The sequence below is a fragment of the Nicotiana tabacum genome, chromosome 20 (genome assembly GCF_000715075.1).
Source record: "Nicotiana tabacum cultivar K326 chromosome 20, ASM71507v2, whole genome shotgun sequence".
Taxonomy (NCBI): Eukaryota; Viridiplantae; Streptophyta; class Magnoliopsida; order Solanales; family Solanaceae; genus Nicotiana; species Nicotiana tabacum.
In genome coordinates, this window is record NC_134099.1 from 142,407,807 (window position 1) to 142,478,907 (window position 71,101).

General features: G+C 38.1%; 5 protein-coding genes across 10 annotated transcripts; 1 reads left to right on the forward strand and 4 right to left on the reverse strand.

Annotated features, from left to right (window-relative positions):
* Nucleotides 1-13,641: 13,641 nt before the first annotated feature.
* LOC107824733 (heat shock 70 kDa protein 15-like) lies at nt 13,642-19,681 on the reverse strand. 2 transcript variants are annotated; one of them, XM_075241459.1, is made up of 10 exons: nt 19,477-19,681; nt 16,845-18,060; nt 16,043-16,270; nt 15,821-15,916; nt 15,491-15,712; nt 14,990-15,184; nt 14,765-14,911; nt 14,538-14,687; nt 14,291-14,421; nt 13,642-14,094 (listed from the first exon to the last, which is right to left on the reverse strand). In XM_075241459.1, exons 2-10 carry the CDS (start codon nt 18,012-18,014, stop codon nt 13,863-13,865), a joined length of 2,571 nt encoding a protein of 856 aa, XP_075097560.1. In that variant the 5' UTR covers nt 18,015-18,060; nt 19,477-19,681; the 3' UTR covers nt 13,642-13,862. The 2 variants fall into 2 exon arrangements, with proteins under 2 accessions (XP_075097560.1, XP_075097559.1); XM_075241458.1 differs by having other exon boundaries at nt 16,845-18,065.
* A 2,477-nt stretch (nt 19,682-22,158) lies between these two features.
* Nucleotides 22,159-28,313, reverse strand: LOC142161702 (heat shock 70 kDa protein 15-like). Of its 3 annotated transcripts, XM_075241455.1 has the most exons (11): nt 28,034-28,156; nt 27,910-27,954; nt 25,402-26,617; nt 24,600-24,827; nt 24,378-24,473; nt 24,048-24,269; nt 23,547-23,741; nt 23,322-23,468; nt 23,095-23,244; nt 22,848-22,978; nt 22,159-22,652 (listed from the first exon to the last, which is right to left on the reverse strand). In XM_075241455.1, the coding sequence occupies exons 3-11, from the start codon at nt 26,569-26,571 to the stop codon at nt 22,403-22,405; spliced, it is 2,589 nt and encodes an 862-aa protein (XP_075097556.1). In that variant the 5' UTR covers nt 26,572-26,617; nt 27,910-27,954; nt 28,034-28,156; the 3' UTR covers nt 22,159-22,402. The 3 variants fall into 3 exon arrangements, with proteins under 3 accessions (XP_075097556.1, XP_075097555.1, XP_075097557.1); XM_075241454.1 differs by lacking the exon at nt 27,910-27,954 and having other exon boundaries at nt 28,034-28,313; XM_075241456.1 differs by lacking the exon at nt 27,910-27,954 and having other exon boundaries at nt 25,402-26,635; nt 28,034-28,206.
* Nucleotides 28,314-30,715: 2,402 nt separating this feature from the next.
* LOC142174963 (heat shock 70 kDa protein 15-like) lies at nt 30,716-36,870 on the reverse strand. 3 transcript variants are annotated; one of them, XM_075241452.1, is made up of 11 exons: nt 36,591-36,713; nt 36,467-36,511; nt 33,959-35,174; nt 33,157-33,384; nt 32,935-33,030; nt 32,605-32,826; nt 32,104-32,298; nt 31,879-32,025; nt 31,652-31,801; nt 31,405-31,535; nt 30,716-31,209 (listed from the first exon to the last, which is right to left on the reverse strand). In XM_075241452.1, the coding sequence occupies exons 3-11, from the start codon at nt 35,126-35,128 to the stop codon at nt 30,960-30,962; spliced, it is 2,589 nt and encodes an 862-aa protein (XP_075097553.1). In that variant the 5' UTR covers nt 35,129-35,174; nt 36,467-36,511; nt 36,591-36,713; the 3' UTR covers nt 30,716-30,959. The 3 variants fall into 3 exon arrangements, with proteins under 3 accessions (XP_075097553.1, XP_075097552.1, XP_075097554.1); XM_075241451.1 differs by lacking the exon at nt 36,467-36,511 and having other exon boundaries at nt 36,591-36,870; XM_075241453.1 differs by lacking the exon at nt 36,467-36,511 and having other exon boundaries at nt 33,959-35,192; nt 36,591-36,763.
* A 2,402-nt stretch (nt 36,871-39,272) lies between these two features.
* LOC107772852 (heat shock 70 kDa protein 15-like) lies at nt 39,273-45,183 on the reverse strand. Its single transcript, XM_075241457.1, has 10 exons — nt 44,948-45,183; nt 42,516-43,731; nt 41,714-41,941; nt 41,492-41,587; nt 41,162-41,383; nt 40,661-40,855; nt 40,436-40,582; nt 40,209-40,358; nt 39,962-40,092; nt 39,273-39,766 (listed from the first exon to the last, which is right to left on the reverse strand). The coding sequence occupies exons 2-10, from the start codon at nt 43,683-43,685 to the stop codon at nt 39,517-39,519; spliced, it is 2,589 nt and encodes an 862-aa protein (XP_075097558.1). The 5' UTR covers nt 43,686-43,731; nt 44,948-45,183; the 3' UTR covers nt 39,273-39,516.
* A 2,576-nt stretch (nt 45,184-47,759) lies between these two features.
* On the forward strand, nt 47,760-48,439 carry LOC142174568 (uncharacterized). The gene is made up of 3 exons (XM_075240388.1): nt 47,760-47,867; nt 47,999-48,090; nt 48,184-48,439. Exons 1-3 carry the CDS (start codon nt 47,760-47,762, stop codon nt 48,437-48,439), a joined length of 456 nt encoding a protein of 151 aa, XP_075096489.1.
* The last annotated feature ends 22,662 nt before the right edge of the window (nt 48,440-71,101 follow it).

The following is a 71,101-nucleotide window of genomic DNA, read 5'->3' on the forward strand; positions in this document are numbered from 1 at the left end:
TTAGGAGCAGTTTTTCTTTAGTTCTGTTTTTGGGCGGATAGCAGCTGAGCTCGTGAGACTCATATTTTGGCCTATCTTGGGCATTTTTAGCTTAGTTTTCATCATAGATTATTGTAGTTTAACATTAGCAATTAATTAATATGGTTCTTTCATCTTCTATTTCTTCAATTTCTGTTTCTATTATGGCTAGCTAAACCCATTAGCTAGGGTTGTGGCTCAACCCTAGTGTGGGTAATTAATGGGTTTGATTGTTTAGTGCATCAATGATGTTGGGTATTTGTTATTTGGATTAATCTTATATTTTCATTAAGATTTGGTGGTTGAAAACACTAAGTCTAGCTTAGTGAGTCTTGACTCCTCTTGAGAAAGAGAGTCTATGACCCCAAGATTAATTCCAACAAGGAATTGGGATGGACCCATGAGAATGGTAGTCCCAATTAACGGGTTAAACCTCGAGAGAGTAATTACCCAATTTGAACCATAAGTTGTTTGGGCAAATTGGCCTACCCAATTGGTCTCGAGAGAGTCAATTGGGCAAAATCACTCTCTCTACCGAGAGGCGTGAGAGTGGGTGCAAAAGTGCAACGGTTATAGCATAAGTCCCATATTCATCATTCTTGCATTAGGAATCTCTACCCGTTAGTTGACCACCTAGGTACATGCCACGACCCTAGTGCCTTTCTCTATATTGCATATAACTTAGAATTAATATCTTAGCATAACTTAGCTTTAAATTTGTAGTTGATATATTGAGTTGATAATCAAAAGAAAACCAAAAATGTTAGAAGATCAATTAGGAGCTAAAACATAGTCCTAGACCATACAAACACTCAACTCCAAATTGAAGCTCCCTGTGGAAAATTGACCCCGATACCGCTATTGGGTAAAAGTATTAGCGCCCACTCTTCCTTAGGTTGAGTCTGCTGCGATCACCATCCAATGGCCATCTGAGTGTATAATTATCAAGAAGGTCGTTATAGTAAATCAGGTTGATGCTTTAAATACACTAACACAATAAATTGTTTCTTTGGCATAAAAATTTGAAACTTTTCAGGTGAATACACAACAACCAAGTCAATCTGAGGCTTGTGACATGTGTGGAGGAAATCATCAAAACCATGAATGTCAAGCAACCAATCACAATGATAAACATGTCAATGTCATCGGTGACAAGCAGTATCCTTTTGGAAGTCCAAGGGCACAGAAACATCCAGGATTTCAATGGAGCAATCCAAATGGTGTAGAGAACTCTCAAAGCTTCCAGAAGCAACAAATACAGGGTCCACCCGGACACCAGAATCCAAACCATGGTCAATCAAACTTTAAACCTTATCAACAAGCAGGGCCCTATCAGCAAAGGCCTCAACAAGCTCATTGAAGTCTTGATGATCTTCTATATAAGTATATTAAGGTCACTGATGAAAAGATGGAGAGCCAAAATTCATCCCTCAAAAATCTGAAAATACAGTTGAGCCAATTGACAGCTCTTGTTTCAGAAAAGATTCAAGGTCCCTTACCAAGCAATACAGAGAAAAACCCAAAAGAGCACCTTAAGGCCATTACCTTACAATCAGGTAAGGAGCTTGATGAACCCTATGCAGACCAGTCAGAACAACAGGTAAACAACGGTAAGAATGTTGAAATACCCTCTGAACCATCTCAAAAAAATGAAGTCAAAAAAAAAGAAGAAAAAAATATTGAAAAATTGACTCCTCTCCCTGTGAATATTCCCTTTCCATAAAAAATGAAAAGAGAAAAGCTTGACAACCAATTTGCAAAAATTTTGGAGATTTTAAAACAAATTCACATCAATATTCCTTTTACTGATGCTTTGTTACACATGCCTTCATATGCCAAATTTTTAAAGGAAATTTTGTCAAGTAAAAGAAAATTAGAAGAAGTTTTTGTGGTAATGCTTATGAAAAAATGCAGTGCTATACTTCAAAATAAGCTACCACAAAAACTTGGTGATCCAGGCAGTTTTACAATTCCATGCACTTTGGGAGGAGTATATTTTGAAAAAACACTTTGTGATTCTGGAGCTTCAATAAATTTAATGTCATTTTCTATCTTTAAAAAGTTAGATCTTGGTGAAATAAAAGACACAAGTGTTTCTCTTCAGTTTGCAGATCAAAATACTAAGAAACCTAAGGGAATAATTGAAAATGTACTCGTAAGAGTAGATAAGTTTATTTTCCCTGTAGATTTTATAGTACTTGAAATGAAAGAATGTCCTAATGAACCAATAATTTTAGGTAGACCATTTCTTTCTACAGGAAGAACAATTATAGATGTTCATCAAGGACAATTAATTTTAAGAGTTGATGAAGAAAGAGTCATATTTGATATGCAAAAGATACTAAGATATTCAGGAGATGAAACATCATCTTCATGTTTTTCAATTGACATGATTAGTTATTTTATAGATGAATTCAAAGATGATCAATTACTTCCAGATTCAATGGAAAGATGCTTGATCAAATCAGACACCATACAGGACGATGATCCCACCATCAGAAAAGAAGCTGAAATATTGGACAAAGATTCAGAAGAAGAGATGAAATCCAAAAAGTTCAATAAAAAATTGAACTCAAAACTCTCCCTTCTCATTTGAAATATGTTTATCTTGAGCAAGAATTATTTCCAGTAATTATTTCATCTTCTCTTACTGCAGAACAAGAAAATAGTTTGATTAAAGTATTGAAAGCACACGAAGGAGCCTTGGGGTGGACTGTAGAAGATATTAAAGGGATTAGTCCAGCTATTTGTACACACAGAATCCTCATGGAGGATAGCTACAAGCCAATAGTCCGGCCGCAAAGAAGATTGAATCCAGCAATGCAGGAAGTAGTGAAAAAAGAGATCGTAAAGCTGTTGGCAGTAGATAATATCATTAGAAGGTGTGTACCTGAAGAAGAGATGAATAAAATTCTATATCACTGTCATGATGGAGCAATTGGAGGACATTATGCAGCAAATCGAACAGCTTTTAAAGTTTTAGAAGCCGAATTCTTCTGGCCCACACTCTTTAAAGATGCCTGAGCATATGTAACACAATATGACAGGTGTCAGAGAACAGGTAATATCACCAAGAGAGATGAGATGCCGCTGCAATCAATACAGGTATGTGAAATATTTGATGTTTAGAGAATAGATTTTATGGGTCCTTTTCCTTCTTCTCACTCTTTTGAATATATTCTTGTGGTTGTGGATTACGTGTCAAGATGGGTTGAAGTCATCCCTACAAGAAATAATGATGCTCGTACAGTGTGTAATTTTCTTAGAAAAAATATTTTTACCAGATTTGGCACACCGCGAGCCATCATTAGTGACCAAGGAACTCATTTCATCAATAGGCAATTTTCTGTTTTACTGTCAAAATATAATGTGACTCACAAAACAGGAATACCATATCATGCTCAAACTCAAGGGCAAGTTGTGGTTTACAACCGCGAGTTAAAAAGAATTCTTGAAAAAACGGTTGGAATCTCAAGAAAAGACTGGGCTTTAAAATTAGATGATGCATTATGGGCGTAATGAACGGCTTTCAAAATGCCAATTGGAACATCTCCATATAAATTAGTCTTTGGAAAAGCTTGTCATTTGCCCGTAGAATTAGAACATAAAGCTTTTTGGGCATTGAAAGCACTGAACTTTGATTTAACCTCCGCTGGTAAAAAGCGATTTATTCAGGTTAATGAATTGGAAGAACTGAGATTGGGAGCCTATGAAAATGCTAAAAATTTTAAAGAAAAAACAAAAATATGGCATGACAAGTTGATCCGACCAAAGAGTTTCAAAATTGGAGATCAGGTACTTTTTTACAATAGTCGACTCAGGTTATTCACAGGAAAATTAAAATCCAGGTGGACGGGTCCTTACAATGTTATAGGTGTTACTCCGTATGGGGCAATTGAAATTCAGAAAAATGGAGGAGACAAGTTTAAGGTAAATGGTCACAGGCTAAAATTGTACTATGGAAGACATTTTGAACAACATCCATCGGTTACTTTGATAGACTGATGAATTTTGCAATTAATAAGTCGAGCTAACGATGTTAAACTCAGAACTAAGATACAAAACCCGTAGCCATTGAGGGAGAAGCAGTGGAGCCTCATAAGCCCGACATAGATTTGGATAATTAAATGCTTAATCAATTGATCTGGTCAATATCCAGGTTATTGTACAACCACAACATCTCATGAAGGCCTCTACAACAACAGAGTCACATGTGCAGGAGTAACTCCATGGTGATCGGTATACCTAAGTGACTGGTTGATTAACCATTTAATGAATCAATTCAAAATGTTGGCACAGGTAAATTTGTTGGTTTATATTTAAACCAGAACCAAATGACTGATAAGGTCTTAAATTAGTCAGTCTATTACTTTTTCAAACATAATTTTTTTCATTTATGCCATATAACTTCCAAGTTCTCTCTCCCTATATATATATCCATTTTTTATTTTATTCTTAATTGTTGTTCTTATACAATATTAAAGTTTCAAAGTAAAAGTTTACATATTTTTCAACATATTTTTTTCATTTATGCCATATAACTTCCAAGTTTGTGATTTTATTTTTGTGAAGGCAAGAACGAGTATCTCCAAATTTGAGAAAGTGTTGGAATTGAGAAGCATTATGATCTCAACAGGTAGAATCAACAAAATTCTGCTAGAACTTGCCCCAAATGTCTATCAAGACGAAATTCTAGACAACACTATTTTTAGAATGAAATTAGGCTTTCTTTGACACTTTTTTTTAGCCTATCTATTTTTCACCACAAATATTTATATTTTACCTTTTAGCACCCAACTTTGAGCCCCCCCCCCCCAACAAAAAAAAAAAAGAGAGGGATAAACCAACTTTTATTGATACACCATATTGGTTTACCTTACAAAATATTGATACTACTCCTTCCGGCTATAGTTGAGCAAAAATAATTATTATAGCAAGCGATGAAGGAATACTTATAGAGTAAATGTTCTATTTTACTCTTAAAAAAAAGAGGAAAACAAGGTGTATATATCTGTAAAATAAATTATTGGTTCAAGAAGCTTGAATTTAAGAAATCTATTGAGAGAAATGATGAATTAAGTGATGTTAATTATGAAATTGGAGACCGAGACCTTTAGCCCAATCTCTAGAGTTATTTTCTTGTGTTGAGTTGTACATAGTTACTTTGATAAAATAATCGGCTCTCATAATAAAGCTGGATGGAACAAAGTCACTACAAATATATCCTTTTACCTTACCAACATTAAGTCTATCATTACAAGCCTGAAAAAGTCCTAAAATAATTTTAGAAATTAGTGCTGATTCTACATTAGTGGAGACTGACATGAAGGGCAAGCCTATGGACAAAATTTGAGAAACTCGAAATTGTAATCATAATGTTATCAATCTCAAAAGGTTCATCAAAAAAGGAGTTGAAAGTTTTTGGCAAACAAAAGCAGAAGCAGAAACAAGGTATAGATTTGGCGACTTGAAAAACTTATAGGTTTTGAATTTTATGTGAAACTTTATTTTTTTACTTTTCTACTCTACAAGAAACAACAATTATTAATAAAATTACTGCCTCGAGGACGAGCAAGGATTCAAGTGCGGGGGAGTTTGATGACTATAAAATATTCATATATTATATACTTAAAAATAAATTATTTTAAATAATATATCTATATAAAGAATTGAATTATTGTATTTGATAACTATAAAATATGCATATATTATATACTTAAAAATAAAGTATTTATATAATATGTCAATTATCTGTATTTTCTAATAGTATTTTGCAGGAAATAAAAATATCATGATAAAGCAAATAAAGGAATAAAAAGAGAAGCACGAGACATCATGACAATAGAAGCATGACGCATCATGCCAATAGAAGCACGACGCATCATGGTAAAAGAACCACGAGGCATCGTGGCACCTTATGAGATTTGATTTCTATAAATAGGATGTTTGTGTTGAAAGTGGGGAGATATCATACGTGCCTAATTAGCAAACTTTTCTCTAGCTTTGGTCTTTACTTCTCTCTTTATCTATTTCATTTTATCTTGTAGTCTTTGAATTTTCTAAGAGTGTTGATAATATTTTAAGAATTTCTTTCTTTGTGAGATTTAAATACTCCATAATGGAGTAATCTCTTTTGTTGGGATAGTTGATGAACTCTTTTGTTGGGATAGTTGATGAAGCTCGATAGTGTTATAATATTAATCTCAATTTTACTACATGCTTGACCTGAAACTTTTTAATTATATTTCTATATTGTGCTAGAATATTAGTTTTAATTAATTATTATCACTTCTATCTATTTATTCTCCAAAGTTAGTTGTATGTCAATTTTGTAATTCTCACGAAGCAAAATTAATATACGATAACTATTGGGTAAAATAATAGAGTGAGAGTAATTCTTTTTAAGCTATCATTCCAAGCCTGTAATCTTGCTTACTTCCATTCTAATTCTCACGGAGGAGTTGTAGTTGGCAAGGTTATTGATTTTTAGTAAAAATTAATCGCAAGAGGTTTTAGCTATCTTTTAGCACAATTCAGGCAAGAAAATTATTTCAGTTTAATCGTCACGAGTCATATATCAATTGATTTACATAACCTCGCGGAGTGTTATTAATTAATTATTTCTTAGTGAGCAAAATATAATTGTATTAGCAATAAACAGTTATTCCTAAGAGAAATACATGTAGAAGCTAAGATTTTATTATTATCACGCTGTCGAGTGAATTCAATGATTCCCAACTCTTTTTAAATATAAATCTTCCGAAAGTTATTTTGTTTCAACTTAAGCAATTTAAATTTTCAACAAACAAAACTTCATCAATCTGATTCTCTCAAATAGTAGTAAGAATATTATAAGTTTGTAGCTAGATTCTCCAATCTCTGTGGGACGATATCATAAACTATACTAGAATTTGACAAAGTACGAGTAGCAAAATCTTATACGCATTGGCCTCGTCACCAGGTCTGTTGGACTAACCGCTGAAAGCACCCCGTGCAGGAGGCGCACTAGATACTGGAGGTGCATAATAAGGCTCCTGAGGTCTAGGAGGAGCTGGAATACCACTGGCTGCTGAAAGAGCTGAATGAACGGGGCGACTCATATAACCCCTACCATGACGAACTGTAGCTGGGGTTTAGGCACTAGAATAATGGCCCGACTCTCGAGACCTCTTGGCCTCCCTCTCCTCTCTATTCCGAGCATGCATACCCTTTGCTCTCCTAGTGATGCTCACCACCTGCTGATAAAAAATATCCATCTCCAACTCCCGAGACATGCTAGACCTGATGTTGGGAATGAGCCCCTTAATAAACTGGCAAACTCTCTCACGAACTATGAAAACCAAGGCTGGTGCATGCCTAGCCAATTCAATGAAACAGACAGCATGCTCCGACACAGTCATAGTACCCTAGCACAAATGCTCAAACTCTGCGCACCATGCGTCCCTGAAGCTCTGAGGAACATACTCCCTCAAAAACATATCTGAAAACTGGGTCCATGTAAGGGATGTTGCCTCAGCTGGACTGTCCAACTCAAAAGTACGCCACCACTGATAGGCTGCTCCTCGAAGCTGGAAGGCAGTGAAAGAAACCCCACTCGATCCTAATATACCCATAGTGCGGAGGATACGGTAGCACTCCTACAGAAATCCCAGAGCATCATCTGATGCTAACCCACTGAATATAGGAGGCTTGTACTTCTTGAACCTCTCAAGCCTCCACTGCTCATCCTCTAAAACTGCTGCCCTGTCCTCGGGCTGAACTGAGGCTACATGCGGTATCGGTATAACCTCAGGGATTTGATCAACCTGGATCGACTGCTTAGGAGTGTGGGCGGGGGGAGTTTGTGCTCCCCCCCCGGCCTGAGATGTGGCTGCAGCAAGAGGACAACCATGCCTGAGCTAGAGTGGTGTACATGTTCACGAACTGTGCAAGGGTCTCCTAAAGAGCTGGATTAGTAGTAGCAGTAGGCGTATCAGGTGCCTGGGCTCTAACTAGAGCTGTTGGTGTCTCCTCGGTGGCAGCTCACGCAGGTGCTCTGGCTGCACCACGTGTACGTCCTCGGCCTCTACCCCGACCCCAACCTATGACGGCTCTAGCAGGGGGCGCGGGTGCCTGGTCATCTCCGATAGAAAATGTCCTTACCATCTGTAAGAGAATGGAAGACAGATGTTTAGGATTGTGATGTCAAAAATCTTGCACGACAACGAAATCAAATGAAGTGGAATTTTTCTAACGGTTGCATAGCCTTTCGTAGATAAGTACAGACGTCTCTGTACCGATCCGCGAGACTCTAATAAACTGGCTTGTGATTCATGACTCCTATGAACCTAGAGCTCTGATACCAACTTGTCACGACCCAAGTTCGCCCTCCGTGAACTGTCGTGACGGCACCTAGTCTCTACGACTAGGTAAGACTAACAGATTGCGAAAAAAGAAAACGAAATACAAAAGTAGCAAAAATTGCGGATAAAACATAATAAAAACGTTTAAGATGCCGCTCGACATATACAAATACTCACTCTCAAAACCAAATCAACTTCCAAAACCCGAAATCTCATGAAATCACAAACTAAAGATACTACATAGTGTTCTAATTCCAGAATGTCTAATCAAAAGAAAATACATGAAATCTAAAGCTGAAGGGAAGAATAGAGAGGGACTTCTAGGTCTACGGACGCGGTAGATATACCTTGAAGTCTCTGATGTCGCCCGCCTCACTGGTAGAACGGTTGAGCAGAAGAACCTGGATCTGCACACGAAACACATGTGCAGGAAAGGGCATGAGTGTACCACAGCGGTACCCAGTAAGTGCCAAGCCTAACCTCGGTCAGGTAGTGACGAGGAAGGTCAGGGCCCTATTGGTTATATATATATGAAGGGCGACAGTATAATTAAAAACACTAATAGTCGATAAAGAGTAAAATCACAGACAGAATATACTTAGTACATAGAGATAGCAATAGGGGATCTCCCAGAATATCATCCCGTAATCCCAAATGTAAATGTACAGAGGATCTCTAGGGATATCGTCCCGTAGTCCAAATCATAAATATGCAGAGGGAACTCCCGGAATACCAATCCATAGTCCCAAAGTAAATATCCAGTACAGAGGAATCTCCCGGGTGTCGTCCCATAGTCCCAAACGTAAAAGTGCAGGGGGATCTCCCGGAATACCGATCTGTAGTCCCAAAATAAACATGCAGGGGTATCTGCCGTGAAATCGTCCCTTAGTCCCAAAGTAAACACACAACAGTCTTAAGAAAGAATTTACAGTTCTATTTGAGAATTAAACAGAAAATTCTACTCTAAATATGTTGCACAGAGTACAAGTAAGCAGTTGAAGTAGGTAAGACAATTAAATCACATAAGCACGTTTTTTCCTAAACTAAACAAGAGGCTTCAAGTACAATTGCAATTACAAGAAAACATAAATATTTACTTAATGAAAATGGGGTTTTTCAACAATTAGCATATATACGCACTCGTCACCGCACGTACACGACACTCATATAACAATAGTACCAAATCCTAAGGGGAGTTTCCCCCACACAAGGTTAGGCAAGCCACTTACCTCGAACCAGCTCAAAATCAATCTTAAATCACGCTCTTGCCACGAGTATCCAACTCCGAATGGCCCAAATCTAATCAAATAAACTTCATAATGTAATATAACTACAAACAACGAATTTAGCTAAAGGAATCGAAGCTAAGGTAAGAAAATAGAAAAACGCCCAAAAATCCTCCCCGGGCCCACGTCTCGGAATCGAGTAAAAATTACAAATTATGAACACTCATTCACTCACGAGTCTAACCATACCAAAAACACTCAAATCTGATACCAAAACCTCGATCAAAATCCAAAACTTGGTTGGGGAACTTTTCCTCAATTCTCCCAATTTTTTACCCCAAATCCGAAATTACATGACAAAACTAAGATTAGATTGTTGGAATATAACTAGAAAGGGATAAGGAATAGTTACCCACTGATTTTCTCTTCAAAATCCTCCCAAAATCGCCTTACCTCGAGCTCTAAATTTGATTTTCCCAGTTATGAACTCAAACCCTCGATTTTCATATTTCTGGTCTGCGATCATGGGACCGTAACTGCAGTCCCGCTTCTGCGGCTGGGGACTCGCACCTGCGAGATTCATTAAAACGGCCAGAAACCGCACCTGCGCTCCATTCTCCGCAGATGCGGTCCGCTTCTGCGGCCCTCTAACCGCATCTGTGGTCACTGGCCAACAGGACCCAAATCGCACTTGCGACCAACTTCCTCGCATCTGCAGGCCGCACCTGCGGGCTCCTCACTACAGGTGCGAAAATACTAGAATCAGCACCTCAGAAAATAGCCTAAGTCCAAATTCCAATCCGTTAAGCATCCGAAACTCACCTGAGGACCCCGGGACCTCAACCAAACATGCCAACCAATCCTAAATTATCATACGAACTTAGTCCAACCCTCAAAACATATCAAACAATACTAAAATCATGAATCACCCTCCAATCCAAACCTAAAGAACTTGGAACTTCAAGAATCCTATAACTGATGCCGAAACCAACCAGACCAAGTCCGATTGACCCCAAATTTTGCACACAAGTCACATTCAACAACACAGAGCTATTCCAACTTTCAGAATCGGATTCCAACCCCGATATAAAAATCTCACTATCGATCCGGAAACTTCAAAAATTCAGCTTTCGGCATTTCAAGCTTAAATAAGCTACGGACCTCCAAAGCACAATTCGAACATGCCCCTAAGACCGAAATCACCCAACGGAGCTAACAGAATTGACAGAATTCTATTTCGAGGTTGTCTTCACACTGCTCCGACTACGGTCCAAATTCTAAAGTTTAAGCTCTCATTTAGGGACTAAGTGTCCCAAAACACTCCGAAACTCAAAACGAATCCTCCCGGCAACTCATAATAGCAGAAACAAACACGGGAAAAGCAGTTAATAGGAGGATCGAGGCATTAATTCTTAAAACGACCGGCTGGATCATTACATTTCCCTCCCCACACCCCACTTGTGGGATTATACTGGGTATGTTGTTGTTATTTTAACTAAATAAAAAAAAACTTAATTAAATCCTTCCATAAAAAATATTTATAATTTCTTTTCTAATAGAGAAAATAGTGGCCAGAATTACATCCCGGACAGCTAAGAAACTCTCCTATGCTAGGAGAGTTCAACTGGATGAATCTGTTTTATTTAAAGTATAATCATACTGGTCCCGATTGTTTCAAATGCCAGTTAAGGTTCTTTAGCTGATTGATGCATATTAGAAGTTTTGTATGGTCTGACACTACTAAAAAAGCTCACTTGTTTACCCAGAACTTTTGAAGGTTTAAACTTCCTTAATATAAAGATCTAGAATAGAACTACTCTGGCTAAGACATACTGGGATGTTGCTCACAACGATAACAAGTTATGGATCAAGTGGATCCATGAGTTCTACCTCAAAGGCCATGAGTTCTACCTCAAAGTTATGGATAACAAGTTATGGATCAAGTTATCAAACTTGTTGGATCATGAGGAAGATTTTGGAAGTAAGACAAATTTTGGCATAAGTGCAAATTAGAAATATTCCAGGTAGCCTGACCAAAGAAATTTACGATCAGCTCCTGCCTATTTATCCTAGAGTACCTTGAAAATGTGTGATGTACAAGAATGACGCTAAACGTAAGGCCAAATTCATTATGTGGTTACAGGTACAAGACAAGCTTCTCACTACTGATAGACTAGCAAAATGGGATATAACTGTTGATTTGGAGTGTGTCATGTGCCATGCTCATCCTGAGAGTAGAGATCATTTGTTCATGAGTTGTGAATTTACCAGAGCAGTGTGGAATAGGATTCTTCTATGGCTTCAAAAACAGGCATGATCTACCACTGATTGGGATCAACATGTAGCATGGATAATTCAAAATGCCAACGGGAGGACCCAACAAGATCTTCGGAATTTTTTTATGCAGAGTGTGGCTATACCATTTGGATGGAGAGAAATTAGAGGATCTTTGGAAAAGAAGACTAAGAACTGGGAGGTTAATAGCTGGAGAGATTGCCTACATGTGCAATGTAGAGCATCTCATAGAGTCTAGAACTTGTTACATAACATGATGTTCTAGCTTGTTTAGCTATGTTTTGACTGTAGTTTGTAGCTTGTCCAGCTTAGGCTTATTTTGATTTTCCTTGAGATAGCTAATTGTGTTGAACTGTCTGTGGCTTTATAATGTTGGCACTTGGTGATTAATACAAAGTTATTACCAAAAAAATATATTTTATTTTGTAATCTAACGCTCAAAAGTACTTTTTGAAAAGATTGACTAAACACAACCAGCTTATTAAATAGCACTAAAAGATTTCTCAAATGAATTAGATAAACACAAACTACTTCTCTAAAAAGCTATTTTAACAAAATATTTATCAAAATAAGTAGTTTTTAGAAACTTGGCTAAACATAAAATATCTAATTCAGCTTTTCAAATCAAAATTACATGCTAGAACACCATTAGACGAGCCTACAGACTAAGTTTTGGAAAATATGGATTCATTGGAGACTTCAACAGGAAAAAAAAATTACGCCTGTGAAAAATTTGGACCATAAAAAGCTTTGGGTGGTTATAATATGGAGAGGCCATTAAGTTTCAGAGCATTTGACCATGCCAATTGAGATAAATCAGCAACAACTAAAACAAATTCTACTATAGCTTCAAATGTTAATTATATACTTATTAGAATGTATATAACAAATACACTATACGTATATAATAGTATAGTATATTAGTGATATATATTATGTAAATTATGCGTACTTAAACAATACATGTGATAGATTACTCCCAATGTAAAAGGTATATTAATGGACGTATTAAGTGCATTTTAGTATTTTACCGAAGCTATTCAAGTGATTAGTGAATATATTAACCGAATTAAAGAAGAAGAAAAATGAGTGGTTCAAGTCCCGAGCCGAGTAGGGATCGGAAGATGAAGTTTTGTTGAATTGACTAACTTGTTGAAAATTGATTAGACCCATATTCCCGGCTATAGCCAATCCTACGCAGTTGATGCGCTGGATTCAGATGTGATACTACAAAATCGAAGGTATGCTACATGGACTTTTCCATTTCCCGAGGTTTTGTATCCACATTAGAACGGTAAAGCCGACGCTTGAATTTTAGCTTAAAAAAGGAAAGAGTACAGAACCATTCTACATTTTTCTGCTTGTATGGACATAACCTTGGCAGAAAAACTCAAATGTACGTCGTCTGTTATTGTTTTACTTTTGTATGTTTTTTTAAATAAAAAAGTATACTATGCGTATATAATTAATATACGTGACATATTCTGTTTATTTACATCATTAAAATCAAAATTTGTACCATTAATATATAAGGTTTATCTGAAAGATAATGCAAAATAGTAGTCATTGTTTCACTATGGATCGAGATGTGTCAATTGCTCCTATTTCAGTCGCAGCATCTGAAAGATAATGCAAAATAATAGTCATTGTTTTCACTATGGGTAAAGTTGTTTTTGTTTTTGTCTTTATAAAGTGCTAATATATTCTTGCTACAAGGAGCCAAACATAACTCGGCAAATCTCATTCGGTGAATAGATATGTGGGAGAAAACAGCAGCAATTGAATTTCTTCAAAACCCTCTGAAAAGCAGGATTTTAGAGAGTCGGTATCAATAATATAATTTGACAGGCCATATGGATCGACGAAATTGATCACGACAATCTAATGACAGAATGTTGGATCGGTTTAGAGACAATCTAATACAAATCGAACCAAGTCCTTGCATTCATAAAATATTTGAAGATCAAACCACTAACTTAACTCATGAAGCACTTGGCACAGTCTCAGATTTCTCTGTCTCCATTGGCTCAGCAGCAGGTGGTACTTCATTTCCAGCGCTGGCACCCTCAGTTGCATTTGCATTTCCTGCATTAGGACTCTCTGCACTCTGAGGTTGTTGCTCACCTCCTTGAGGAGATTGAGATGATGGTGTTTCAGGAGTTGCTGGCTTTGCCGGCTTAAGCTTAGGCTTTGTCATTATAGGCCTACAAACCCTGTAAAGACAGAAAGTACCTCGAAAATGAATATAGGCAGAGCAAAGCAGGAAAAGGAAGAAAAAGGAAATAAGGACGGCCCCCTATGCAGACAAAACAGACAAAGCGACTACCAAACCAAGAATTTGCAGTACAATTAGCCCAAATATTTATATTTTCAAACTGATAGCAAAATAGATTCAGTAGTCAACAGTACCTATCAAGTGCCTCTGCTTTCTCCCGAACATCCGCCGACAGAAGAACAGGGTTGGCATATTTCGGAAGAGCATCCTGCTGCTGCTTTTTCTCTCTAAACCAAGCTTCAGCTTCGACACACTCGTTCAAAACCTAGGAAGTACAAGAGAAACATAAGCATCAAAAGACTTTTTCAGGAAGAAGAGGGTCGAGCATATAAAGAAAGAAAACAAAAGGCATATAGCAAGATCAAGCAGATATGTGCACACCTTCTGCTTCTCTGCTAAATCAATGTGATCAAACTTAGGATCATTTGACATGGCCGCCTCTCTGTAACTATTTATGCAATAAACAAATTGATCAATTACGGACCCCCTCTCCATGTACTCCTTGTACCGTTGCTCAATCGGGTCACCTTGCTGCAGATTTGCCACACTAAATCAGCTCCATACATGCCAAAAGGACAATGGAAATAGGATATTCAAGAAACACCAACCTTTTTAAGCTCCTCAAGCTTGGCAATATACACACCCTTCGTTTCATCCTCTCCATCTTCATACAACCAATCTTCCACTTCTTGAAGTTTAGCCATAAATTGTTCTCTTTCTGTATCAATTACAAACTCTTGATATTTATCTGAAAGCTGGATATATTAAGAAGGGGAGACCTGTCAGTAACATATCAAATGTTTTCATACAACTACCATAAGGCCAACAAATACCTTATTCCTCATGTCATAAACATAGGCCTCAACAGCATTCTTCTTGTCCTTTGTCTCTTCCATAACACGGTCCTGAAGAGCCATTTCAAATTCTTTCTCAACCGCCTTCTGAACATCAGCAGCTGCCATTGCTCCATAAACAATCTCTGTCACTGGTACAGATGTCTTCTTGACCTTTTTCTTGGGGGCTTCAACCTGCAAGAAAATGAAAACAGTAAATGCTAAGCTTTACCGACATCTTTGAGCTAATACGCTGAAGCAGAAGAAGAATATAAGTTATCCAACATTAATTAAGCGAAAAAAGCACTGCACTGATGCATTTCAAGAATTAAAATACAGGTAAACACTAATCCATGCATGCATTCGCAATAGTAAATGCATAAATCAAATCCCGCGATTTGAATAGATGCATAGTTTGATTAAAAACAACCAAATATGACTGATAGGAAATATAAACTAGCTCAAGCAGTAATGAGAAGAGATAAAACAGCGCCGTGTTACCTTAGCATCTGTTTCCATCTTGACAGGTTTGTCACCAGATTCTGGAACACCATTCTCAGCCCCAGAAGCATCTCCAGCTCCTTTAGCATCTTGCATATTTACATCAGATTCCGATGTCGTTGAAGGAGCAGCATCACCAGAAGCTTCATCTGTTTCCATTTCGGCAGGTTCCTTAACTGCCTCTTTCACAACTGGGACTTCCACCTCTTCTTCTTCCAAAAGCTAAATTACAGACCAAAACCATAAGATTAGATGATAGTCTCTCCATTCACTAAATAATTGCAACATAAAAAAGAAAAACGAAGAGAAACCACAAATTTCTGGACTTACAGTGGCAGAATCAACCGAGACAATACCATGCAGGTTTAGACGTACTTTAACTTTTAGTTTGGCCCTTTCACCCTTTGCAGATTGGAATGGTCCGATCTGTCAAGGAGATCAAAGAAAACCCAAGTGAGCCAAGGACTCACCTGAAACCAGAGGATCCATTTTCCATTTATTTTAACAGATGAAAAACACAGGACCTAATGAGTGAGTGAAACTATGAAATACCGTGTAAGTACTGATCTTTGCTGGCGCCTGAAGCTCACTAACATCAGCATACTGCACATCTATTGTAAAAGTGCCAGATCTGTAGAATGTCAGAGCTTTCACACTGGGTATCGGATTCCCTTTGGGGAAAACAACCGTGCTCTGATGATTCTCTAAAGCTCCATTTTGTGCGTCTGGAGCAGGCCCCTTCCATGACAATGCAATTGGGAAAGGGAAGCTCTCATTGACCTTCAATCAGCCAATGATAACAATTAGTACAGTTATTAGGCTTATAAATCACCATAATTTATTCAGCTTGGAGCCAGATGTGCAGTAGCGACATAATCGTTCATCAAAGGTTAATAGTAAAACAATTGACATTCGCTTCAATAAAAATCTTGGTCATTCTATAATAAATCTTGCATTTCCTTCATCCTTCAAGAAGACAATATCTTCAACCTCCCACTTTGTCATTCATTGCCTTTTTTTTCTTAGAACTTCGTCATTAATTACCTCACTTTCATGCTTGTTTCAAGCCAACCAAAAATTAGGTCCCACTCAAACAACAATAACAACATACCCAATATATTCCCACAAGTGGAGTCTAGGAAGGGTAATATGTACGCAGACCTTACCCCACTCAAACAACTAAATAAAATGAAGAAAAGATCAAACCAATATTTTTCTTCACATACTAAATGTGTCTACTTAAATAACAATGATTATCGACGACATTGCAACACATTAAGAAGTTGAACGCCCTGAGTCCAATATGACCATGGAAAAACAAATCAATCAAGAGAATACAAGGCTGACAAGTTACCTGGAATTCTCGCACTTTAAAGGTAGGACTGAGAATAGCGCATTGCAACGCACATCCTTTGGCCACACATTCACTTGCATTCATGGTGCGCCTTGGTTCCTTACCAAAGAACTCCGTCAAAATCCTCATAATTGCAGGCACTCGAGAGCTTGACCCAACAACCTCAACTGCATGAATGTTCTCAATAGTGAGCCCAGCTTCGGCAAGAGCTTTCTCAAGTGGTTTCTTCACTCTCTCCAGCATAGGTATGCTGATTTGCTCAAACTCCTCCCTCTTGATAAATCCTCTGACATCCTTCTCATCCATTAAACATTCTATATTCAAAGGTGCCTCGGGGTTTGCACTGAGAACCTTTTTCAACTTTTCACAAGCAGCTCGAAGTCTAATGCATGCCCTAGCATTTTGGAAAACATCGATTTTGTATTCTTCTTTGAACTTTGCGGCAAAATGTTGGAAAAGAGCTTCATCAAAATCCCTCCCACCAAGATTTCTGTCAAATGAATGAGCCAATATCTTCAACTGGCCTTTCTTGAAGCCAGCAATACAAACTTGCAAGCTTGCATGTCCAACGTCAATAAAAGCAACATTCAGTGGGTCATTTTCAGGTAAATCTGTCTTGTAAATACCATATGCCAATGCAGTAGCTGTTGTCTCGTGAATCAGATGCAAAGGATGCAAGCCAGCTATGGTGGCTGCATCCATTACAGCTCTTCTTTGAAGATCAGTGAAATAAATGGGAATTCCTATGCAACAATCAACTACTGCTGCATTGAGATTCTTCTCTGCTATAGTTTTGAGATCCGAAAACACCATTCCAAGAACCTGGGTAGGTGTAAAAGTTCTCATTTCCCCCAAATATCGTGCATGGATGAGAGGATATCCGTCAGGTCCTTCAGTTACCGAAAAAGGAAGTGCCTTAAGATCTCTTTGCAGCTCGGGATCAGAAAATTGCCGCCCTATTAACCTCTTTATCTGTGAAATGGTATTTTTTGGGTTCATCATACTTGATGCTGCACCAGCGGTTCCAAGAAAGCGTTGCTTCTCTCCAAAGCAGACTATAGCTGGTGTTTCCCTTTTTGATTCGTCATTAAGTACGACATCAATACCTCTCTGCCTTGCAACTGCAACAACGCCACTCTCGTTCCCAAAGTCAAAACCAACCACGCTCATCTTTGCTGGCTGCAATCACTCAATATCCAACAACAAACGGAAGTTCCTGGACTACATCAAAAGACAAGATAAAATCAACTAAAACACCAGTATGCACTGTATAAAATCTACACAGAAAGAAGTTATGCATAGGAAATGATAGCTCTCAATCAACATGAAAAAACTGATTACTTTTCCACTAAAGAGCTAAGAAAGCTGATCACTCATGGCTGGGTTTTCTTGGAATGGAATTACACTATGTGTTAATCATCGATACACTGAAGAGAGCAATATAAGTTGGCTGGCGCAACCCATAACATCAACAGACTAAAGTAACAAGGACTCAAAGATCATGAAAGTTTTTTTCCCCCTAATTTTCCCAAAATTCGAAGTTCAAGTACGATTTTTATCTAATTTTCCTGCCAAGGAAACTTTCCTGCATGAATGAGCTTGCCCACGTACCAACAAGCTGGGACTCAATTGTTGAACCACCAAGAAGAACAAGGAGGTTTTAATCTACTATCTAGGAAAACACCAAACACGCCCAAAACTCAGCCTTTATAAAGAAGGTACTCTCTAGAACGCCTTATACAAACTTAGTCAGGCACTGATCAGCCTGTTCCATTTTTCCCTAAAAAAGAATCTTCATGTTAAGAACTAATTGATTAGAGGATTAATTAAAGACTCGCTAATGGCTACCTAGTATATGACAATCACCACTTTATCTAGCCTAAGGAATTTGCTATCGTCCCCTTTTCAATCTTGCACCTTTGACAATAAAGTTCAGTATGTTACTTCATTTCTTTATCATTTGTTCTTTTTATTATTATGACGCTGGTCTCCGAACCAACTTGGGGCACCTGAGTATTCCACCAGGTATCGGGTAATTATACCCAACAAGGATTAGGCAGAAAGGAATAACCATTTGTTCTTTTCTAATTTTCCAAAAATAGATTAAAGAGTTCACAATAGCAACCAACAATGCAGGAATTAGAAGCACTCAGAGATACTAATCATAAAGCCTTTCATTAAGCCATAAAACAGTCTGCATCACCAGACAACAAATTTAGTTAACTCCTAGCAAAAACATTATGCGGCATGCGATTCAAAAGGGAAAACGTCAAAACTAACCAATGATACTACATCTCTAGCTAAAAATCTAAAGCCAACGAACAGTCAAGCAATCGCAACAACAAACAACAACAACAACAACAACAACCCAGTATAATCCCACTTAGTGGGGTCGGGTAGAGAGGTTGTTTCCAAATAAACCCCGGCATCCTTCCCTCCAATAACTTCCCACCTTGCTCTTGGGAGACTCAAACTCACAACCTCTTGGTTGGAAGTGGAGTTGCTTACCATCAGAGCAACCCCTCTTGTCAAGCAATCGGTTATAACAAATTCCTAAAGGTAGGAAAAAACAGAAATCATAGATCTGCAAATTGTGATAGAGAGAATCAGAGTTTCGTGATTTAAACAATACCTTGAAGACGTAGAATAGAATCTTCTGGAATCTATGTTCCAATGTGCGCGACTGAATTTTTGGTGAGGCAAACCGAGGATACTGATATAAAATAGAAGGGGTTTAAAGGAGACAATAAAGAGGCAAGTGAAGAGGGGTTTGTGTAGAATTTTCGATTTTATAATTACTCAAAATGACTTCTTTTATTCCTTTTTTTTTTTTAATTGACTAACGGGGGTTCGAGTGGTCCTAGATTTGTGTAGAGGTATACTAGCGCTTCTAGAAAGATCTTTCTCCAACAGCTATACCCTTGTTGACAGTGTCTGAACTAAGAGGTTATGGGCCTAGAGGGTTAGTTCATGGGAGAAATTCAAAAATAGCCACATTTACAAGTTATCATTCAAAAATAGCCATAATTTTAAAAGTGTTCAAAATTCGAAAAAATACTCCAGCATAGTATACTGAAGTTCCAGTATAATATACCGGTCCAGCATAATATACTGGAGTTTGGAGCATCAGTGCTCCAGTTTCCAGTTTGGAGCATCGGTGCTCTAGTCTCTAGTATATTATACCGGAGCCAACAAAGTATACTGGTCCAGCATAATATGCTGGAAGTTCATACACATGTGCAACGAACTCCAGTATATTATACTGGACCGGTCTCTGTTGCAGCAAAATAGTGGCTATTTTTCAGTGACTTGGCAAACGCTGCTATTTTTGAATGACCAGTCCGAAAACTAGCTAGACCGTGCTATTTTAACTTAGTTCATAGATTCTTTGGATTCGTGGATCTAAGTGGGCTTTGATGAGGTGAACTATTTTTGAAGAATTAACTTAAATAGTCGTTTATTAAATTATTTAAATAAATAAAAAATAGCCGACATATGTATAATATATTTGTGTAATACATATATAATCATATATAAACTTGTATATCAGTGTAAAATTTTACGGGATGCCATGCACCCTCATTTAAGTTATACCCACTTTTTAAAAAAAAAATAGATACCGAATTTTTGAGTAACTTTAAATACGTGTTTTTCTTCTTCTCCGCTACTACTTTCTTCTTCTCTATACCCTATGTATTCAGCTTCGTTGTTGCTTTCTTCTTCTCTGTATTCATGTCCCATGTATACAGGAGCCATTTGGCTTCTTCTTCTTCTTAGTTGTAAAATACCTTTGTAGGTTGTGCTTAAAGTTTCTACTTCTTCTTAGTTACAAAATGAATTTGTTAAATTTGTTGTTATTTTAATAATTTGATAATTAAAGTTTGTTCTTTATGATATTTGAAAGTTATGTTTCAAAATTTGATCTCATTTGGAGTAGATTTGGGTGTTGAATCGTGTGTTAGATTGTTGAAATTCGAACAACAAGTTTATGTTTCAGAACTTAAGATTCGATTTCTGAAATTGTATTGAAGATATAGAACTACTTAAAATTTGAACTTTTTGAAGTTGCATTGGAAAGATAGAAGAACTAAATTCCAATATTTGAAGTTGTATTGAAAAGATAGAACTACTTAAGATCCGATTTTTCTGAAGTTACACTAAAAAGATAGAATAACTTAAGATGTTGTTTTTTGAAGTTGCGTTCGAAGGATAGAACTTCAATCCGAATTCTGAAATTGCATTGAAGAGATAGAAGAATTTCATATCCCGATAGGTAAATTTTGCAAATTTTTGTGCAATCTAAATATAACTTTAATGCCGGCCCTAAGAATGGCTATCTGTGAAAAATAATGCTAGGAAAGAGTAGCAGATCTGCCAGTTATTTGCGGAAAGATCCCAACATTTTTTCGTTCAACTTATGTTGTGCCAGCCCTGTTAGTAAAAGATTTTGAAAACATTCTTTTTTCGTAGGGTAAAATACAATTAAGGAAACTATGGTTGTTTTATGTTTCTTTTATCATAAAAAATAATAATTTGATTCAAGATTCCAATATCAAATCTTTTACTGTAAAAGTTCGTGTTTCTGAAAGGCGAAGCAACAAATGTAGTTCCTTTTTCTTTGTACTTCGTCTTCCATTTTCGTCATTCTTTTCATTGCTTATACAGTGTTCCCTTTTTCTTTGTACTTTGTCTTCCATTTTCGTCAATCTTTTCCTTGCTTATACAGTGTCAATTGGTCAATTGACACTGTATATTTAGGTAGGATAGACTGACTGCTGTTCACCTATGCACACTACTATTTTTTATACAGAGATCCAAAGTCAAAATCAATTAACAGACCGGCAGACACCAAGATCCGAACAGATAATTGTTGTTTGGAGTATTGCCCAAGATAAACTTAAGCGCAACGATAGTCGCTTGACTAGGTTGTTATGTCTCAACCATTCTCGAAGGACCTTCAGACATTGCCAAGAGATAACAGGATATTTGGTAAATGTCATTCCTAAATCATGATGCCTGCTATACCTCCTATGAACAAAATTCCTACATATTATGAGTCCTAATGTTTTCGGTTTGGCAATACTCTGAAGGATAAAAGGAAGATCCCAATCTCATGAACGAGTACAAGTTGATTATCACACTACACGCAAGCATAAGCTCAACGTTCCTCCAAGCCTTTTCCAATGAGACAATATTGCAGAAAATGATGGGGTAAAGGTTTTGTTTTTATTTTTACAAATGTTAAAGTGCTAATATATTCTTGCTACAAGGAGCCAAACAGGACTCAGCAAATCTCATTTAGCTAAGAGATATGTGGGACAAAGCAACAGCAATTGAATTTTTTTAAAACCCTCTGAAAAGCAGGATTTTACAGAGTCGGTATCATTAATATAACTTGACTGGGCAAATGGATGGACGAAATTGATCGCAACAATCTAATGACAAAATGTTGATCGGTATAGATCCTTCAAAAAGATATGGTTAAAATGCAAAACAATACAATTCGAACCAAGTCTTTGCCTTCATAAAATATCTGAAGATCAAACTTTCAACTTAACTCATGAAGCACTTGGCACGGTCTCAGATTTGTCTGTATCCATTGGCTCAGCAGCAGGTGGTACTGCACTTCCAGCACTGGCACCCTCAGCTGTATTTGCATTTCCTGAATTCGGACTTTCTGCACCCTGAGGTTGTTGCTCACCTCCTGGAGGAGGTTGTTGCTCACCTCCTTGAGGAGGTTGAGATGATGGTGTTTCAGGAGTTGCTGGCTTTACCGGCTTAGGCTTTGTCATTATAGGCCTACAAACCCTGTAGTGACAGAAAGTACCTTGAAAATGACAAATCGGCAGCGCAAAGCAAGGAAAAGGAAGAAAAAGGAAAGAAGGCCGGCCCTACGCAGCCAAAACAGATATAGCAACTAGCCAAACAAGATTTTGCTGTAGGTTAGCCCAAAAAATTATATTTTTCAATTGATAGCAAAATAGATTCAGTAGTCAACAGTACCTATCAAGTGCCTCTGCTTTTTTCCTAACATCAGCCGACAGAAGAACAGGGTTGGCATATTTCGGAAGAGCATCCTGCTGCTGCTTTTTCTCTCTAAACCAAGCCTCAGTTTCGACACACTCGTTCAGAACCTAGGAAGTGCAAGGGAAACATAAACATCAAAAAACACTTTCAGGAAGCAGAGGGGAGAGCATATGACAAAAGAAAAGAAAAGGCAAATAGCAAGATTAAGCAGATATGCGCACACCTTCTTCTTCTCTGCTAAATCAATGTGATCAAACTTAGGATCATTTGACATTGCCGCCTCTCTGTAACTATTTATGCAATAAACAAATTGATCGATCATGGAACCCCTCTCCATGTATTCCTTGTACCGTTGCTCAATCGGGTCACCTTGCTGCAGATTTGCCACACTAAATCAGCTCCATACATGCCAAAAGGACAATGGAAATAGGATATTCAAGAAACACCAACCTTTTTAAGCTCCTCAAGCTTGGCAATATACACACCCTTCGTTTCATCCTCTCCATCTTCATACAACCAATCTTCCACTTCTTGAAGTTTAGCCATAAATTGTTCTCTTTCTGTATCAATTACAAACTCTTGATATTTATCTGAAAGCTGGATATATTAAGAAGGGGAGACCTGTCAGTAACATATCAAATGTTTTCATACAACTACCATAAGGCCAACAAATACCTTATTCCTCATGTCATAAACATAGGCCTCAACAGCATTCTTCTTGTCCTTTGTCTCTTCCATAACACGGTCCTGAAGAGCCATTTCAAATTCTTTCTCAACCGCCTTCTGAACATCAGCAGCTGCCATTGCTCCATAAACAATCTCTGTCACTGGTACAGATGTCTTCTTGACCTTTTTCTTGGGGGCTTCAACCTGCAAGAAAATGAAAACAGTAAATGCTAAGCTTTACCGACATCTTTGAGCTAATACGCTGAAGCAGAAGAAGAATATAAGTTATCCAACATTAATTAAGCGAAAAAAGCACTGCACTGATGCATTTCAAGAATTAAAATACAGGTAAACACTAATCCATGCATGCATTCGCAATAGTAAATGCATAAATCAAATCCCGCGATTTGAATAGATGCATAGTTTGATTAAAAACAACCAAATATGACTGATAGGAAATATAAACTAGCTCAAGCAGTAATGAGAAGAGATAAAACAGCGCCGTGTTACCTTAGCATCTGTTTCCATCTTGACAGGTTTGTCACCAGATTCTGGAACACCATTCTCAGCCCCAGAAGCATCTCCAGCTCCTTTAGCATCTTGCATATTTACATCAGATTCCGATGTCGTTGAAGGAGCAGCATCACCAGAAGCTTCATCTGTTTCCATTTCGGCAGGTTCCTTAACTGCCTCTTTCACAACTGGGACTTCCACCTCTTCTTCTTCCAAAAGCTAAATTACAGACCAAAACCATAAGATTAGATGATAGTCTCTCCATTCACTAAATAATTGCAACATAAAAAAGAAAAACGAAGAGAAACCACAAATTTCTGGACTTACAGTGGCAGAATCAACCGAGACAATACCATGCAGGTTTAGACGTACTTTAACTTTTAGTTTGGCCCTTTCACCCTTTGCAGATTGGAATGGTCCGATCTGTCAAGGAGATCAAAGAAAACCCAAGTGAGCCAAGGACTCACCTGAAACCAGAGGATCCATTTTCCATTTATTTTAACAGATGAAAAACACAGGACCTAATGAGTGAGTGAAACTATGAAATACCGTGTAAGTACTGATCTTTGCTGGCGCCTGAAGCTCACTAACATCAGCATACTGCACATCTATTGTAAAAGTGCCAGATCTGTAGAATGTCAGAGCTTTCACACTGGGTATCGGATTCCCTTTGGGGAAAACAACCGTGCTCTGATGATTCTCTAAAGCTCCATTTTGTGCGTCTGGAGCAGGCCCCTTCCATGACAATGCAATTGGGAAAGGGAAGCTCTCATTGACCTTCAATCAGCCAATGATAACAATTAGTACAGTTATTAGGCTTATAAATCACCATAATTTATTCAGCTTGGAGCCAGATGTGCAGTAGCGACATAATCGTTCATCAAAGGTTAATAGTAAAACAATTGACATTCGCTTCAATAAAAATCTTGGTCATTCTATAATAAATCTTGCATTTCCTTCATCCTTCAAGAAGACAATATCTTCAACCTCCCACTTTGTCATTCATTGCCTTTTTTTTCTTAGAACTTCGTCATTAATTACCTCACTTTCATGCTTGTTTCAAGCCAACCAAAAATTAGGTCCCACTCAAACAACAATAACAACATACCCAATATATTCCCACAAGTGGAGTCTAGGAAGGGTAATATGTACGCAGACCTTACCCCACTCAAACAACTAAATAAAATGAAGAAAAGATCAAACCAATATTTTTCTTCACATACTAAATGTGTCTACTTAAATAACAATGATTATCGACGACATTGCAACACATTAAGAAGTTGAACGCCCTGAGTCCAATATGACCATGGAAAAACAAATCAATCAAGAGAATACAAGGCTGACAAGTTACCTGGAATTCTCGCACTTTAAAGGTAGGACTGAGAATAGCGCATTGCAACGCACATCCTTTGGCCACACATTCACTTGCATTCATGGTGCGCCTTGGTTCCTTACCAAAGAACTCCGTCAAAATCCTCATAATTGCAGGCACTCGAGAGCTTGACCCAACAACCTCAACTGCATGAATGTTCTCAATAGTGAGCCCAGCTTCGGCAAGAGCTTTCTCAAGTGGTTTCTTCACTCTCTCCAGCATAGGTATGCTGATTTGCTCAAACTCCTCCCTCTTGATAAATCCTCTGACATCCTTCTCATCCATTAAACATTCTATATTCAAAGGTGCCTCGGGGTTTGCACTGAGAACCTTTTTCAACTTTTCACAAGCAGCTCGAAGTCTAATGCATGCCCTAGCATTTTGGAAAACATCGATTTTGTATTCTTCTTTGAACTTTGCGGCAAAATGTTGGAAAAGAGCTTCATCAAAATCCCTCCCACCAAGATTTCTGTCAAATGAATGAGCCAATATCTTCAACTGGCCTTTCTTGAAGCCAGCAATACAAACTTGCAAGCTTGCATGTCCAACGTCAATAAAAGCAACATTCAGTGGGTCATTTTCAGGTAAATCTGTCTTGTAAATACCATATGCCAATGCAGTAGCTGTTGTCTCGTGAATCAGATGCAAAGGATGCAAGCCAGCTATGGTGGCTGCATCCATTACAGCTCTTCTCTGAAGATCAGTGAAATAAATGGGAATTCCTATGCAACAATCAACTACTGCTGCATTGAGATTCTTCTCTGCTATAGTTTTGAGATCCGAAAACACCATTCCAAGAACCTGGGTAGGTGTAAAAGTTCTCATTTCCCCCAAATATCGTGCATGGATGAGAGGATATCCGTCAGGTCCTTCAGTTACCGAAAAAGGAAGTGCCTTAAGATCTCTTTGCAGCTCGGGATCAGAAAATTGCCGCCCTATTAACCTCTTTATCTGTGAAATGGTATTTTTTGGGTTCATCATACTTGATGCTGCACCAGCGGTTCCAAGAAAGCGTTGCTTCTCTCCAAAGCAGACTATAGCTGGTGTTTCCCTTTTTGATTCGTCATTAAGTACGACATCAATACCTCTCTGCCTTGCAACTGCAACAACGCCACTCTCGTTCCCAAAGTCAAAACCAACCACGCTCATCTTTGCTGGCTGCAATCACTCAATATCCAACAACAAACGGAAGTTCCTGGACAACATCAAAAGACTAGATAAAATCAACTAAAACACCAGTATGCACTGTATAAAATCTACACAGAAAGAAGTTATGCATAGGAAATGATAGCTCTCAATCAACATGAAAAAACTGATTACTTTTCCACTAAAGAGCTAAGAAAGCTGATCACTCATGGCTGGGTTTTCTTGGAATGGAATTACACTATGTGTTAATCATCGATACACTGAAGAGAGCAATATAAGTTGGCTGGCGCAACCCATAACATCAACAGACTAAAGTAACAAGGACTCAAAGATCATGAAAGTTTTTTTCCCCCTAATTTTCCCAAAATTCGAAGTTCAAGTACGATTTTTATCTAATTTTCCTGCCAAGGAAACTTTCCTGCATGAATGAGCTTGCCCACGTACCAACAAGCTGGGACTCAATTGTTGAACCACCAAGAAGAACAAGGAGGTTTTAATCTACTATCTAGGAAAACACCAAACACGCCCAAAACTCAGCCTTTATAAAGAAGGTACTCTCTAGAACGCCTTATACAAACTTAGTCAGGCACTGATCAGCCTGTTCCATTTTTCCCTAAAAAAGAATCTTCATGTTAAGAACTAATTGATTAGAGGATTAATTAAAGACTCGCTAATGGCTACCTAGTATATGACAATCACCACTTTATCTAGCCTAAGGAATTTGCTATCGTCCCCTTTTCAATCTTGCACCTTTGACAATAAAGTTCAGTATGTTACTTCATTTCTTTATCATTTGTTCTTTTTATTATTATGACGCTGGTCTCCGAACCAACTTGGGGCACCTGAGTATTCCACCAGGTATCGGGTAATTATACCCAACAAGGATTAGGCAGAAAGGAATAACCATTTGTTCTTTTCTAATTTTCCAAAAATAGATTAAAGAGTTCACAATAGCAACCAACAATGCAGGAATTAGAAGCACTCAGAGATACTAATCATAAAGCCTTTCATTAAGCCATAAAACAGTCTGCATCACCAGACAACAAATTTAGTTAACTCCTAGCAAAAACATTATGCGGCATGCGATTCAAAAGGGAAAACGTCAAAACTAACCAATGATACTACATCTCTAGCTAAAAATCTAAAGCCAACGAACAGTCAAGCAATCGCAACAACAAACAACAACAACAACAACAACAACCCAGTATAATCCCACTTAGTGGGGTCGGGTAGAGAGGTTGTTTCCAAATAAACCCCGGCATCCTTCCCTCCAATAACTTCCCACCTTGCTCTTGGGAGACTCAAACTCACAACCTCTTGGTTGGAAGTGGAGTTGCTTACCATCAGAGCAACCCCTCTTGTCAAGCAATCGGTTATAACAAATTCCTAAAGGTAGGAAAAAACAGAAATCATAGATCTGCAAATTGTGATAGAGAGAATCAGAGTTTCGTGATTTAAACAATACCTTGAAGACGTAGAATAGAATCTTCTGGAATCTATGTTCCAATGTGCGCGACTGAATTTTTGGTGAGGCAAACCGAGGATACTGATATAAAATAGAAGGGGTTTAAAGGAGACAATAAAGAGGCAAGTGAAGAGGGGTTTGTGTAGAATTTTCGATTTTATAATTACTCAAAATGACTTCTTTTATTCCTTTTTTTTTTTTAATTGACTAACGGGGGTTCGAGTGGTCCTAGATTTGTGTAGAGGTATACTAGCGCTTCTAGAAAGATCTTTCTCCAACAGCTATACCCTTGTTGACAGTGTCTGAACTAAGAGGTTATGGGCCTAGAGGGTTAGTTCATGGGAGAAATTCAAAAATAGCCACATTTACAAGTTATCATTCAAAAATAGCCATAATTTTAAAAGTGTTCAAAATTCGAAAAAATACTCCAGCATAGTATACTGAAGTTCCAGTATAATATACCGGTCCAGCATAATATACTGGAGTTTGGAGCATCAGTGCTCCAGTTTCCAGTTTGGAGCATCGGTGCTCTAGTCTCTAGTATATTATACCGGAGCCAACAAAGTATACTGGTCCAGCATAATATGCTGGAAGTTCATACACATGTGCAACGAACTCCAGTATATTATACTGGACCGGTCTCTGTTGCAGCAAAATAGTGGCTATTTTTCAGTGACTTGGCAAACGCTGCTATTTTTGAATGACCAGTCCGAAAACTAGCTAGACCGTGCTATTTTAACTTAGTTCATAGATTCTTTGGATTCGTGGATCTAAGTGGGCTTTGATGAGGTGAACTATTTTTGAAGAATTAACTTAAATAGTCGTTTATTAAATTATTTAAATAAATAAAAAATAGCCGACATATGTATAATATATTTGTGTAATACATATATAATCATATATAAACTTGTATATCAGTGTAAAATTTTACGGGATGCCATGCACCCTCATTTAAGTTATACCCACTTTTTAAAAAAAAAATAGATACCGAATTTTTGAGTAACTTTAAATACGTGTTTTTCTTCTTCTCCGCTACTACTTTCTTCTTCTCTATACCCTATGTATTCAGCTTCGTTGTTGCTTTCTTCTTCTCTGTATTCATGTCCCATGTATACAGGAGCCATTTGGCTTCTTCTTCTTCTTAGTTGTAAAATACCTTTGTAGGTTGTGCTTAAAGTTTCTACTTCTTCTTAGTTACAAAATGAATTTGTTAAATTTGTTGTTATTTTAATAATTTGATAATTAAAGTTTGTTCTTTATGATATTTGAAAGTTATGTTTCAAAATTTGATCTCATTTGGAGTAGATTTGGGTGTTGAATCGTGTGTTAGATTGTTGAAATTCGAACAACAAGTTTATGTTTCAGAACTTAAGATTCGATTTCTGAAATTGTATTGAAGATATAGAACTACTTAAAATTTGAACTTTTTGAAGTTGCATTGGAAAGATAGAAGAACTAAATTCCAATATTTGAAGTTGTATTGAAAAGATAGAACTACTTAAGATCCGATTTTTCTGAAGTTACACTAAAAAGATAGAATAACTTAAGATGTTGTTTTTTGAAGTTGCGTTCGAAGGATAGAACTTCAATCCGAATTCTGAAATTGCATTGAAGAGATAGAAGAATTTCATATCCCGATAGGTAAATTTTGCAAATTTTTGTGCAATCTAAATATAACTTTAATGCCGGCCCTAAGAATGGCTATCTGTGAAAAATAATGCTAGGAAAGAGTAGCAGATCTGCCAGTTATTTGCGGAAAGATCCCAACATTTTTTCGTTCAACTTATGTTGTGCCAGCCCTGTTAGTAAAAGATTTTGAAAACATTCTTTTTTCGTAGGGTAAAATACAATTAAGGAAACTATGGTTGTTTTATGTTTCTTTTATCATAAAAAATAATAATTTGATTCAAGATTCCAATATCAAATCTTTTACTGTAAAAGTTCGTGTTTCTGAAAGGCGAAGCAACAAATGTAGTTCCTTTTTCTTTGTACTTCGTCTTCCATTTTCGTCATTCTTTTCATTGCTTATACAGTGTTCCCTTTTTCTTTGTACTTTGTCTTCCATTTTCGTCAATCTTTTCCTTGCTTATACAGTGTCAATTGGTCAATTGACACTGTATATTTAGGTAGGATAGACTGACTGCTGTTCACCTATGCACACTACTATTTTTTATACAGAGATCCAAAGTCAAAATCAATTAACAGACCGGCAGACACCAAGATCCGAACAGATAATTGTTGTTTGGAGTATTGCCCAAGATAAACTTAAGCGCAACGATAGTCGCTTGACTAGGTTGTTATGTCTCAACCATTCTCGAAGGACCTTCAGACATTGCCAAGAGATAACAGGATATTTGGTAAATGTCATTCCTAAATCATGATGCCTGCTATACCTCCTATGAACAAAATTCCTACATATTATGAGTCCTAATGTTTTCGGTTTGGCAATACTCTGAAGGATAAAAGGAAGATCCCAATCTCATGAACGAGTACAAGTTGATTATCACACTACACGCAAGCATAAGCTCAACGTTCCTCCAAGCCTTTTCCAATGAGACAATATTGCAGAAAATGATGGGGTAAAGGTTTTGTTTTTATTTTTACAAATGTTAAAGTGCTAATATATTCTTGCTACAAGGAGCCAAACAGGACTCAGCAAATCTCATTTAGCTAAGAGATATGTGGGACAAAGCAACAGCAATTGAATTTTTTTAAAACCCTCTGAAAAGCAGGATTTTACAGAGTCGGTATCATTAATATAACTTGACTGGGCAAATGGATGGACGAAATTGATCGCAACAATCTAATGACAAAATGTTGATCGGTATAGATCCTTCAAAAAGATATGGTTAAAATGCAAAACAATACAATTCGAACCAAGTCTTTGCCTTCATAAAATATCTGAAGATCAAACTTTCAACTTAACTCATGAAGCACTTGGCACGGTCTCAGATTTGTCTGTATCCATTGGCTCAGCAGCAGGTGGTACTGCACTTCCAGCACTGGCACCCTCAGCTGTATTTGCATTTCCTGAATTCGGACTTTCTGCACCCTGAGGTTGTTGCTCACCTCCTGGAGGAGGTTGTTGCTCACCTCCTTGAGGAGGTTGAGATGATGGTGTTTCAGGAGTTGCTGGCTTTACCGGCTTAGGCTTTGTCATTATAGGCCTACAAACCCTGTAGTGACAGAAAGTACCTTGAAAATGACAAATCGGCAGCGCAAAGCAAGGAAAAGGAAGAAAAAGGAAAGAAGGCCGGCCCTACGCAGCCAAAACAGATATAGCAACTAGCCAAACAAGATTTTGCTGTAGGTTAGCCCAAAAAATTATATTTTTCAATTGATAGCAAAATAGATTCAGTAGTCAACAGTACCTATCAAGTGCCTCTGCTTTTTTCCTAACATCAGCCGACAGAAGAACAGGGTTGGCATATTTCGGAAGAGCATCCTGCTGCTGCTTTTTCTCTCTAAACCAAGCCTCAGTTTCGACACACTCGTTCAGAACCTAGGAAGTGCAAGGGAAACATAAACATCAAAAAACACTTTCAGGAAGCAGAGGGGAGAGCATATGACAAAAGAAAAGAAAAGGCAAATAGCAAGATTAAGCAGATATGCGCACACCTTCTTCTTCTCTGCTAAATCAATGTGATCAAACTTAGGATCATTTGACATTGCCGCCTCTCTGTAACTATTTATGCAATAAACAAATTGATCGATCATGGAACCCCTCTCCATGTATTCCTTGTACCGTTGCTCAATCGGGTCACCTTGCTGCAGATTTGCCACACTAAATCAGCTCCATACATGCCAAAAGGACAATGGAAATAGGATATTCAAGAAACACCAACCTTTTTAAGCTCCTCAAGCTTGGCAATATACACACCCTTCGTTTCATCCTCTCCATCTTCATACAACCAATCTTCCACTTCTTGAAGTTTAGCCATAAATTGTTCTCTTTCTGTATCAATTACAAACTCTTGATATTTATCTGAAAGCTGGATATATTAAGAAGGGGAGACCTGTCAGTAACATATCAAATGTTTTCATACAACTACCATAAGGCCAACAAATACCTTATTCCTCATGTCATAAACATAGGCCTCAACAGCATTCTTCTTGTCCTTTGTCTCTTCCATAACACGGTCCTGAAGAGCCATTTCAAATTCTTTCTCAACCGCCTTCTGAACATCAGCAGCTGCCATTGCTCCATAAACAATCTCTGTCACTGGTACAGATGTCTTCTTGACCTTTTTCTTGGGGGCTTCAACCTGCAAGAAAATGAAAACAGTAAATGCTAAGCTTTACCGACATCTTTGAGCTAATACGCTGAAGCAGAAGAAGAATATAAGTTATCCAACATTAATTAAGCGAAAAAAGCACTGCACTGATGCATTTCAAGAATTAAAATACAGGTAAACACTAATCCATGCATGCATTCGCAATAGTAAATGCATAAATCAAATCCCGCGATTTGAATAGATGCATAGTTTGATTAAAAACAACCAAATATGACTGATAGGAAATATAAACTAGCTCAAGCAGTAATGAGAAGAGATAAAACAGCGCCGTGTTACCTTAGCATCTGTTTCCATCTTGACAGGTTTGTCACCAGATTCTGGAACACCATTCTCAGCCCCAGAAGCATCTCCAGCTCCTTTAGCATCTTGCATATTTACATCAGATTCCGATGTCGTTGAAGGAGCAGCATCACCAGAAGCTTCATCTGTTTCCATTTCGGCAGGTTCCTTAACTGCCTCTTTCACAACTGGGACTTCCACCTCTTCTTCTTCCAAAAGCTAAATTACAGACCAAAACCATAAGATTAGATGATAGTCTCTCCATTCACTAAATAATTGCAACATAAAAAAGAAAAACGAAGAGAAACCACAAATTTCTGGACTTACAGTGGCAGAATCAACCGAGACAATACCATGCAGGTTTAGACGTACTTTAACTTTTAGTTTGGCCCTTTCACCCTTTGCAGATTGGAATGGTCCGATCTGTCAAGGAGATCAAAGAAAACCCAAGTGAGCCAAGGACTCACCTGAAACCAGAGGATCCATTTTCCATTTATTTTAACAGATGAAAAACACAGGACCTAATGAGTGAGTGAAACTATGAAATACCGTGTAAGTACTGATCTTTGCTGGCGCCTGAAGCTCACTAACATCAGCATACTGCACATCTATTGTAAAAGTGCCAGATCTGTAGAATGTCAGAGCTTTCACACTGGGTATCGGATTCCCTTTGGGGAAAACAACCGTGCTCTGATGATTCTCTAAAGCTCCATTTTGTGCGTCTGGAGCAGGCCCCTTCCATGACAATGCAATTGGGAAAGGGAAGCTCTCATTGACCTTCAATCAGCCAATGATAACAATTAGTACAGTTATTAGGCTTATAAATCACCATAATTTATTCAGCTTGGAGCCAGATGTGCAGTAGCGACATAATCGTTCATCAAAGGTTAATAGTAAAACAATTGACATTCGCTTCAATAAAAATCTTGGTCATTCTATAATAAATCTTGCATTTCCTTCATCCTTCAAGAAGACAATATCTTCAACCTCCCACTTTGTCATTCATTGCCTTTTTTTTCTTAGAACTTCGTCATTAATTACCTCACTTTCATGCTTGTTTCAAGCCAACCAAAAATTAGGTCCCACTCAAACAACAATAACAACATACCCAATATATTCCCACAAGTGGAGTCTAGGAAGGGTAATATGTACGCAGACCTTACCCCACTCAAACAACTAAATAAAATGAAGAAAAGATCAAACCAATATTTTTCTTCACATACTAAATGTGTCTACTTAAATAACAATGATTATCGACGACATTGCAACACATTAAGAAGTTGAACGCCCTGAGTCCAATATGACCATGGAAAAACAAATCAATCAAGAGAATACAAGGCTGACAAGTTACCTGGAATTCTCGCACTTTAAAGGTAGGACTGAGAATAGCGCATTGCAACGCACATCCTTTGGCCACACATTCACTTGCATTCATGGTGCGCCTTGGTTCCTTACCAAAGAACTCCGTCAAAATCCTCATAATTGCAGGCACTCGAGAGCTTGACCCAACAACCTCAACTGCATGAATGTTCTCAATAGTGAGCCCAGCTTCGGCAAGAGCTTTCTCAAGTGGTTTCTTCACTCTCTCCAGCATAGGTATGCTGATTTGCTCAAACTCCTCCCTCTTGATAAATCCTCTGACATCCTTCTCATCCATTAAACATTCTATATTCAAAGGTGCCTCGGGGTTTGCACTGAGAACCTTTTTCAACTTTTCACAAGCAGCTCGAAGTCTAATGCATGCCCTAGCATTTTGGAAAACATCGATTTTGTATTCTTCTTTGAACTTTGCGGCAAAATGTTGGAAAAGAGCTTCATCAAAATCCCTCCCACCAAGATTTCTGTCAAATGAATGAGCCAATATCTTCAACTGGCCTTTCTTGAAGCCAGCAATACAAACTTGCAAGCTTGCATGTCCAACGTCAATAAAAGCAACATTCAGTGGGTCATTTTCAGGTAAATCTGTCTTGTAAATACCATATGCCAATGCAGTAGCTGTTGTCTCGTGAATCAGATGCAAAGGATGCAAGCCAGCTATGGTGGCTGCATCCATTACAGCTCTTCTCTGAAGATCAGTGAAATAAATGGGAATTCCTATGCAACAATCAACTACTGCTGCATTGAGATTCTTCTCTGCTATAGTTTTGAGATCCGAAAACACCATTCCAAGAACCTGGGTAGGTGTAAAAGTTCTCATTTCCCCCAAATATCGTGCATGGATGAGAGGATATCCGTCAGGTCCTTCAGTTACCGAAAAAGGAAGTGCCTTAAGATCTCTTTGCAGCTCGGGATCAGAAAATTGCCGCCCTATTAACCTCTTTATCTGTGAAATGGTATTTTTTGGGTTCATCATACTTGATGCTGCACCAGCGGTTCCAAGAAAGCGTTGCTTCTCTCCAAAGCAGACTATAGCTGGTGTTTCCCTTTTTGATTCGTCATTAAGTACGACATCAATACCTCTCTGCCTTGCAACTGCAACAACGCCACTCTCGTTCCCAAAGTCAAAACCAACCACGCTCATCTTTGCTGGCTGCAATCACTCAATATCCAACAACAAACGGAAGTTCCTGGACAACATCAAAAGACTAGATAAAATCAACTAAAACACCAGTATGCACTGTATAAAATCTACACAGAAAGAAGTTATGCATAGGAAATGATAGCTCTCAATCAACATGAAAAAACTGATTACTTTTCCACTAAAGAGCTAAGAAAGCTGATCACTCATGGCTGGGTTTTCTTGGAATGGAATTACACTATGTGTTAATCATCGATACACTGAAGAGAGCAATATAAGTTGGCTGGCGCAACCCATAACATCAACAGACTAAAGTAACAAGGACTCAAAGATCATGAAAGTTTTTTTCCCCCTAATTTTCCCAAAATTCGAAGTTCAAGTACGATTTTTATCTAATTTTCCTGCCAAGGAAACTTTCCTGCATGAATGAGCTTGCCCACGTACCAACAAGCTGGGACTCAATTGTTGAACCACCAAGAAGAACAAGGAGGTTTTAATCTACTATCTAGGAAAACACCAAACACGCCCAAAACTCAGCCTTTATAAAGAAGGTACTCTCTAGAACGCCTTATACAAACTTAGTCAGGCACTGATCAGCCTGTTCCATTTTTCCCTAAAAAAGAATCTTCATGTTAAGAACTAATTGATTAGAGGATTAATTAAAGACTCGCTAATGGCTACCTAGTATATGACAATCACCACTTTATCTAGCCTAAGGAATTTGCTATCGTCCCCTTTTCAATCTTGCACCTTTGACAATAAAGTTCAGTATGTTACTTCATTTCTTTATCATTTGTTCTTTTTATTATTATGACGCTGGTCTCCGAACCAACTTGGGGCACCTGAGTATTCCACCAGGTATCGGGTAATTATACCCAACAAGGATTAGGCAGAAAGGAATAACCATTTGTTCTTTTCTAATTTTCCAAAAATAGATTAAAGAGTTCACAATAGCAACCAACAATGCAGGAATTAGAAGCACTCAGAGATACTAATCATAAAGCCTTTCATTAAGCCATAAAACAGTCTGCATCACCAGACAACAAATTTAGTTAACTCCTAGCAAAAACATTATGCGGCATGCGATTCAAAAGGGAAAACGTCAAAACTAACCAATGATACTACATCTCTAGCTAAAAATCTAAAGCCAACGAACAGTCAAGCAATCGCAACAACAAACAACAACAACAACAACAACAACCCAGTATAATCCCACTTAGTGGGGTCGGGTAGAGAGGTTGTTTCCAAATAAACCCCGGCATCCTTCCCTCCAATAACTTCCCACCTTGCTCTTGGGAGACTCAAACTCACAACCTCTTGGTTGGAAGTGGAGTTGCTTACCATCAGAGCAACCCCTCTTGTCAAGCAATCGGTTATAACAAATTCCTAAAGGTAGGAAAAAACAGAAATCATAGATCTGCAAATTGTGATAGAGAGAATCAGAGTTTCGTGATTTAAACAATACCTTGAAGACGTAGAATAGAATCTTCTGGAATCTATGTTCCAATGTGCGCGACTGAATTTTTGGTGAGGCAAACCGAGGATACTGATATAAAATAGAAGGGGTTTAAAGGAGACAATAAAGAGGCAAGTGAAGAGGGGTTTGTGTAGAATTTTCGATTTTATAATTACTCAAAATGACTTCTTTTATTCCTTTTTTTTTTTTAATTGACTAACGGGGGTTCGAGTGGTCCTAGATTTGTGTAGAGGTATACTAGCGCTTCTAGAAAGATCTTTCTCCAACAGCTATACCCTTGTTGACAGTGTCTGAACTAAGAGGTTATGGGCCTAGAGGGTTAGTTCATGGGAGAAATTCAAAAATAGCCACATTTACAAGTTATCATTCAAAAATAGCCATAATTTTAAAAGTGTTCAAAATTCGAAAAAATACTCCAGCATAGTATACTGAAGTTCCAGTATAATATACCGGTCCAGCATAATATACTGGAGTTTGGAGCATCAGTGCTCCAGTTTCCAGTTTGGAGCATCGGTGCTCTAGTCTCTAGTATATTATACCGGAGCCAACAAAGTATACCGGTCCAGCATAATATGCTGGAAGTTCATACACATGTGCAACGAACTCCAGTATATTATACTGGACCGGTCTCTGTTGCAGCAAAATAGTGGCTATTTTTCAGTGACTTGGCAAACGCTGCTATTTTTGAATGACCAGTCCGAAAACTAGCTAGACCGTGCTATTTTAACTTAGTTCATAGATTCTTTGGATTCGTGGATCTAAGTGGGCTTTGATGAGGTGAACTATTTTTGAAGAATTAACTTAAATAGTCGTTTATTAAATTATTTAAATAAATAAAAAATAGCCGACATATGTATAATATATTTGTGTAATACATATATAATCATATATAAACTTGTATATCAGTGTAAAATTTTACGGGATGCCATGCACCCTCATTTAAGTTATACCCACTTTTTAAAAAAAAAATAGATACCGAATTTTTGAGTAACTTTAAATACGTGTTTTTCTTCTTCTCCGCTACTACTTTCTTCTTCTCTATACCCTATGTATTCAGCTTCGTTGTTGCTTTCTTCTTCTCTGTATTCATGTCCCATGTATACAGGAGCCATTTGGCTTCTTCTTCTTCTTAGTTGTAAAATACCTTTGTAGGTTGTGCTTAAAGTTTCTACTTCTTCTTAGTTACAAAATGAATTTGTTAAATTTGTTGTTATTTTAATAATTTGATAATTAAAGTTTGTTCTTTATGATATTTGAAAGTTATGTTTCAAAATTTGATCTCATTTGGAGTAGATTTGGGTGTTGAATCGTGTGTTAGATTGTTGAAATTCGAACAACAAGTTTATGTTTCAGAACTTAAGATTCGATTTCTGAAATTGTATTGAAGATATAGAACTACTTAAAATTTGAACTTTTTGAAGTTGCATTGGAAAGATAGAAGAACTAAATTCCAATATTTGAAGTTGTATTGAAAAGATAGAACTACTTAAGATCCGATTTTTCTGAAGTTACACTAAAAAGATAGAATAACTTAAGATGTTGTTTTTTGAAGTTGCGTTCGAAGGATAGAACTTCAATCCGAATTCTGAAATTGCATTGAAGAGATAGAAGAATTTCATATCCCGATAGGTAAATTTTGCAAATTTTTGTGCAATCTAAATATAACTTTAATGCCGGCCCTAAGAATGGCTATCTGTGAAAAATAATGCTAGGAAAGAGTAGCAGATCTGCCAGTTATTTGCGGAAAGATCCCAACATTTTTTCGTTCAACTTATGTTGTGCCAGCCCTGTTAGTAAAAGATTTTGAAAACATTCTTTTTTCGTAGGGTAAAATACAATTAAGGAAACTATGGTTGTTTTATGTTTCTTTTATCATAAAAAATAATAATTTGATTCAAGATTCCAATATCAAATCTTTTACTGTAAAAGTTCGTGTTTCTGAAAGGCGAAGCAACAAATGTAGTTCCTTTTTCTTTGTACTTCGTCTTCCATTTTCGTCATTCTTTTCATTGCTTATACAGTGTTCCCTTTTTCTTTGTACTTTGTCTTCCATTTTCGTCAATCTTTTCCTTGCTTATACAGTGTCAATTGGTCAATTGACACTGTATATTTAGGTAGGATAGACTGACTGCTGTTCACCTATGCACACTACTATTTTTTATACAGAGATCCAAAGTCAAAATCAATTAACAGACCGGCAGACACCAAGATCCGAACAGATAATTGTTGTTTGGAGTATTGCCCAAGATAAACTTAAGCGCAACGATAGTCGCTTGACTAGGTTGTTATGTCTCAACCATTCTCGAAGGACCTTCAGACATTGCCAAGAGATAACAGGATATTTGGTAAATGTCATTCCTAAATCATGATGCCTGCTATACCTCCTATGAACAAAATTCCTACATATTATGAGTCCTAATGTTTTCGGTTTGGCAATACTCTGAAGGATAAAAGGAAGATCCCAATCTCATGAACGAGTACAAGTTGATTATCACACTACACGCAAGCATAAGCTCAACGTTCCTCCAAGCCTTTTCCAATGAGACAATATTGCAGAAAATGATGGGGTAAAGGTTTTGTTTTTATTTTTACAAATGTTAAAGTGCTAATATATTCTTGCTACAAGGAGCCAAACAGGACTCAGCAAATCTCATTTAGCTAAGAGATATGTGGGACAAAGCAACAGCAATTGAATTTTTTTAAAACCCTCTGAAAAGCAGGATTTTACAGAGTCGGTATCATTAATATAACTTGACTGGGCAAATGGATGGACGAAATTGATCGCAACAATCTAATGACAAAATGTTGATCGGTATAGATCCTTCAAAAAGATATGGTTAAAATGCAAAACAATACAATTCGAACCAAGTCTTTGCCTTCATAAAATATCTGAAGATCAAACTTTCAACTTAACTCATGAAGCACTTGGCACGGTCTCAGATTTGTCTGTATCCATTGGCTCAGCAGCAGGTGGTACTGCACTTCCAGCACTGGCACCCTCAGCTGTATTTGCATTTCCTGAATTCGGACTTTCTGCACCCTGAGGTTGTTGCTCACCTCCTGGAGGAGGTTGTTGCTCACCTCCTTGAGGAGGTTGAGATGATGGTGTTTCAGGAGTTGCTGGCTTTACCGGCTTAGGCTTTGTCATTATAGGCCTACAAACCCTGTAGTGACAGAAAGTACCTTGAAAATGACAAATCGGCAGCGCAAAGCAAGGAAAAGGAAGAAAAAGGAAAGAAGGCCGGCCCTACGCAGCCAAAACAGATATAGCAACTAGCCAAACAAGATTTTGCTGTAGGTTAGCCCAAAAAATTATATTTTTCAATTGATAGCAAAATAGATTCAGTAGTCAACAGTACCTATCAAGTGCCTCTGCTTTTTTCCTAACATCAGCCGACAGAAGAACAGGGTTGGCATATTTCGGAAGAGCATCCTGCTGCTGCTTTTTCTCTCTAAACCAAGCCTCAGTTTCGACACACTCGTTCAGAACCTAGGAAGTGCAAGGGAAACATAAACATCAAAAAACACTTTCAGGAAGCAGAGGGGAGAGCATATGACAAAAGAAAAGAAAAGGCAAATAGCAAGATTAAGCAGATATGCGCACACCTTCTTCTTCTCTGCTAAATCAATGTGATCAAACTTAGGATCATTTGACATTGCCGCCTCTCTGTAACTATTTATGCAATAAACAAATTGATCGATCATGGAACCCCTCTCCATGTATTCCTTGTACCGTTGCTCAATCGGGTCACCTTGCTGCAGATTTGCCACACTAAATCAGCTCCATACATGCCAAAAGGACAATGGAAATAGGATATTCAAGAAACACCAACCTTTTTAAGCTCCTCAAGCTTGGCAATATACACACCCTTCGTTTCATCCTCTCCATCTTCATACAACCAATCTTCCACTTCTTGAAGTTTAGCCATAAATTGTTCTCTTTCTGTATCAATTACAAACTCTTGATATTTATCTGAAAGCTGGATATATTAAGAAGGGGAGACCTGTCAGTAACATATCAAATGTTTTCATACAACTACCATAAGGCCAACAAATACCTTATTCCTCATGTCATAAACATAGGCCTCAACAGCATTCTTCTTGTCCTTTGTCTCTTCCATAACACGGTCCTGAAGAGCCATTTCAAATTCTTTCTCAACCGCCTTCTGAACATCAGCAGCTGCCATTGCTCCATAAACAATCTCTGTCACTGGTACAGATGTCTTCTTGACCTTTTTCTTGGGGGCTTCAACCTGCAAGAAAATGAAAACAGTAAATGCTAAGCTTTACCGACATCTTTGAGCTAATACGCTGAAGCAGAAGAAGAATATAAGTTATCCAACATTAATTAAGCGAAAAAAGCACTGCACTGATGCATTTCAAGAATTAAAATACAGGTAAACACTAATCCATGCATGCATTCGCAATAGTAAATGCATAAATCAAATCCCGCGATTTGAATAGATGCATAGTTTGATTAAAAACAACCAAATATGACTGATAGGAAATATAAACTAGCTCAAGCAGTAATGAGAAGAGATAAAACAGCGCCGTGTTACCTTAGCATCTGTTTCCATCTTGACAGGTTTGTCACCAGATTCTGGAACACCATTCTCAGCCCCAGAAGCATCTCCAGCTCCTTTAGCATCTTGCATATTTACATCAGATTCCGATGTCGTTGAAGGAGCAGCATCACCAGAAGCTTCATCTGTTTCCATTTCGGCAGGTTCCTTAACTGCCTCTTTCACAACTGGGACTTCCACCTCTTCTTCTTCCAAAAGCTAAATTACAGACCAAAACCATAAGATTAGATGATAGTCTCTCCATTCACTAAATAATTGCAACATAAAAAAGAAAAACGAAGAGAAACCACAAATTTCTGGACTTACAGTGGCAGAATCAACCGAGACAATACCATGCAGGTTTAGACGTACTTTAACTTTTAGTTTGGCCCTTTCACCCTTTGCAGATTGGAATGGTCCGATCTGTCAAGGAGATCAAAGAAAACCCAAGTGAGCCAAGGACTCACCTGAAACCAGAGGATCCATTTTCCATTTATTTTAACAGATGAAAAACACAGGACCTAATGAGTGAGTGAAACTATGAAATACCGTGTAAGTACTGATCTTTGCTGGCGCCTGAAGCTCACTAACATCAGCATACTGCACATCTATTGTAAAAGTGCCAGATCTGTAGAATGTCAGAGCTTTCACACTGGGTATCGGATTCCCTTTGGGGAAAACAACCGTGCTCTGATGATTCTCTAAAGCTCCATTTTGTGCGTCTGGAGCAGGCCCCTTCCATGACAATGCAATTGGGAAAGGGAAGCTCTCATTGACCTTCAATCAGCCAATGATAACAATTAGTACAGTTATTAGGCTTATAAATCACCATAATTTATTCAGCTTGGAGCCAGATGTGCAGTAGCGACATAATCGTTCATCAAAGGTTAATAGTAAAACAATTGACATTCGCTTCAATAAAAATCTTGGTCATTCTATAATAAATCTTGCATTTCCTTCATCCTTCAAGAAGACAATATCTTCAACCTCCCACTTTGTCATTCATTGCCTTTTTTTTCTTAGAACTTCGTCATTAATTACCTCACTTTCATGCTTGTTTCAAGCCAACCAAAAATTAGGTCCCACTCAAACAACAATAACAACATACCCAATATATTCCCACAAGTGGAGTCTAGGAAGGGTAATATGTACGCAGACCTTACCCCACTCAAACAACTAAATAAAATGAAGAAAAGATCAAACCAATATTTTTCTTCACATACTAAATGTGTCTACTTAAATAACAATGATTATCGACGACATTGCAACACATTAAGAAGTTGAACGCCCTGAGTCCAATATGACCATGGAAAAACAAATCAATCAAGAGAATACAAGGCTGACAAGTTACCTGGAATTCTCGCACTTTAAAGGTAGGACTGAGAATAGCGCATTGCAACGCACATCCTTTGGCCACACATTCACTTGCATTCATGGTGCGCCTTGGTTCCTTACCAAAGAACTCCGTCAAAATCCTCATAATTGCAGGCACTCGAGAGCTTGACCCAACAACCTCAACTGCATGAATGTTCTCAATAGTGAGCCCAGCTTCGGCAAGAGCTTTCTCAAGTGGTTTCTTCACTCTCTCCAGCATAGGTATGCTGATTTGCTCAAACTCCTCCCTCTTGATAAATCCTCTGACATCCTTCTCATCCATTAAACATTCTATATTCAAAGGTGCCTCGGGGTTTGCACTGAGAACCTTTTTCAACTTTTCACAAGCAGCTCGAAGTCTAATGCATGCCCTAGCATTTTGGAAAACATCGATTTTGTATTCTTCTTTGAACTTTGCGGCAAAATGTTGGAAAAGAGCTTCATCAAAATCCCTCCCACCAAGATTTCTGTCAAATGAATGAGCCAATATCTTCAACTGGCCTTTCTTGAAGCCAGCAATACAAACTTGCAAGCTTGCATGTCCAACGTCAATAAAAGCAACATTCAGTGGGTCATTTTCAGGTAAATCTGTCTTGTAAATACCATATGCCAATGCAGTAGCTGTTGTCTCGTGAATCAGATGCAAAGGATGCAAGCCAGCTATGGTGGCTGCATCCATTACAGCTCTTCTCTGAAGATCAGTGAAATAAATGGGAATTCCTATGCAACAATCAACTACTGCTGCATTGAGATTCTTCTCTGCTATAGTTTTGAGATCCGAAAACACCATTCCAAGAACCTGGGTAGGTGTAAAAGTTCTCATTTCCCCCAAATATCGTGCATGGATGAGAGGATATCCGTCAGGTCCTTCAGTTACCGAAAAAGGAAGTGCCTTAAGATCTCTTTGCAGCTCGGGATCAGAAAATTGCCGCCCTATTAACCTCTTTATCTGTGAAATGGTATTTTTTGGGTTCATCATACTTGATGCTGCACCAGCGGTTCCAAGAAAGCGTTGCTTCTCTCCAAAGCAGACTATAGCTGGTGTTTCCCTTTTTGATTCGTCATTAAGTACGACATCAATACCTCTCTGCCTTGCAACTGCAACAACGCCACTCTCGTTCCCAAAGTCAAAACCAACCACGCTCATCTTTGCTGGCTGCAATCACTCAATATCCAACAATAAACCAAAGTACCTGGACAACATCAAAAGACTAGATAAAATCAACTAAAACACCAGCATGCACCTTACACAAATCTATGCTGAAAGAAGTTATGCATTTTAAATGACAGCTTTCAAAATCAACATGAAAATACGGATTACGTTTCCATTAAAGAGCTAAGAAAGATGATCACTCATGGCTGGGTTTTCTTGAAATGCAACTACACTATGTCTCAATCATCGGTACACTGAAGAGAGCAATATGAGTTGGCTGGCGCAACCGAAAACATCAACAGACTAATGTAACAAGGACTCAAAGATCATGAAAGTTTTTTTCCCCTACAGAATCCAAAGTTCCAAGTACGATTTTATCTAATTTTCCTGCCAAGGAAACTTTCCTGCATGAATGAGCTTGCCCACATACCAACAAGCCGGGACTCAATTGGTAAAGAACCAACAAGAACAAGGATTTTTGAATCTACTATCTAGGAATACACCAAACACGCCCAAAACTCAGCCTTTATAAAGAAGGTACTCTCTAGAAAGCCTTATACAAACTAAGTCAGGCACTGATCAAAGCAGACCGTAGCCTGTTCCATTTTTCCCTAAAAAAGAATCTTCAATGTTAAGAACTAATTGAATAGAGGATTAATTAAAGACTGGCTAATGGCTACCTAGTAAATTACAATCACCACTTTATCTAGCCTAAGGAATTTGCTACCCTCCCCTTTCTCAATCTTGCACCTTTGATAATAAACTTAACTATGTTACTTCATTTCTTTATCATTTGTTCTCTGACTTGACAGCACCTCTGGCACTCCACCAGGTACCTGCTATCTTCCACTAGCATTGCACGTATCGGGTAACTATGCACACCAAGGGTTAGGCAGATAGGAATTACCATTTGCTCTTTTCTAATTTTCCAAAAATAGATTAAAGATTTCACACTAGCAACTAACAATGCAGGAAGTAGAAGGACGACGAGACAATTTTGTACTAATCATAAAGCATTTCATGAAGCTATACAACAGTCTGCATCACCAGACAACAAATTTATTTAACTCCTGCAAAAACATTATGAAGCATGCGATTCAAAAGGGAAAACGTCAAATATAACCAATGATACTACATCTCTAGCGAAAAATCTGAAGCTAACGAACAATCAAGCAATCGATTGTAACAAATTCCTAAAAGTAGAAAAAACAAAAATCATAGATCTGCAAATTAGAGTTTCGTGATTCAAACAATACCTTGAAGACGAAGAACAGAATCTTCTGGAATCTATGTTCCACGCACTTCGTGGGTGTACGGTTGATTTTTTTTTGTGAGCCAAAGCGGAGGATACTGATATATAAAATAAAAGGGGTTTAAGGGAGAGCAATAAAGAGGAACAAGAGAATAGGGGTTTGTGTAGAATTTTGATTTTATAATTCACTAAAAATAGAATTTTTTTTTCCTTTTTTTGACTGAAGCGGGGTGGGGTGGGTGGGGGGGGGGGGTTCTAGTGGTCCTAGATATATGTAGAGGTGCTAACTCTTCTAGAAAGATCTTTCTCCAACTGATGTCTGAACTCTGAACTAATTAGGTACTGGGCCTCGAGGGTTTGTTCACAGGCTCTGTTGTGTTCGTGGATCTAAAAGTGGGCTTTGAAAAGAGGAATTGACACCGTAAATCCTTCACTATAATTGGCATTTTATTGGCCATAAATTTAGGTTGGCACTAGTAATCCAAAAATATTGGCACAAAATAGCCAAATTCCAAAATACACGATTATACAACCCCTCAAAAATAGGGAAGGTTTAAGATTTTGTCCCCCAATCACGCTTGCATGATGTATCCCTTCAGAAGCGTAACTACCCAGTCGACCAAAATAAAACCAAATGCAGAAAATATATTTCCTTCAAAAATCAAAAAGGGTGCAAATATTTTTCAGCCATCACGGAAATTGAATATCAAATTTCTATATTCTGATGCAATAATTAGTTCTTTCTTTGGCAATAATTTTTTCTTATTTTTGAAGTTCTAAGATATCGGCTGAAGAAGGGTGTCAATCTCTGTATATAGAATACAGATTCAATGGCTACTTTGTCGATTTTGATACAGCACGGGGGACACTGGGATAGCAACAATCGATTTGTGGATTACTCAGTTGAAGGCGTGGTGCTTAGTACCGAAACTAAATTTATTAATTTTGTTTCTACAATTTCAAAACAATTGATGGTTGACACCACAATTAATTTGCTTGAATCCAGTATAAATGCGATGAAGATTCACCGCCAATGATAATACACAATGATATGGGATTGCGTGTATATATCGAGTTGAAGAAGAAAAATTATGCGTTTAATGAGTATCTGCTGTGTTTAACAGTGAAAGAGAAAGATATGCACGCGTTTAATCGAAACAAGGAAAATTCATCTGTATGCCTACAAATTGCCAATACATATGATATACATAACGGGGATACACTACAGTTGATTGCGTCTGATAACGCAGATGATCCTGAAGTTGTAGATTTTGATGAAACTCCAATAATATATGATCCTCTAAATAATACTGTTTCGGAAGGCCAACTTTACAAGGACAAGGAGACACACTGATGATGGTGTTAAAAAACTATGCTACTCAGAAAAAAATTCAGTTTAAGTTTGATCGATCAAGTCCATCAAGGTATGAATGTATATCTAACTTTAATAATTGTATACAACCATCAGTTTTTTATTTTCATTACGCACGATAGTTTATCTTAATTTATTTACTATTGTGTAAATTTGGATGTTATTAGATACTACCTGGTATGTGTCAATGATCGTTGCACGTGGTTTTTCAAGTCTTCATCGCTAAACAAGTAAAAAATCTTTAGGATTAGAAAATTCAGTAAGGATCACACATGTTCGGCGAGGGATAGATTGTTTACACAACGTGTAGCTACTGCTCCTGTTATTGGAAGAATTATTTGTGATAAATATATTGATCCTAAAACAATATACATTGCAAAGGACGTAATGAAAGACATGAAAAAACATTATGGTATTGACTTAAGCTACTGGAAGGCAAATAGATGAAAGCAAAAGGCCCTTCAGCTTTTAAGAGGAGACCCAAGTGAGTCGTATGCAAAGCTGCCAAGCTGCTTATATATGTTGATGCATTCCAATCCCGGGTCAGTTGTGAATTTGAGAAAATCAGATGAAGGACACTTCACGTATGCCTTTGTCGCCTTATATGCATCAATAAAGGGATGTGTATTTTGCAAACCTATTGTTGTGGTTGATGAAAGCTTCCTTAAAGCAATGTAGAGAGGAATGTTACTCACAGCGATGCTGGAGGTTTGTTCTAGAAATACTCTATTATATTTCATTTACATATTCATGTATATCCAAATATCTCATTGTATATCAGAGTATCCATATATGTATAAAAGTTCTGTGTATAGCCATTTATACTTATATAGTTATTTTAAATCTGTGCGTATCAATTAACCATCCATATGTATTTATTAAATAGAACATATTTATAATAAGCACTTTGTTGAAGGAATATAATTGATATATTGTAAACAGACAAGATTTTTCACTTGCATATGCAATTGTTGATAAGGAGAATGATGCCTCATGGGGGTGGTTCTTTGAAAGATTCAAAGAAGCGTTCGGTGATAGAGATGACATGTGCATTGTATAGGACATAAATGAGAGCATAGCTAAGGCAACTTCAATAGTATATCCTCAAGTTTCTCATTGTGTTTGTATATGGCATCTATGGAATAACATAAAAGACAGATATAAGAGGAGCCAAGAAGAGCTAAGAGACATATTTTTTGCTACTGCAAGAGTATATACTATTCAAGAGTTTAATCACCATATGACAAAGATGGAACAAATAGACAGAAGAGTGAAGGATTACTTATTTGATATTGGGTATCACAGGTGGAGTAGAGCGCATGCAAAAGTCAACAAAACAATGACAATGACTTCCAACATTGCAGAATCATTAAATTCAGCAACTAAGGAAACGAGGGAACTTCCGATACAGCAATTACTGGAAGAAATTTGAATGTTGATCAACATGTGGAACTACACAAATCGAAACACTGTACAAGCGATATTTACAAAGCTTACTTTTAAATACAATGCTATACTGGATAAAAATCTTGATGCATCACAGCATATGATGGTACGTTTATATTATATAACATATTCCTTATTTTCAACTTCATGTTTTTCTACAGAAACACTCAATAAGATTACTCTTTTGGATTTTTTTACATAAAGTGTAGACTAATCTTGTTTTTCTACCAAATATAGGTGAGATCATCGACTGAAAACTTACATTCAGTTATTGACAATAGGAGGTTGTTCATCGTTTGCCTTAGGGAAAGAATATGTAGTTGTAGAAGGTTCCAGCTCGAGCAAATCCCTTGTCCGCATGCGTGGGCGGTTTTGAGGTAAAAAAACTTAGAGGGTGAAGATTACTGCTCTATGTACTATAGCAATGAATACATGTTTAAAGCATACGACATTCCAATTTATCCTCTTCTAGATGAAAGCACATGGACAATTCCAGTAGAGGTATTAGAACAAGTTGTGTTGCCACCAGTCTGGAATAAGATGCCTGGAAGACCGAAGAAGGTGAGATACAAGAAGGTTACAGAATCACAAGCTAAGAGGCCAAAGAGTTCATGCGGACAATGTGGACGTGAGGGCCACAATAGGAGAACATGTAGAAATATACCTTATCACCACTGAATGGCCTTAAAGATAAATGATTTGTATATATATCAAGTTTATTAAATGATTGAAGTATTATTCATGTTCAAAAGTTATTTAAATTTTGCACTTGTGTATGCAAGTTTTAATTTAATAGAGGTTGCATTTTCGTATGCATATCAAAATGTATCATATAAATTAGTTGGACAAGGTCAATACATTAAGTTGTGTAGGACATGTATATCATCATGTATATTATTGCATAGATATGTAAACAGTATTATAGCACATGGTCTTTAACAATTTAATCATTTTATATGAAGTTGAATTACTATGTTGTCATACTGAATACTGAATTTTATTGATACATAAAGATTTAACATTACTTAAGGATATACAAGTTTGAATATACATCTTTGTGCTTGTTACACATACAAATATACAATAAAATGTATACATGTATTTGAACAATTAAGTTTCGACATACATGGGAATAGAGTTATACAAAATACTGGTGTTATTAGTTCAAGGATATACACATCAGAATATACATGTTAGCTCAAATAAATGTAAACATATATTTGTACAACTAGGTATTGATATACATGGGAATGGAGATATACACAAAACTGGAGTAGTTAGTTCACGGATATACATAGTAGAATATACATGTTATATCTATTAAATGTATACATGTATTTATAAAACTAAGTATTGATATATAAGGGATAGATATATACAGAATAGTGGTGTTGTTAGTTGAACGATATACAGAACAAGATATACATGTTAGCTAAAACAAATGTATACATGTATTTGACAATTAATTATTAATATACATGGGGATGGAGATGTACACAACACTGGTGTAGTTAGTTCACGGATATAAATATCAATATATACAAGTTAGCACTCTTAAATGTTTACATGTAGTTGTACAATTAAGTATTGATATACATGTGGATAGAGATGTACACAATGCTAGTGTATTAGTTTACAGATATACAGAAAAAGATATATACATGTAGTAGTATAATTATGTATTGATATACATGTGGGTAGAGATACACAATAATGGTGGTGTTTGTTTATGGATATTCATAACCTAGTTCACGATATACATGTTATTTATAGCATGACACAAAATAATTCAATATTAAATTATACTAAGTATTAAAGAAAGATAGTAAATGTGTACTAGCTAGGGGGAAGGAACTGCAACATTCATTTATGTTAGTTATCAAAATAGCCGAAATAAAAAGAAGATTAGCAATTCATCAGTTATGATTATGTATACTCAATCTATTCATTCTTACTCTGCAACCTTTGTTTCGAATTCCTAATTTTGGCATCTACTCATGCTGTGAAATAGATATTTGTCTGCTATCTTGCATAATGACCACAATATTTGTTTGTTGTCTAACTTAATTTACACACTATCGAGTGGTGACTCACATGTTATAAATACATGAGCATGCTAAAGAAAATTTAGACATACACATATTAAATTTTTAAAAAAAAAGAATAAACAGTAAACAAAGTAAAAAAAAATTGCATAAATATACCCATGCTACATACTAGAAATTTCTTAATTTGACGAAAAAAGGAAAAAGATACGTTTAACCTGCAAAATATAAATAATATATTACAAATATTGTGCCATAATGAGCCACTAATAAAATACAAATGTATTTACATATCCTAAAATAATAGATAACTAAACTAAAGAGTAAGACTAATTGTTTTTCAATGTTACATGAGCATTTATTCTGAAACTTCTTTTAGAAAACTCTGGCACACTTTCATCTTCATTCTCTTGTTTGGATCTACCATAATCCCACAACAATGTACCAAGTCATTTGCGATGTTGCTCTGCAGCCAAGACAGCTGGAATTGATCTTTGATGGATAAAATATTTGGCAAAAGATTTCACATATACACCACAATCACTAAAACAAAGTGAAGATAAGTTAGAAGGAATCAACACCCTTTAATAAAATATTATTATTTAAAGAAATAAAATATACGCAAACTTAACATACGCGCGTTCTTGTTGTGGCAGATCATCAACCAAGTGAATAGCTAATGGATCAGCAAGTGGTCTGTCGTTGTATGGTACATTGGTCAAATCAATATCATGTCTCTTCCTGTAAAAACCTGTGCTAGCCAAGAAACGAGCAATCAACACTGCATATGATTGAACGGCATCACGAATTTTAGCATCATGTTGCGCTCCTCTGATAGAATCATACACGTGTATGCACCTGTCCTTAAAAGTCAACACACCTAAAATCCAATGCCATTCGTCTTTTAAGCATATAGGAATTAATACATGATCAACAGTGTGCCACAGAACATTGCACTGCATGTATGAGCCTCGCATATAATCAGCTATTTCATGATCCTTAGGAATGACACCATTGTCCTTATTGCTCGACAGAAACGGATCATACAATGATTTTACCTTAACACAAAATGGAAAATTTATCGTGGTGAAGGACTTTGGAATGTTAACATCATACTTTATTTTTTTCCTTAGATAGTAGAAGATGATATCAATATACTGCCAAAATAAAAATGGATTTCAGTCAATAAATATAACACTTAAAGATTTAATAAAATAAAACTAAGTATTTAAGCAAAAACTGATGTGCTTCAAGTTAAACATGGTATGATATACAATTAATGTCTTGATATACATGAAATAAATTAATATAAACATATAGTTATGTGTTTTACTATTAGATATACATATCGGGATATACTTTTAAGAAGTATACATGGAAGAACATGGAAAATATATCTTGAGGACTAAAGTAAAAGACTATCCAGAATCAAGAAATCCCTTTCAGGTTTTTAACATTATTGCTATGGTATTCAGAATAAGATACGGACTTTCCATTAATACCCCAAAACCAATATAATCTAGATACATAGAAGGTCATTCTTTACCATAGCAAAGTAATTTCTTTAATCAGCAATAGCATGACATGTTATGTTAGACAAAAGAGACAATGCCCATAATCTCCATCTATATTGATGAGGTTTAAGTGGTTCATACTTGTCATAATAGGCATCTGCACTAAATGGACCTTAATTGCATCTTTTCACCAAAAGAATCATGTAATGAAACAGTTAAACACTTGAACAATAAATAATGCCGGATTAATCAAATGTTCAAGCAGTACAACACATAGGACAACATACATTATCTTATGTAGATGCCTATATAAGTGGTAACTTTTTCTTCACAATTAAAGATATAAATGAAGTTAATAATTTTTGGATTTGATATACATGTAGATATGTAGCATAACCGTATAGTTGAGTGTTTTAATATACAATTACACTAGGCAGTTATACAGTTACTTTCATTGTTTATAAATGGTTATAAATGACAGTACGACAATTAATTACATATATATATAGAGAGTTAAATATACACATAGAGTTTTCTAAAAAAATACTAGGAAAAATAGGTTTCAGATTGCAGAAACTATAATTAGTAATTCAGATGGCAGAAACTACAATTAGGAATTCAGCACACAGTAAAACACCAAATAAGGGCATCCATAATTACTAGAAATCAAGATTCTAAAACTTCCATCCGAAAACATGATATCGTAAGTATTGTACACAAGGAGATAAAAAATATCAAATTTTTCACTAGACAAAGCACATACAACTGCACGAAAGAATGACCCTGGAGCGATTAATTTGGCATAAGCAGGCACCAAACAATCTGTCACGACCCAAACCGAAGGGCCGCAACGGGCACCCGGTGCCTTACTCAACCGAGTACCAACGTAACATATCTTTCTTATCATGTTATCATGAGTAAATGAGCCAGAAAACTCGTCATAAGATAACAAGAATAAAACATAAGGGAATACTCAACATATGAAGACCCAACATGATATACAAACTAATATATGTGACATACGGGCCTATAAAGCCGACATGACCATTAGTAAACTCGAAACATAGGACGACAAGGCCATACAATTATCCATACACCTGACATCTGTCTACAAGCCTCTAAGAGTACAAAAAATTATAAAGGTCGGGACAGGGCCCCGCCATACCAATCAATACATATCCAAAGCATACTGACCAATTAGGCAACTCTGGAGCAAGTGGAGTGCACCAACACCTTCGCTGAGCTGATAGCCTACTAGGAGGACTGTCAACCTATCAATCGGAACCTGCGGGAATGAAACGCAGTGTCCCCAGGCAAAAGGGACGTCAGTACGAATAAAATACCGAGTATGTTAGGCAGGAAACATTAAACAAGAACAGTAATGTAAAGAGAGAGATAGAGGAGATACAACCTGTAACATCTGAGTGCCTCTAGGGGTTACTGATATGAAATGCATAATACATATATATACATAAACTTTTTAAAACATTCGCCTCTGTGGGCATCATCATCATCATATCGTACCCAGCCTCAAAGAGGACTCGGTAAAAGCGTACCCGGCCATCATAAGGTTCGGTAGAATCGTACCCGGCCACGTGGAGCTCGGTAAACCCAACTGATCAGTGGTTGCACAATAGGTGCCGTACCCGGCCGACTATAGCGCGGCTCGGTAGAGTAAAATAGATACTATATATAATGCATGCTAGACTTATGGAAACACCTTCTAAACCTTTTGGAGTGACTTAAGAACACTATGGACATCCATACCCTCAATATGAACCTTAGTAGGATTCAAGAATCATACACACTTGCTTAGAATAATTTTATAAGGAAAGAACAACATGGACAACCTTAGTTGCTAGGAGTAGATCCGTTATGAAGTAGCGTATTCATTTCACTTTAGATCATGCCAAAAGAAAGAAGAAAGTACCTTAACATACCTTAAACCCATTGAGTCCTTAATCACTTCCAAGCAACTCTTCAAACAAGTCAACTCAATCTATCATAGTATAAGGAGATTCAAAATCAGTGCTGAGCAAAGGCTAAGCCTATAACTTAAGCTAGTAGCTCGTTTACGTAAATTTTGGCAGCTTCTCCCTTGAAACAAGGGCCTCCTCCAATACCATATACAAACAACAATAACCAGAGCAATCCATCAATACATAATTATCAATATCAAGACACCATATAACAACAAGTCACAACTACATTACGACGAGCGGCAAGCTCCGATTGGAATCCGTATACCCCTTACAATCCTTATAGACTTCTTCCTTCAATATAAAAGTATCATTAACATAATAATGAAGTCATTAATCAATGATACCAGCCTTAAACCATATATTTATAACAACGAAAATAATCCACAACTTCAACTATCCTCAATTAGCAACTTTATTCACTAGTTCATGTCTAGCCCATCTATTTAACTTAATCAACATCAAGATAACCTTAGGAACAAGTAAGAACACAATATAAATACCTCCTACAGTAACTTCAAGTCAAAATCCAAGTTATATTCAGTTTACAACAACCCTCAATAGCAATACAACACCATAGAAGTGACTTAAGCTAACCCAAGTATTATCTTGTAGTTTATCATCCTAACAACTTAACCAACATACAAGCAAGATTAAGCACAATTAGTAGGATGTTATACTCACCTTAGACAGCAGCAACAACTTGGAATTTCATCCAAATAAAGCCCACAACAATCCTCAATGACAACACAACCTCAAAGAGGTGTTGTTCTTCACTAGAACTAAGATTTGATGTTGAAATATGGTGTAATCACTTTGGAATCACTTCAAACCCTTGTGGTATATGTTTATGAGGGTTAGTAGAAGTTTGGAGACGAATTTTAGTTGAAAAGTGAGCAAAAATAGGCGTTCAAATCGTTTATAAATTGAAGTAGGTCAACCACCGCCTAAGTGGGTCCCATTGGGAGCAGCTTGCGCGGTCTCGCGAAAACACAAAATTCTCTCTACTGCGATGTCGTATTGACGAACGATTTAATGAGTTAGAAACTAAACTCATAGATATTCAATTTGGTAGGTAGAACACCCCATGATTCCAAGTATATTTGGAGAAATTCTCAGATACATTTGACCTAAATTTCAGCAAATTTATGAATGTAACTTGTGATGACCTTTGCCAACTCTTGTTCCACAACTTGCTTGCCTTCAAAATGTAGAAAATGATTATCATACGACTAAAATAACTCATAGAATAACCTCCTTATCATGTTAAGAACCCTAGTCTCACCCCAAAGTACATGTTATAACATTCCAAACTTGTCGACTTTTGACGAAACTTATTTTCTTCAATTGGTTTAGCTTCTAAGATTTCCAACCCTCTTGGTACTCATTATTCATGATCTTAAATATTTGTAACCTCCAAGGTAATATGATTAACTTACTTTATTTGCTTCCAAATATAATCTCATTTCCGAGCTTACATCAATGACTTACGACGTACTCTCACGTATGAAAACTTGGGGTGTAACATCTTTCCCTCCCTTTGGAACATTCGTCCTCGAATGTTGATTGATGCGCTTATCAGTTTCATAAACTATAGCTCTTACAAATACTTTAATGCTCATCTTTCCATCTAAGCCATTGTTTTGTGAATAAATCCAAAGGCTTGGGCATTCCCCCCTTTTAGGCCTCTTTGTCACGCCATGACATGTGGTCGGAATTCTTCCAACATCATAACATTTGCTACCTTATGTCATGCGGTATGTACGACTGTGTCCTTGTATGAGCGCCTAGCGACTCGTATTCTCTTTTTCCTCCATCTTTTAGCCAATCTCTAAGCCTCACTTTATGAACATATACAGAATTATGACAAGCTGTCCCTCTAGGCATTTATAGGTGTACTGATGTCTTTCGCTTGGTACTTTATCGAACTTAAGACTATTTCTATCTCTTGTTTCATAGCCTTGTATATCTATACTTATGGATTTACTACATCTAGGTAGGTTATACTATACCATAAAGTTTACTTCGGTTTATTATTACCGAGGTTTGCTACCCAACTCCCGGTTACTCTCTTGCTGCTTATCCTATATGTATAAATCTAAGTCCTTTAGTGCTTCCTCATTATTATTCATCTAAGAATAACAAACAAATCTCATCTCGAACTTTGGAACTTGTACCCATCTATTGTTTATTCACCTTAATGTTGATCTATAATCTATCACTGATAACTTGCAACCTCTTATGTAATACACTATCACTAGGGCTCACATCTTATCGGGGAACATATGAAGCGATTTTCCTGATCCACCTATGGATAATACTATACTTCAATAACCGTATTTCATTGCATCCCAATGCGATTCATCTTATGGGGGTATTCTAATCCCGTGCAATTAATGAAATCCCTTTCTCGTTAAATCATTACTCAATCAAAGGCCTAAGCATCATCCTCTTATCTATCACAATTACACCCTTATTCTACTGCCAGGGCAGCATTCCATCTCTTCTAAATGCACCTAGTCTCAGACTCCTCTGTGTTCATTCAGGCTGTACCGAGCTTTTTATTACATATGGAAATCATCAGCTCCCTTGTTTTGATGGGTTTAATCCCGAGGACATACATATTCTCGTCACCTTCTCACTCACCTTTTCATATCCTTACTCCTATCTACCTAAAACCTTGTTGCTCTACAATACTTTACCTTAGGACCTACACCGATCTATTTATACTACTCGCAACCTTACTTTAACTTGCTAGCACCATAAATTTTCTTTCGTACCTTCTCAGTTGTCCTTAAATGTAAGCAATTACTTTTGCTGGTCGTTCTATCACTTAATTGCATGAATACTTGGCTTGTCTTTTTGCCTACGAATACTATAATTTCCTGTACCTCATATGATCTCAAACATCACCTTTGATGCCTTTTTTTTACCATTCATTAGCCATGATAGGTGCCACTTTCTTATGGAGTGGTATACAATATTGTAGTGAGACTGTTGTTACAGGATCATTTACTCTTTAGCTCACTATGCTTAGGTGGAAACCTTCTTCCTTATTTCCTCAGCTAGTCTTCCATTGCAGTACTTAGGGAGACCTTCTGGCTCTTTTAAAGTTGCGAGCTTGATATATCGTACACCCGAAGGTAATTTTCGTTATTCTTACTCGCCTATAATAATCCTTAGTTACATAAATTTATGCCTTTGTGCTCGTAGGGTTACTTCTAAGTTCAAATTTTTATTGTCTCCTTAGTGGCACTCTCTCTTATTTTCATAAACCTTAAAAATGGTACCTTTAACTGCCTCAACTCCTATCTGGAATTTTTTCAAATGATTGTGATCTCGTATCTGCGAGACTGAATTCACTATGCTGCGATTCACTACATTTATCTTGCATGATCTATTGATTTATCTGTGACATGTCTAGTCATAACTGGGCTCTTCCTGAATCAACTACTAATTACTCGTTGGTCCATTCTCATATATATATATATATATATATATATATTCTGCATAATCCCTCTTGGGATATATCCTTTGTCTTAACTTATCTCTCTCCACTAGCTCCTGATGTATCAAGTGTCCATTCACACTTATTTATCAATAAAATCCTGGCCGGAAACTTTTACTGCCTCTCTCTGGTGTCGTGCTTGTATAATGTTTTGGAGTCGCAACATATCTGCAGGAACTGAATAAATGCAACATCATCCCTTTCTCCTTTTTACCACATTCTTTCTTTACCATTCCATAGTTAACTAAACCGCTTAACTCTGACTTAATATCATATCACACCATATTCCCCCTTTAGGGGTGTACTAAGATTTAGTACTACGACGATCTACCTATAGTTGTTTTACCTTTTCATATTTGGCGTCTTTTCACATTATCAATGAACCTTAATCACCTTATGGTAACCTTCTGTACCAGGGATAACTAAATTTCTTACGCACGAAGGTGACACCTATGGTAACTGGCACACTTAGTCCCTTAAGATTAACTCTGCTCAGAGTGCTTGCTTTAGGTAAGCGACTTCCTAAATGGCCTTTAAAGGTTATTCGTCTGTTGTCTATTCTATTATTGTTGGAGCACGATCTTTGAAATTCTCACGATGTCGACCATTATCAAATCCTCCGGTCCCTAATTCATGTTCGGTTTTATCTTGTTCACCAGCCCATACTGATTTTTATTACTCTAGGGTCTAACCTTTCCTCCTGGTAATCACGTTGAAGTCACCATCTCATTTCTCGAAATAAGAATATGACTTTATGGCTTATACTCTTTTATTGCCTTAAGGCTTGTCACCTCTTGCATTTTCCTTCACTTGACTATAGACTCTGTCATCGTGTCATATTTTGATTTACTGTTATCACCCATATATCACATCTTACTCATGATGCTTCATTTATTTTCTTCTTATTCTCCGAATAATATTTTTTTGTCTATCACTTTATTCTGAAAACTTCAACAAAAAGTTCTTTCCCTATAAGCTCCTTTAGCTTCATCTCACTGGCTCTTGGGAATGCCTAACATTCTTTTTTTTACTCGGGGCTAAAGTCATACTAAGGTAAATATTTGTCCCTTCTAGGATCCCACTGCCTATCTTCTGAAATTTCTGAATATTCCAGTATTCGTATCTGATTGTACTACTCTAGAGTTCACCATCTGGGTGTCTTAGAAGGAGATCTATTACCACATTTGTACCATCTTTCGGAAACGTTAGTTAATGATAACAACCTATCCACAATTTTTGGGTTACTCTAACTGGATCCTGATATCCCATCTTTCTCTTAAATAATATCTGTTAGCTCCCATAGAACATAACTGAGATGGGTGTGGCCAATTGTACTTACCTCTATCATTGATGAAGGTACCAAAATGCTTATATTTCTCTGCTTGATTTGAAAATATTGATAATCTTCATTATTTGGGTGCCTCGTGCCCCTCTTCACCTTACTTCTTTTACTTGTTAAAACTTGTATCTAACTTCTGAATTCCTCATAGATTTTCACCATATTCGTGAATAGATATCCGTGCCTTAAGGCTCCTTATTAAGAAGCATACACATCTTAGTACACACATGATATGTTGAAGACCTCATATTTACTCATCATAAGCATGATGTGAAATCGAGTTCCTCTGACTCAACTCTTCGACATCCACATGCAATCTCTTACCAACTATCTTTGTGGATGTAGGTATCGTTGTATTACGACTAAAGTCGAATTTAGGAGTTTGAATTCTTACAACTGAGCTCTACTGCACGATCTAGAGTAAGAAGAAAGAGTGACAAACCTAAATGCCCTGTAGCCTCCTGCTTATAAGTGTGGTGCACAACACACCCATAAACAAGACTCTACTAGACACGGCTTGTAGACTCCCTAGGACAGAACTGCTCTGATACCACTTCTGTCACGACCCAAACCGAAGGGCCGCGACGGGCACCCGGTGCCTTACTCAACCGAGTACCAACGTAACATATCTTTCTTATCATGTTATCATGAGTAAATGAGCCAGAAAACCCGTCATGAGATAACAAGAATAAAACATAAGGGAATACTCAACATATGAAGACCCAATATGATATACAAACTAATATATGTGACATACGGGCCTATAAGGCCGACATGACCATTAGTAAACTCGAAACATAGGCCGACAAGGCCATACAATTATCCATACACCTGACATCTGTCTACAAGCCTCTAAGAGTACATAAAATCATAAAGGTCGGGACAGGGCCCCGCCATACCAATCAATACATATCCAAAGCATACTGACCAAATAGGCAACTCCGGAGCAAGTGGAGTGCACCAACACCTTCGCTGAGCTGATAGCCTACTAGGAGGACTATCAACCTATCAATCGGGACCTGCGGGAATGAAACGCATTGTCCCCAGGCAAAAGGGACGTCAGTACGAATAAAGTACCGAGTATGTTAGGCAGGAAAGCATAAACAAGAACAGTAATGTAAAGAGAGAGATAGAGGAGATACAACCTGTAACATCAGAGTGCCTCTGGGGGTTACTGATATGAAATGCATAATACATATATATACATAAACTTTTTAAAACATTCGCCTCTGTGGGCATCATCATCATCATATCGTACCCGGCCTCAAAGAGGACTCGGTAAAAGCGTACCCGACCATCATAAGGTTCGGTAGAATCGTACCCGGCCACGTGGAGCTCGGTAAACCCAACTGATCAGTGGTTGCACAATAGGTGCCGTACCCGGCCGACTATAGCGCGGCTCGGTAGAGTAAAATATATACTATATATAATGCATGCTAAACTCATAGAATCACCTTCTAAACCTTTTGGAGTGACTTAAGAACACTATGGACATCCATACCCTCAATATGAACCTTAGTAGGATTCAAGGATCATACACACTTGCTTAGAATAATTTTATAAGGAAAGAACAACATGGACAACCTTAGTTGCTAGGAGTAGATCCGTTATGAAGTGGCGTATTCATTTCACTTTAGATCATGCCAAAAGAAAGAATAAAGTGCCTTAACATACCTTAAACCCGTTGAGTCCTTAATCACTTCCAAGCAACTCTTCAAACAAGTCAACTCAATCTATCATAGTATAAGGAGATTCAAAATCAGTGCTGAGCAAAGGCTAAGGCTATAACTTAAGCTAGTAGCTCGTTTACGTAAATTTTGGCAGCTTCTCCCTTGAAACAAGGGCATCCTCCAATACCATATACAAACAACAATGACCAGAGCAATCCATCAATACATAATTATAAATATCAAGACACCATATAACAACAACAAGTCACAACTACATTACGACGAGCGACAAGCTCCGATTGGAATTCGTATACCCCTTATCAATCCTTATAGACTTCTTACTTCAACATAAAAGTATCATTAACATGATAATGAAGTCATTAATCAATGATTCCAGCCTTAAACCATATATTTATAACAACGAAAATAATCCACAACTTCAACTATCCTCAATTAGCAACTTTATTCACTAGTTCATGTCTAGCCCATCCATTTAACTTAATCAACATCAAGATAACCTTAGGAACAAGTAAGAACACAATATAAATACCTCCTACAGTAACTTCAAGTCAAAATCCAAGTTATATTCAGTTTACAACAACCCTCAATAGCAATACAACACCATAGAAGTGACTTAAGCTAACCCAAGTATTATCTTGTAGTTTATCATCCTATCAACTTAACCAACATACAAGCAAGATTAAGCACAATTAGTAGGCTGTTATACTCACCTTAGACAACAGCAACAACTTGGAATTTCATCCAAATACAGCCCACAACAATCCTCAATGACAACACAACCTCAAAGAGGTGTTGTTCTTCACTAGAACTAAGTTTTGATGTTGAAATATAGTGTAATCACTTTGGAATCACTTCAAACCCTTGTGGTATATGTTTAATATGTTTAGGAGAAGTTTGGAGACGAATATTAGTTGAAAAATGAGCAAAAATAGGCGTCCAAATCATTTATAAATTGAAGTAGGTCAACCACCGCCTAAGTGGGTCCCATTGGGAGCTGCTTGCACGGTCTCGCAAAAAACAAAATTCTCTCTACTCCGATGTCGTATTGATGAACGGTTTAATGCATTAGAAACTAGACTCATAGGTCTTCAATTTGGTAGGTAGAACACCCCATGATTCCAAGTATATTTGGAGAAATTCTCAGATACATTTGACCTAAATTTCAGCAAATTTATGAATGTAACTTGTGATGACCTTTGCCAACTCTTGTTCCACAACTTGCTTGCCTTCAAAATGTAGAAAATGATTATCATACGACTAAAATAACTCATAGAATAACCTCCTTATCATGTTAAGAACCCTAGTCTCACCCCAAAGTACATGTTATAACATTCCAAACTTGTCGACTTTTGACGAAACTTATTTTCTTCAATTGGTTTAGCTTCTAAGATTTCCAACCCTCTTGGTACTCATTATTCATGATCTTAAATATTTGTAATCTCCAATGTAACATGATTAACTTACTTTATTTGCTTCCAAATATAATCTCATTTCCGAGCTTACATCAATGACTTACGACGTACTCTCACGTACGAAAACTTGGGGTGTAACACAATATTCAATTATACACAAATTTAGCCTATCATAATGTGCAATACCTATTTTAAGGAGATATGTTATCAATTTAGCTCATGTGAGCTCTCAACTCCTTCAAATCAATAATAAAAAAATGAACTTGGTAAGCTTGATATTGACATGAAGCATTAACCTTACATTATTAATCCAAAGTATATGCATTCAAATAATCCACAGTAGTGAGGCAGTTAAGCGAGGGATTGGGTTTATATATATATATATATATATATATATATATATATATATACACACACACACACACACACACACATACAATGGTATAATATAATGTAAAAGGAGTACAAAAATCATACTGTGTTGTCCAAAGGTTGACCACTGTAATTCAAAGTGTGGAACCATTCTTTCTTAACAATATGATGATCTCCAAAGACATAAGGCTCAATCAAATCCTTTCCCTTTTTGTAGATCGCACCCACTCTTAAAAAATAAAATATAAAAACTTAAATATCAAAGAAAAATTAAATTAATAAAATAATATAATTTATGCTAGATATTAAAAATTAGCTTTCTTGGGTTTCTTATACGTCCCCGCATCAACAAATTGCTCAAAATCCCAACGCAAAGCAAGATCAGGTTCAACCCCGATGTCAACGGTAAAAGGATGCTTAAGGTTAAAATATTGCTTACGCACTAGTGCCGCAGAACTGCAATCTCCTGAATCAAGTGGCATATATGGAGACTTCTCATATTTTCCAATACGTCTTACTCTTGTGGATTGTTTTGGCATTGGGTCATTTGCCACCTCAACTACTTTTTGAACAACAGTTTGTTCAACTATAGCAATCTGAGACTCGCTTGGAATCGGATAATCACCACCATCAAACGTAGGAAAATCTTTCTGACATTCAGCCACACTTTCCAACCGGTCTAGTTAAAAAATTCATAAAAAATATTAAAATAAGTTTACTTGTTGATTGTATAAACATGTATAATAATTAAGAAAATAAAGCATGATTCCAAATATACCATGAAGAACATTGGTATCTCCCCGGTTGACTTGGCTTATTATATACATTTGGGTAGTCGCATGCACATGAATAACATCATTAGTACCGTGGTCATGATTGTTATTAGGAGAACCGATGTCTGCATTACCTAGCTCGTCAACCATTCCATCACTCTGTTACACATTTAGTGAATATAATGATTTCATTAATTATATACATAACAATATGATGGTTGAAATTTTAAATTTTGAAATAAAATTGTTCTTTTCTAGATTAGTGTGATGACCCAAAAGGTCATCACTTGCTTTAAAGCGAAACTTCCGTATTTTGAAGCCTTAAAAACCTCATTTAGAGTCACCTCGATTTGTGTGTGTAGTTCGGGCGCGTAGCCGGAAAGCTTAAATATGATAATATGTGAAAAATAATAAGTTTTGATTATAAAATGAGCTAATTTGACTTCGGTCAACGTTTTGGGTAAACGGACCCGGACCCGTAATTTGACGGTCTCGGAGGGTCCATCGGAAAATATGGGACATGGGCGTATGCCCGGAATTGAATTCCGAGGTCCCAAGCCCGAGAAATGAATTTTTAAAAGAAATTATTTCCTAAAACTGTTTAAGGAAAATTGAAATGAAATTTGCTTAGAACATGATGGTATCGGGCCCGTATTTTGGTTCCGGCTCCCGGTACAGGTATTTTATATGATTTAAGACATTTCCGTGAAATTTGGTGAAAAACGGAGTTTATTTGACGTGAGTTGGACTTTCGGTTGAAGAATTATGAACTTTGAGAGTTCTTGATGAAAACGTTCAGTTTTGAGGTTTAATTCATGATTATACATGTTATTTTGATGATGTGATCACACAAGTACGTCTATATGATGTTTTTTGAGTTAGTATGACATTTGGTTTGGAGCCCCGAGGGATCGGGTGAGTTTCAGGATGTTTTTACACTTAGGAAAAAGTTGCAGATTCAAAGAAGTTGCAGGTCTCTGAAGCCAGGTCTCGTGGTCCGCGGTGGAAGCTTTGCAGCCGCGGTGGGATTTGTGCGGTCCTCGGTGAGCAAGGCCAAGCCTTCGCGGCTGTGTCGATTTCTCGCGGTCCGCGGTAGAGCTCCGCGATCGCAGTCTTTTTTATGCGATCCGCGGAGAGGGTCTGAAAGGGGTATAAATAGACGAGATTTTCAGTTATTTTGCACTTTTCAAAAATCACAAAACATAAGAGGCGATTTTTCAAACAACCTTTCTCCTCCAAATCAATTGTAAGTCATTTTTAACTAGTTTTCTTTAATCATTAACATCTTTTAATATGATTTCAACTTCAAATCAATTATTTTCATGGGGAAAATTGGGTATTTTGGGTAGAACCTAGGTTTTTCAAAAATTGGGGATTTGGACCTAGATTTGAGGTCCGATTTCAAAACAAATTACATATTTGAGTTTGTGGGGGAATGGGTAATCGGGTTTTGGTTCGAACCTCGGGTTTTGACCACGTGGGCCCGGGGGCGATTTTGACTTTTTGGTTAAAACTTTGGAATACTCATTTTCATGCATTCAAAATTGATTCATTTAGCGTTTATTGATGTAATTAAATAAATTGTGACTAGATACGAGCGGATTGGCGGTGGAGTCAAGGGGTAAAACTATAATTGAACCTTGAGTTATGTTCGTGGCATCGAGGTAAGTGTTTGGTCAACCTTAGCTTGAGGGATTAGGAGTTGTGTCCTATTTGCTATTTGCTTCTTGTCGAGTACGACGTATAGGCATGGTGACGAGTATCTATACGTGGGTGCCAAGCATGACCGTGAGTCTTATATTGTGATTTTTCATAATTTCGTTGTATTATTCATGCCTTGGTGAAGATTTCAAATTGTTGTATAAAGTTTGTGGAAATAATTGTGACCTATGAACATTGAGGAGCGTTGGCTCAAGTTGTATAGCGGAATTGTGAAAGTATAAGTGACAATTGAACTTCTAGAGCATTGGCTCGAGTTGTGAAATGAATTGTGGAAGTATAAGTGATAATCGAACCTCTAGAGCATTGGCTCGAGTTGTGAAGTGAACTGTGAAGTAAAATTGAGAAAGAGAAGAGATCATTATATTGTCACCCTTGCCGGGCTATTGTTGATTTATTTGTTGTTCCCTTCCTGGGATTTAAGTGTTTAATCATTGTTCCCTTGCCGGGAATTAATTGTTTAATTGTTGTTCCCTTGCCGGGATTTAATTGTTTAACTGTTGTTCCCTTGCCGGGATCTCTATTACTATTTCGTTTATTCCCTTGCCTCTTTTGCTTGTGATTATTTTTTGGGTGAGGAAGAGTGTTAAAGCACGAAGGGTGATGCGGTGCATTGTTTGTTATTGTGAGGAAAGAGTATAAAGCACGAAGGGTGATGCCGTGCCGCACGACGTACCATTTCGTGCCAAATCTATTGATTATATGGTGAGGAAAGAGAGTAAAAGCTCAAAGGGTGATGCCGTGCACATTTTTATTATATGATTGCTTTGGTGAGGACGAGAGTAAAAGCACGAAGGGTGATGTCGTGCACATTTTTATTATATAACTACTTTGGTGAGGCTGAGAGTAAAAGCACGAAGGGTGATACCGTGCAATTGTTGATTTTGCTTCCTTGTTGATATTCTAGTTATGTTGTTTCTTTCCTTACTTGATGCCTTGCTATTCGGAACTATTATCTCCCCCACAGCATGTTTCCCCCTCCCACATTGACTGGATTTCTGCTTTACTTTCCGCTGTATATTATATAACTGCACAGGTTTATTTGGTGGTCTGGTTCTAGCCTCGTCACTACTTCGCCGAGGTTAGGCTAGACACTTACCATCACATGAGGTCGGTTGTGCTGATACAATACTCTACACTATGTGCAGATAGAGCAACATTCGGATAGTAGTTGGGGGGCTTCCTTCAGTCCACCCGGAGGCCAAGGTAGACTTGCAGGCGTCCGCAGGCTCTGGCATCTCCCTCTATCCCTTTTTCTCTGTTTCATTATTTTTGTTCTGAAACAGTGTATTGTATTTTCTTCAAACCTTAGTTGTAGTAACTCTTAGACAGTCTGTGACATTGTGACACAAGATTTTGGGTTATTTAGAGGATTTTAAAAGTTGTAATAGACGCTGCTTTTAGATATTTCATCGTTACCTTCCGCTTGATTAATTAAAGTTCCGTTGTTTTCATGTTATCACTGGTATTTGTTAAAAAAGAAGTCATTTATTAATGAAAAAGGTAGTTAAGGGTTGGCTTGCCTAGCTCCCATTAGTAGGCGCCATCACGACTTCCGAGGATGAAAAATCTGGGTCGTGACAAGTTGGTATGAGAGCTCTAGGTTACATAGGTCTCAAAGTTCACAGACGAGCTTAGTAGAGTCTGAGGGATCGGTACAGAGACATCTATATTTATCCCCCGAAGCTACAGAGTTAGGAAAAACTTCACATTTGTTCTTTCTTCGTGCGATTTTGTTTCTCAATGCTAATTGAACCTCTACTCTGTTCTTTCGCAGATGGCAAGAATACGAGCTTCCTCATCCTCCGCTCAGCAGCCCGAGCCCCCAGCAGCAGTTCCCACGAGGGGCGGAGGGCAAGGCCGAGGCCGTGCTAGAGGCCGAGGTAGGGGCAGATCTCAGCCTCGAGTAGCAGCCCCAGTGACGGAGCCTCAGGTCGATTTCGATGAGGAGGTTCCGGCTCCAGCAGTTCCGGTGGGCCCATCTCAGGTCCCAGAGGGGTTTATTGCTACCCTAGTTCTTCAGAATGCTTTGATCCGATTGGTGGGCTTCATAGAGATTGTCACCCGGGCAGGCTTGCTTCCTGTAGCACCAGTCGTCTCTCAGGCTGGAGGAGGAGCCCAGACTCCTGCTACTCGCACTCCGGAGCAGGTAGCTCCCCAAATTCAAACTCCAATGGTTCAACCAGTTGAAGCAGTTCAGCTGGGTGTGGTAGCTCAGACCGGTGATAGAGCGGCTATGTCCGCCAATGCTTTGTGAAGGTTGGATAAGTTCACCAAGCTCTTCACTTCTACTTTCAGCGGTGCATCTACTGAGGATCCCCAGGATTATCTAGACAGCTACCACGAGGTTCTCAGGAACATGGGCATTATCGAGACCAATGGGGTCGATTTTGCTACATTTCGCTTGTCTGGATCCGCCAAGACTAGGTGGAGGGATTATATCTTAGCGAGACCAGCCGGATCGCCAGCCTTGACTTGGGAGCAGTTTACAATGTTATTCCTGGAAAAGTTTCTCCCCGTTACTCAGAGAGAGGCCTATCGGAGGCAGTTTGAGCACCTCCAGCAGGGTTCCATGACTGTTACCCAGTATGAGACCAGGTTCATCGACTTAGCTCGCCATGCTCTCATCATACTCCCCACCGAGAGAGAGAGAGAGGGTGAGGAGGTTTATTGACAGTCTTATTCAGCCGATTCATCTTCAGATGGCTAGAGAGGCTGGGAGTGAGATTACTTTTCAGGAGGCGGCCAATGTGGCCCGTAGAGTTGAGATGGTTCTGTCACAGGGAGGCGGTCATGGATCAAACAAGAGGCCCTGTCATTCAGGCCGATTCAGTGGTACCTCATTCGGAGGTCGAGATTCGTATGGTAGAGGCCATCCTCCTAGGCCCTTTCAGTCAGCGCTCCAGGTTTCTCACGGTACTTCAGGTGGTCGTGGTCCCTAGATGCAGTATCCCGATCAACAGTCCTATAGCGCACCACCTGCTCCTATTAGTGCACCACCACTTCAGAGTTTTCGGGGTGGTCATTCAGGTCGTCAGGGCCAGCAGTCTCAGCAGCTGAGGGCTTGTTACACTTGTGGTGATACGGGTCACATTGCTAGGTTTTGCCCTTGAGCACTGAGTAGCTCTCAGCATCAGGGTCCTCGTGCTATGGTACAAGCACAAGGTGTTCCACAGCCTGCCCAACCAGTTAGAGTCAGCTAGAAGTGGAGGTAGAGGTACTAGAGGTAGAGGTACTAGAGGTAGAGCTCAGGCCGCCAGAGGTGGAGGCCAGCCAGCTGCAGGCTGTCCTAGAGATGTAGTTTAGGGTGGTGGGGCCTAGCCCCGATGTTACGCCCTTTCAGCCAGGCCCGAGGCTGAGGCTTCAGATGCAGTCATTACAGGTACTATTCTGGTTTGTGATAGAGATGCTTCAGTGTTATATGATCCGGGGTCTACCTACTCGTATGTGTCATCTTATTTTGCACCGTATCTGGTCATGCCTAGTGATTCATTGAGTATTCCTATTTATGTGTCTGCACCGGTGGGTGATTCAATAGTGGTAGATTGAGTCCATCGTTCTTGTATTGTGGTGATTGGGGGTCTTGAGACTCGTGTGGATTTGTTGCTTCTAGACATGGTCGATTTCGACGTTATATTGGGGATGGACTGGTTATCACCTTACCATGCTATCTTGGACTGTCACACCAAGACAGTGACCTTAGCCTTACCGGATTTGCCCCGTTTAGAGTGGAGAGGAACTCCTGGTCATTCTACCCGCAATGTTATCTCATATGAAGGCTCGGCGTATGGTCGAGAAGGGGTGTTTGGCCTATTTAGCATATGTTCGTGATTCTAGTGCTGAGGTCCCTTCTATTGATTCTGTGCCCGTTGTTCGAGAGTTTCCTGATGTTTTCCTTCGGACATGGCGGGTATGCCACCCGACAAGGATATTGACTTTTGCATTAATTTGGCTCCGGGCACTCAGCCCATTTTTATTTTGAGGTATCGTATGGCCCCGCCAGAGTTGAAAGAACAGTTGCAAAACTTACTTGAGAAGGGTTTTATTAAACCTAGTGTTTCGCCTTGGGGTGCGTCGGTGTTGTTTGTTAAGAAGAAGGACAGATCGATGAGAATGTGTATTGATTACCAGCAGTTGAATAAGGTCACAATCAAGAACAAGTATCCATTTCCGAGGATCGATGATTTGTTTGATCAACTTCAGGGTGCCAAGGTGTTTTCAAAGATTGATTTGAGATCTGGCTACCATCAGTTGAGGATTAGGGCATCCGATGTCCCTAAGATAGCTTTCCGCACTCGGTACAGGCATTATGAGTTCCTGGTCATGTCATTTGGGTTGACCAGTGCCCCAGCAACTTTTATGGATTTGATGAACCGAGTGTTCAGGCCTTATTTGGACTCGTTCGTGATAGTCTTCATTGATGATATTTTGATATATTCCCGCAGCCGGGAGGAGCACGAGCAACATCTTAGAGTGGTTCTTCAGACCTTGAGGGATAATCAGTTATATGCTAAGTTCTCGAAGTGTGAGTTCTAGTTGAGTTCAGTTGCATTTTTGGGTCATATTGTATCAGCAGAGGGTATTCAGGTTGATTTGAAGAAGATTGAGGCAGTCAATAACTGGCCTAGACCAGCATCAGCTACAGAGATTCGGAGTTTCTTGGGATTGGCAGGCTACTACCGTCGGTTCGTGAAGGGGTTCTCATCTATCGCAGCCCCGATGACTAGGTTGACCCAGAAGGGTGCCCAGTTTAGATGGTTAGACGAGTGTGAGGCGAGCTTTCAGAAGCTCAAGACAGCTCTAACTACAGCACCGGTGTTGGTTTTGCCCACAAGTTCGGGGCCTTATACAGTTTATTGTGATGCATCTCATATTGGGCTTGGTGCGGTGTTGATGCAGGATGGCAAGGTAAATGGCCTATGCTTCGCGGCAGTTGAAGATTCATAAGAAGAACTATCCGATTCATGACTTGGAGTTGGCAGCCATTTTTCACGCATTGAAGATTTGGAGGCATTATCTGTATGGCGTGGCATGTGAGGTGTTCACGGATCACAAGAGTCTTCAGTATTTGTTCAAGCAAAAGGAGTTGAATTTGAGACAAAGGAGGTGGTTGAAGTTGTTGAAAGATTATGATATCACTATCTTGTATCATCCAGGAAAGGCCAATGTGGTGGCCGATGCGTTGAGTAGGAAGTCAGCCAGTATGGGCAGTCTTGCTTATATTCTGGTCGGTGAGAGACCGCTTGCTTTGGACGTTCAGGCTTTGGCTAACCAGTTTGTGAGGTTGGATATTTTTGAGCCTAGTCGTGTATTGGCCTGCACGGTCGCTCGTTCTTCTTTATTAGAGCGTATTCGTGATCGGCAATATGATGATCCCCATTTGTGTGTCCTTAGAGACACGGTGCAGCGCGAGGTGCCAAGCAGGTTATCTTAGATGATGATGGAGTTTTGAGATTGTAGGGTCGAGTTTGTGTTCCTAATGGTGATGGGCTCCGAGAGTTGATTTTAGAGGAGGCCAATAGCTCCCGGTACTCTATTCATCCAGGCGCCGCGAAGATGTATCAGGATTTGTGACAGCATTATTAGTGGCGTAGAATGAAGAAGGATATCGTTGCATATGTAGCTCAGTGTTTGAATTGTCAGCAGGTTAAGTACGAGCATCAGAGGCCTGATGGTTTATTTCAGAGGATTGAGCTTCCCGAGTGGAAGTGGGAGCAGATCACTATGGATTTCGTTGTTAGACTCCCGCAGACTCGGAGGAAGTTCGACGCAGTATGGGTCATTGTTGATAGGCTGACCAAGTCAGCGCATTTCATTCCTGTGGCGGTCTACTATTCATCCGAGAGGTTAGCTGAGATCTATATCTGGGAGATTGTTCATCTTCATGGTGTGCCTGTATCTATCATTTCTGACCGAGGTACGCAGTTTACCTCGCGTTTCTGGAGAGCAGTTTAGCGAGAGTTGGGCACCCAGGTTGAGTTGGGTACAACATTCCATCCTTAGACGGACGGGCAGTCCGAGCGGACTATTCAGATTTTGGAGGATATGCTCCGAGCTTGTGTCATTGACTTTGGAGGCTTGTGGGATCAGTTTTTGCCTCTAGCAGAGTTTGCCTACGACAACAGTTACCAGTCAAGTTCCAAATGGCTCCTTATGAGGCTTTATATGGTAGGTGGTATCGATGTCTGGTTGGATGGTTTGAGCCGGGAGAGGCTCGATTGTTGGGTACGGATCTGGTTCAGGAGGCTTTGGACAAGGTCAGGATTATTCAGAATTGGCTTCGTACAGCTCAGTCCATGAAAAAGAGTTATGCAGACCGCAAGGTTCGGGATGTGGCTTTCATGGTCGGTGAGCGGGTACTTCTCCGAGTGTCGCCTATGAAGGGCGTGATGAGATTTGGGAAGAAGGGTAAGCTTAGCCCTAGATACATTGGCCCGTTTGAGATTCTTGATCGAGTGGGAGAGGTGGCTTATAGACTTGCATTGCCGCCGAGCTTATCAGTCATGCATCCAGTATTTCATGTGTCCATGCTCCGGAAATATCACGGCGATCCATCCCACGTGTTAGATTTCCGCACTGTCCAGTTGGACAAGGACTTGTCTTATGAGGAGGAGCCGGTAGCTATTCTAGTCCGGCAGGTTCGTCAGTTGAGGTCGAAGAGTTTTCCTTCTGTTCGTGTTTAGTGGAGAGGTCGGCCTCCTGAGGCATCGACCTGGGAGTCCGAGTCCGATATGCGGAGCCATTATCCCCATCTTTTCCCTGACTCAGGTACTTCCTTCTTCTGTCCGTTTGAGGACGAACGATATCACTTGCTTTAAAACGAAACTTCCGTGTTTTGAGGCCTTGAAAACCTCATTTAGAGTCACCTCAATTTGCGTGCACAGTCTGGGCTCATGACCGGAAAACTTAAATATGATAATCTGTGAAAAATAATAAGTTTTGATTATAAAATGAGCTAATTTGACTTCGGTCAACGTTTTGGGTAAAC

What these genes read in the sequence shown, in the direction of transcription:
- LOC142174568 (XM_075240388.1), top strand. Translation starts at nt 47,760, where the DNA reads ATGTGGAACTACACAAATCGAAACACTGTACAAGCGATATTTACAAAG. An exon ending in ATGCATCACAGCATATGATG is followed by an intron (nt 47,868 to 47,998) that starts GTACGTTTATAT and finishes TACCAAATATAG; the next exon opens with GTGAGATCATCGACTGAAAA. An exon ending in AGAATATGTAGTTGTAGAAG is followed by an intron (nt 48,091 to 48,183) that starts GTTCCAGCTCGA and finishes TATGTACTATAG; the next exon opens with CAATGAATACATGTTTAAAG.
- LOC142161702 (XM_075241454.1), bottom strand. Translation starts at nt 26,571, where the DNA reads ATGAGCGTGGTTGGTTTTGACTTTGGGAACGAGAGTGGCGTTGTTGCA. An exon ending in AGATGGAAACAGATGCTAAG is followed by an intron (nt 23,742 to 24,047) that starts GTAACACGGCGC and finishes ATTTTCTTGCAG; the next exon opens with GTTGAAGCCCCCAAGAAAAA. An exon ending in AAAGCAGAGGCACTTGATAG is followed by an intron (nt 22,653 to 22,847) that starts GTACTGTTGACT and finishes CTGTCACTACAG; the next exon opens with GGTTTGTAGGCCTATAATGA.
- LOC107824733 (XM_075241459.1), bottom strand. Translation starts at nt 18,014, where the DNA reads ATGAGCGTGGTTGGTTTTGACTTTGGGAACGAGAGTGGCGTTGTTGCA. An exon ending in AGATGGAAACAGATGCTAAG is followed by an intron (nt 15,185 to 15,490) that starts GTAACACGGCGC and finishes ATTTTCTTGCAG; the next exon opens with GTTGAAGCCCCCAAGAAAAA. An exon ending in AGCTTGAGGAGCTTAAAAAG is followed by an intron (nt 14,688 to 14,764) that starts GTTGGTGTTTCT and finishes GCAAATCTGCAG; the next exon opens with CAAGGTGACCCGATTGAGCA.
- LOC142174963 (XM_075241451.1), bottom strand. Translation starts at nt 35,128, where the DNA reads ATGAGCGTGGTTGGTTTTGACTTTGGGAACGAGAGTGGCGTTGTTGCA. An exon ending in CAAAGATCAGTACTTACACG is followed by an intron (nt 33,031 to 33,156) that starts GTATTTCATAGT and finishes TCTCCTTGACAG; the next exon opens with ATCGGACCATTCCAATCTGC. An exon ending in AGCTTGAGGAGCTTAAAAAG is followed by an intron (nt 31,802 to 31,878) that starts GTTGGTGTTTCT and finishes GCAAATCTGCAG; the next exon opens with CAAGGTGACCCGATTGAGCA.
- LOC107772852 (XM_075241457.1), bottom strand. Translation starts at nt 43,685, where the DNA reads ATGAGCGTGGTTGGTTTTGACTTTGGGAACGAGAGTGGCGTTGTTGCA. An exon ending in AGATGGAAACAGATGCTAAG is followed by an intron (nt 40,856 to 41,161) that starts GTAACACGGCGC and finishes ATTTTCTTGCAG; the next exon opens with GTTGAAGCCCCCAAGAAAAA. An exon ending in AAAGCAGAGGCACTTGATAG is followed by an intron (nt 39,767 to 39,961) that starts GTACTGTTGACT and finishes CTGTCACTACAG; the next exon opens with GGTTTGTAGGCCTATAATGA.